Raw genomic sequence first — 72,089 nt, 5'->3', positions numbered from 1 at the left:
CCGTCACAAGACGCGAGATTTCATCTGGCGAGAGAGGGGAGAAAGAGGTCAGAGCACAGGGTAGGTCAGTGTGAGCAGAACCAGCGGTGTCGTTTGACTTAGCAATCAGTGCTCAGACTGTCCGCAATAGGCGGAGATAAGCTGGACTGCGGGCTTGTAGGCTTGTTGTAAGGCAGGTCCTCACCAGACATCACCGGCAACAACGTCGCTTATGGGCACAAACGCACCGTCGCTGGACCAGACAGGACTGGCAAAAAGTGCTCTTCACTGACGAGTCGCGGTTTTGTCTCACCAGGGGTGACGGTCAGATTTGCGTTTATCGTCGAAGGAATGAGCGTTACACCGAGGCCTATACTCTGGAGGCGGGATCGATTTGGAGGTGGAGGGTCCGTCATGGTCTGGGGCGGTGTGTCACAGCATCATCGGACTGAGCTCGTTGTCATTGCAAGCAATCTCAACACTGTGCGTTACAGGGAAGACAACCTCCTCCCTCATGTGGTACCCTTCCTGCAGGCTCATCCTGACATGATCCTCCAGCATGACAATGCCACCAGCCATACTGCTCGTTCTGTGCTTGATTTCCTGCAAGACAAGAATGTCAGTGTTCTGCCATGGCCAGAAATGTCCGGGAACTTGCAGGTGCCTTGGTGGAAGAGTGGGGTAACATCTCACAGCAAGAACTGGCAAATCTGGTGCAGTCCATGAGGAGGAGATGCTCAGCAGTACTTAGTATCTGGTGTGGTCACCAGCTGCATTGACTATTACTTTAGATTTTGACCCCCCCCTTTGTTCAGGGACACATTATTCAATTTCTGTTAGTCACATGTCTGTGGAATTTGTTCAGTTTATGCCTCAGTTGTTGAATCTTATGTTCATACAAATATTTACACATGTTAAGTTTGCTGAAAATAAACGGAGTTGACAGTGAGAGGAAGTTTTTTTTGCTGAGTATGTGTGTGTGTGTGTGTGTGTGTGTGTGTGTGTGTGTGTGTGTGTGTGTGTGTGTGTGTGTGTGTGTGTGTGTGTGTGTGTGTGTGTGTGTGTGTGTGTGTGTGTGTGTGTGTGTGTGTGTGTACATACATACATACATACATACATACATACATACATACATACATACATACATACATACATACATACATACATACATACATACATACATACATACATACATACATACAGTTGAAGTTTACATACACCATAAACTCAGTTTTTCACAATTCCTGAATTTTAATCACAGTAAAAATTCCCTGTCTTAGGTCAGTTAGGATCACCACTTTATTTAAAAAATGTGCAATGTCAGAATAATAGTAGAGAGAATGATTTATTTCAGCTTTTATTTATTTCATCACATTCTCAGTGGGTCAGAAGTTTACATACACTCAATTAGTATTTGCTAGCATTGCCTTTAAATTGTTTAACTTGGGTCAAACGTTTCGGGCAGCCTTCCACAAGCTTCACACAATAGATTGACAGAGCTGGTGTTACTGAGTCGGGTTTGTAGGCCTCCTTGCTCGCACACACTTTTTCAGTTCTGCTCACAAAATTTCTACAGGATTGAGGTCAGGGCTTTGTGATGTCCACTCCAATACATTGACTTTGTTGTCCTTAAGCTGTTTTGCCACAACTTTGGAAGTATGCCCATTTGCGACCAAGCTTGAACTTCATGACTGATGTCTTGAGATGTTGCTTCAATATATCCACATAATTTTCCTTCTTCATGAAGCCATCTATTTTGTGAAGTGCACCAGCCCCTCTTGCAGCAACGCACCCTTACAACATGATGCTGCCACCCCCGTGCTTCACGGTTGCAATGGCGTTCTTCAGCTTGCAAGCATCCCTCTTTTTCCTCCAAACATAACGATGGTCATTATGGCCAAACAGTTATATTTTTGTTTCATCAGACCAGAGGACATTTCTCCAAAAAGTAAGATCTTCGTCCCCATGTGCAGTTGAAAACCGTAGTCTGGCTTTTTTATGGAAGTTTTGGAGCAGTGGCTTCTTCCTTGCAGAGCGGCCTTTCAGGTTATGTCGTTATAGGACTCATTTTACTCTGGATATAGATACTTTTGTACCTGTTTCCTCCAGCATCTTCACAAGGTTCCTTTGCTGCTGTTCTGGGATTGATTTGCACTTTTCGCACCAAAGTACGTTAATCTCTAAGAGACTAAAGAGACGGCTGCGTGGTCCCATGGCGTTTATACTTACGTACTATTGTTTGTACAGATGAATGTGGTACCTTCAAGCGTTTGGAAATTGCTCCCAAGGATGAACCAGACATGTGGAGGTCTACAATTTTTTTTCTGAAGTCTTGGCTGATTTCTTTTGATTTTCCCACGATGTCAAGAAAAGAGGCACCGAGTTTGAAGGTAGGCCTTGAAGTACATCCACAGCTATAACTCCAATTGACTCAAATGATGTCAATTAGCCTATCAGAAGCTTCTAAAGCCATGACATCATTTACTGTAATTTTCCAAGCTGTTTAAAGGCACAGTCAACGTAGTGTATGTAAACTTCTGACCCACTGGAATTGTGATACAGTGAAATATAAGTTAAATAATCTGTCTGTAAACAATTGTTGGAAAAATGACTTATGTCATGCACAAAGTAGATGTCCTAACCGACTTGCTAAAACTGAGTTTTAATGACTCCAATCCAAGTGTATGTTAACTTCAACTGTATATATATATATATATATATATATATATATATATATATATATACTGCTCAAAAAATAAAGGGAACACTAAAATAAAACATCCTAGATCAGAATGAATAAAATATTCTTATTAAATACTTTTTTCTTCACATAGTTGAATGTGCTGACAACAGAATCACACAAACATTATCAATGGAAATCAAATTTATCAACCCATGGAGGTCTGGATTTGGAGTCACACTCAATGTATATAGACTCCCCTTTTTTTCTACTGTGTTATTGACTTGTTAATTGTTTACTCCATGTGTAACTCTGTGTTGTCTGTTCACACTGCTATGCTTTATCTTGGCCGGGTCGCAGTTGCAAATGAGAACTTGTTCTCAACTAGCCTACGTGGTTAAATAAAGGTGAAATAAAAAATAAATGTAAAAAATGAAAGTGGAAAAGCACACTACAGGCTGATCCAACTTTGATGTAATGTCCTTAAAACAAGTCAAAATGAGGCTCAGTAGTGTGTGTGGCCTCCACGTGCCTGTATGACCTCCCTACAACGCCTGGGAATCCTCCTGATGAGGTGGCGGATGGTCTCCTGAGGGATCTCCTCCCAGACCTGGACTAAAGCATCCGCCAACTCCTAGACAGTCTGTGGTGCAACGTGGCGTTGGTGGATGGAGCGAGACACGATGTCCCAGATGTGCTCAATTGGATTCAGGTCTGGGGAATGGGCGGGCCAGTCCATAGCATCAATGCCTTCCTCTTGCAGGAACTGCTGACATACTCCAGCCACATGAGGTCAAGCATTGTCCTGCATTACGAGGAACCCAGGGCCAACCGCACCAGCATATGATCTCACAAGGGGTCTGAGGATCTCATTTCGTTACCTAATGGCAGTCAGGCTACCTCTGGCGAGCACATGGAGGCCCCCCAAAGAAATGCCACCCCACACCATGACTGACCCACCGCCAAACTGGTCATGCTGGAGGATGTTGCAGGCAGCAGAACGTTCTCCACGGCGTCTCCAGACTGTCACATGTGCTCAGTGTGAACCTGCTTTCATCTGTGAAGAGCACAGGGCGCCAGTGGCGAATTTGCCAATCTTGGTGTTCTCTGGCAAATGCCAAACGTCCTGCACGGTATTGGGCTGTAAGCACAACCCCCACCTGTGGACGTCGGGCCCTCATACCACCCTCATGGTGTCTGTTTTTGACCTTTTGAGCAGACACATGCACATGTGTGGCCTGCTGGAGGTCATTTTGCAGGGCTCTGGCAGTGCTCCTCCTGCTCCTCCTTGCACAAAGGTGGAGGTAGCGGTCCTGCTGCTGGGTTGTTGCCCTCCTACGGCCTCCTCCACGTCTCCTGATGTACTGGCCTATCTCCTGGTAGCGCCTCCATGCTCTGAACACTACGCTGACAGACACAGCAAACCTTCTTGCCACAGCTCGCATTGATGTTCCACCCTGGATGAGCTGCACTACCTGAGCCACTTGTGTGGGTTGTAGATTCCGTCTCATGCTACCACTAGAGTGAAAGCACCGCCAGCATTCAAAAGTGACCAAAACATCAGCCAGGAAGCATAGAAACTGAGAAGTGGTCTGTGGTCACCACCTGCAGAACCACTCCTTTATTGGGGGTGTCTTGCTAATTGCCTATAATTTCCACCTGTTGTCTATTCCATTTGCACAACAGCATGTGAAATTTATTGTCAATCAGTGTTGCTTCCTAAGTGGACAGTTTGATTTCACAGAAGTGTGATTGACTTGGAGTTACATTGTGTTGTTTAAGTGTTCCCTTTATTTTTTTGAGCAGTGCATATATATATGTATGTGCATTCAGAAGTTGCATTTTTGTCCATCCCCAGTTTTAACATTGGAATGTGATACAAAACGAGGCAATGATGTGCTTTAGGACCATGCGGATGCCTCTGAGCGATCGGGTGGGCTGTTGAGTGTTTTTCCAACTGGATTAAAAAAACTTGTGTCCTCCCCACTTCTAAAAGCAGTTGCTCCCCTGTGTATATATATTTTAGTAATAGATGTGGACAGCTTTATATTTTCACTGAAATATAATTGCGCCTCCATGTTCAGTGCTTAGTAAAGGTGGTATTTCTAGCAGCAGGTCAATGTGGAACACACAGCCACTCCACATACCAGCTGTCCCGTTTATCAGCATGGCTTTATGCCTGGTAGTCACTGCCACTTCCCCCCTTCAGACCCATGTGTGTGTGTGTGGGGGTGGGGGGGGTTGTTATGACTCACACACACACACATACCTCACACGTCTGTCCAGATGTAACGAAACGTGGGGCGAGTCCATTAATATCCCTGACACGGTTGTTTCTACACCGTCGTCGAGTTCCAGAGGCACTTGACTGAGTGGAATTCCAGAACGTGAAACCTGATAATGTCTCTCTGCTTGAATAGGAAAGACTAAACAGGATATTGAGATGTACAGTAAAAACACATTTGATTACATTTGTAATCATTTGTAATCTGCAGTGGCCTACAGCACTCCTTGCAATGCTCCATTATATAACGTAGTTCAGTAAGGTTGGAGGTGAAATCAGAGGACAGTGTTTTCAGTGGCAATGAGTGAAGTTTCTCATCCTGGAAAAGCCTAATCTTCTCTCCCCTTTCCCTCCATCTCTCCCTCCTTCTCTCTCCCTGTCTCTTCCCCCACCCTGACACTCCCCTACAGGAGCATGCCTTTGAGAGCAGTCAGAAGTACAAGGAGGGGAAGTTCATCATCGAGCTGGCCCACATGATCAAGGACAACGGCTGGGACTGAAAGACGAAGCGCCGTCCTTGACTCGGTTAGGGGTTGAATGGGGGTGGATGGGAGGGAAGGGGGTGAGTGTGTGACTTTGATTTACCATGGACCTCTGTCCTCCCCTCCTGATGACACACCAGCAGCCTCCAGGGTGGAGGTAGTAGGGGAATGTGTGTGTGTGGCTGTAGTAGCAGCCTGACCTGTCCCTCTGGGTTCTGTGTGTGTCTGGACTGGAGGAGGATGTCATTGGGGATGGATGGACACCACCAGACACACGCACAATGGTAAGCAAACACACACACACATGTGCACACACACAAACAAACAAACATGCATGTCCCAGACCAACATCCCAGCCTGATGTGTAGCTCTTCAGATGGAGAGCCAGGCCAAGGCCAGTGTTGTTGTGTTACTATCTATGTTAGAGCTGGCTGGCCTGCAGTGTGAGGAGAGACCAGGTCCTGGCAGGGTCAGTAGCCTTGGGTTAAAGAGTTGATGGGAGCTCTCGTCTGTATGTGAATGAGATGGCCTAAAATGATTATCCCCAAATCCATCTGATCTAATCCACCCAATACCGTGCCAGTCGGGACAGTGATGAGGCCTCTGGGGGCTGGGTGAGGGAAGGGTTAAGAGGAGCAGGATGAGGGAGAGGGCAGGTCCTGATTCTGGATTCTAGTCCACCCTGGTTGTGAGGTTGTAGTAGCAAATCAAATCACAGCTGTGTGATCCACTCTAGGTTTCAGCGGCAGCAGTTGTTGTTGTGAGAGTCAGGATGATAGTGAGTGTGGAGGATAAGTCTAAACTCTGAGAAGAATCTGGTCAGTCAGTGTTTCGTCTTTCTCCATCATCCGTAGATGCCTGAAATCATGTCTTGTGATGTTTGGATCCTTCATGTGTTGTGTCTGATGTAAGTCAGGATACATCTACCATCACCACTATGGATTAAATTGAACATCTGTGACTTTTGAAGCTCTGACTTGAACAGGCATGGAGATTGGTTCTAGTGGTTTGGCCACTGAAGCAGTTAGGATGTGGAGGCCTTTAGGAGATGCTCTTATGGCGTTCTGAAGCTTTCTTTAAGTCTGGGATGACAATAGCAGTTCATAGATTGTTACACACACTAATTTACTACCTGGCCCTCAGCAAAGCTGTACAGTGGACCTGTGGATTTTCTGAACAGAAGCCAACTAAGCAACACAACTAATCAAACTAACGTCCCTGGATTCCACGGCAACTGACTGGCAGTCGAGACTTCCAATCAGAGGCTGTAGACGTCCCTAGCACAACCAAAGAACCCACCCATCTACCATAAATTGACCAAACACACACACACATAATATATATAAAAAATGTTTGCTTGGGTCAAAATGTTGCCAAACGTGGGGTTGAGAATTGTTGTTAAAAGCCAAGGTTATGGATAGCCTTTCTCTTTTTGTGATATAATGCATTATGATTTTTGTAAATGACAGATCTTAATATACAGTGCCTTCGGGAAAATATTCAGACCCCTAGACTTTTCCCACATTTTGTTAGGTTCCAGCCTTATTCTAAAATGGATTATTGTCCCCCCCCTCAATCTACACACAATATCCCATAATGACAAAGCAAAAAGAGGTTTTTAGACGTAGCTAATTTATTGAAAAAGAAAAGAATGAAATTTTACAAAAGTATTCAGACCCTTTCCTCAGTACTTTGTTGAAGCACCTTTTGGCAGGGATTACAGCCTCAAGTCTTCTTGGATGTGACGCTACAAGCTTGGCACACCTGTATTTGGGGAGTTAATCCCATTCTCTGCAGATCTTTCAAGCTATGTCAGATTTGATGGGGAGCTTTGCTGCACAGCTATTTCCAGGTCTCTCCAGAGATGTTCGATCAGGTTTAAGTCCAGGCTCTAGCTGGGCCACTCAAGGACATGGAGACTTGTCCCGAAACGTTGTCTTGGCTGTGTGCTTAGGGTCGTTGTCCTGTTGGATGGTGAACCTTTGCCCCAGTCTGAGGTCCTGAGCACTCTGGAGCAGATTTCATCAAGGATCTCTCTGTACTTTGCTCCATTCAGCTTTGCCTCGATCCTGACTAGTCTCCCAGTCCCTGCCGCTGAAAAACATGCCCACAGCATGATTCTGCCACCACCATGCTTTACCGTAGGGATGGTGCCAGGTTTCATCAGACCAGAGAATCTTGTTTCTCATGGTCTCTGAGAGTCCTTTAGATGCCTTTTGGCAAACTCCAAGCGGGCTGTTGTGTTTTTTACTGAGGACTGGGTCCTTCTGGCCACTCTACCGTAAAGGCCTGATTGGTGGAGTGCTGCAGAGATGGTTGTCTTTCTGGAAAGTTCTCCCATCTCCACAGAAGAACTCTAGAGCTCTGTCTGTGACTATCAGGTTATTGGTCACCTCCCTGACCAAGGCCCTTCTCCCCCGATTGCTCAGTTTGTCTGGGGAACCAGCTCTAGGAAGAGTCTCTGTGGTTCCAAACTTCTTCAATTTAAGAATGATGGAGGCAGTGTTCTTGGGGACCTTCAATGCTGCAGAACTGTTTTGGTACCCTTCCCCAGATCTGTGCCTTGACACATTCTTGTCTCTGCACTCTATGGACAATTCCTTCGACCTCATGGCTTGGTTTTTGCTCTGACATGCACTGTCAATTGTGGGACCTTTATATATAGACAGGTGTGTGCCTTTCCAAATCATGTCCAATGAATTGAATTTACCACAGGTGGACTCCAATCAAGTTGTAGAAACATCTCAAGGATTATCAATGGAAACCGGATGCACATGAGCTCAATTTCGAGTCTCAAGGCAAAGGGTCTGAATACTTATAAATAAGGTATTTCTGTTTTGTATTTTTTTAATAAATTAGCAAAACTCTAACCTTTTTTCGCTTTGTCATTATGGGGTATTGTGTGTAGATTGCTGAGGATTGGTACAAATGTAATCAATTTTAGAATAAGGCTGTAATGTAACAAAATGTGGAAAAAGTCAAGGGGTCTGAATACTTTCCGAAGGCACTGTATACATAAATTATAATATGTAAATTTGTCTGTGTTACTAAATGTAAATAGTAATATGTATTGTCTCTTATCTATGATCGTCATATGATTTGGATACTTGCCATGCTTTCTCTGGTATAGCCCTCGTCGGTTGAACAATATTTACTACTTTTTTACTCTTTGAAAATGTTTCAATTTTAGTGTCTTTTGTAAAAGGAGGAGATAGGCGTGACAATATCATCGGAACTTGATCAATTAAAGTATCACCTTGATACCTGTATTGGATGTGTTCTGCGTGCTATGTTGGTCTTGAATATAACACCATATGGTATCAAGTATCAGGGTCCATGTTCCTTCTCTAATAGAACAGAATATGATAGCCTAAGTATAGACCAGAGCTACACACACACACATACATATATACAATAGCCTACATCTCGTGTATTTAGATTGTATATGGCTGTATATATAGCTCTGGTCTGTCCTTAGAATATGATAGTGACATAGGCTATGCTGATACACTGAACATGTACAGTACCAGGTAGAAGTTTGGACACCCCTACTCATTTTAGGGTCTTTCTTTATTTTGACTATTTTCTACATTGTAGAATAATAGTGAAGACAAACTATGGAAACACATGGAATCATGTAGGAACTAAGAAAGTGTTAAACTAATCAAAATGTATTTTATATTTGAGATTCTTCAAAGTAGCCACCCTTTGCCTTTGACAGCTTTGCGCACTCTTGGCATTGTGTGTTATTTCATAGGTTTGATGTCGTCTTCACTATTATTCTACAATGTAGAAAATAGTAAAAATAGAGAAAAACCCTTGAATGAGTAGCCAATGTGTCCAATCTTTTTACCGGTACTATATATATTTTTTTATCCAATCGGATAAATTCTCCAAACAGCCTACCCAACTGCTCGGAGGTGGCCGCATGGTCCTAAAGCACACTGTTGCCTCGTTTTGGATCCCACTACATTGATAAAACTCCAGGGGACAAAAATGCAATTAAAGAACTTATGGGGGGAGACATGTCCCCCCGTCCCCAGTGAAAGTTACACCCCTGGTAGTAGGCAACACAGTATCTTCACGAAGGCTGTGTGAGTGATACAGTATGGCTCACATACTTACAGTTCTGGGCTAATAGCTGACAGGCGCAATTGCTGCTACAGGTTAAACTAAGCAGCACTTGGGTGACGCAAATGCCTTGTTCTTCCTTTCTTTATTCATAGTACAGAATAACTCTATCCGTTTGTTTCATAACGCCATATTTATGGCCCATTGGTCTATGGGTGTAAAGGCCAGGTCCAGACAGACAGTGCACAACACCAGCTCCTACCACTGTGCCACAGCTCCACAAAATAGCCTGCGCGGTTGCTAAGAGATAGGGCCCAATGAAAACACAGCAACATCTGCTGTAATGATCTAAGAGAGGCGGACCGGCCAGGCAGCGGAGCCCCTTCTCAGCCTGGCACCAAGCCTCCCCTGGAAACCCTCCTCCAGGGGAGACGAGTTGGAAGGGGAAGGAGAGAGAGAGGCGAGGGAGAAGAGAGTGAAAGGAGAGGGATAGCGAGGGAGAAGGGAGGGAGGAAAAGCATAGGAGAGGGAGAGTGAGAAAGGAGGGTCTAGGTAAGAGATATACAGAAACAGACAATTTGCAGGTGTGACATCAGCCTACACACTCTCCCTTAAAATCTGTTCCAGTTTCAACTAAAACAGAATGGGTTGAGTTAAAATAATCATATTTGCCTTTGATGAGGCTAGAAGTGGTTATGTAGCCAGTCCTCAAGAACTGCTATAGATAAGGTGAGGCTGCCATTGTTTTTCCACTGTAAATATATTGCTGCAAAGAAATCTCTACCAAAGTACACCAATAAGAAGAAGATACTTGCTTGGGCCAAGAAACACAAGCAATGGACATTAGACCGGTGGAAATCTGTCCTTTGGTCTGATGAGTCCAAATTTGAGCTTTTTGGTTCCAACCACCATGTCTTATATATATATCCCTCCCACTTCTAAAACCAAAGTTGTACCCCTGCCTACTACACGTACTGTACCACCCAATTACATAAAGAGGATGCACACATCTGAAGAGGTTGAATGAATGATTGGACTTGTTCATTCATATCATTGTGTGATCATCACTTCCCCCGATCATCCCGTCAATCAGCCAGTATTCTCCATACAGACCACAGCCGATGCAGAGGGCGAGTTAGGACTCGCTTCCTGACATTTCACTGCTCCTACTGTTTCCCTGCCCCGGCCTGAGGACAGAAACCAACCCACACAGACGGTCTATAGAAGAGAAAGAAAACACAATGAATGTAGTTTACCCTTCTACTTAATTCATTGCCTTGATCGTTTGCGTCTTCTTTCAGCCGTACAAGGCTTCACGGCAAACCCACAAGCGTCAAATCATCTTTCTGTGAACAGATTGAGAAGCAACACTCAAAACGGTCCTATGCCTGTGACTAGAGCTGTTGCTGGTAACTTTCCCTCGGTTCTTCTTAAAGATGTATGGTTTTCATTGGGAGTTTGTAAAAACGAACAGCAACACTGCCTCCCTACTTGTTAAAGAGTATATTGGTGTGATATCTCACCATAAGGTCACCAGGGACTCGGCTAACCTCTAAAAGCTGTCCAATGAACAGGAGGCACTCAGTCTCAGTCTGTGTTGGTGAAAACATCATCGCCCCTGAGAAAGCAGCATCATTTGCTGTTTTGTTTGTTTGCTTTCTAGAACCACAGCCCTTAAGAGGAGAGACGGCTCTTTATTTTATTGTCCAGTGACTGAACAGTCTCTTAAAGAGATACTTCAGGATTTCTACGTCCCCAGAGACCGATGAACTTGTGGATACAATTTCTGTGTCCAGTATGAAGGAAGTTACCATTGGCTTGCGAAACTGCCTCTAACTATGCACAATGACTTTTGTTCAATGTGCAAGGCAAGCAAAAACAATGTAATCAAAAGACCTCCAGTGAGGCAGGCTGGGTTTGATCACAGTTTATTGTTCCTATGGCTGACACCCTTATTCACACAAACATTGAACAGTGATTACATTCACATGGCCTGTCTTCACAGTAAGGGTTCCTTTTTTAGGGCTTTAACCCTGTAAAGGCACACAAAGACTACAGCACCTCCTAGCTCCAAGTAGAGGAAAAGGTCAACTACAATAAAGTCTTGTGACACAGCTAGACAAAAATACTTTTACCTGGTCAGGTCATGTGGTCAGGAAAAAAACTCCTGGCCCGACTGATAACACGCATGCTGTAAATGAGCTAGCATGTGATGGTTAGTTAGACTCCATCTTTTTGGGTGAATGCACCAATTTGTAAGTCGCTCTGGATAAGAGCGTCTGCTAAATGACTTAAATGTAAATGTTATATTGGGATTCTGCACGTGCTGTTAAGGGCGTTGTTCTACTGTCACTGTCCAGTTTTCCTCAGTGGGATATATCGTTTTTCTCATATACACAAAGCGCTATGCAACAGAACCAGAGTCACTATCTGATAAATAAAATATGATAAAATGACCCAGACCTTATTTACTTCGGATGACAAAAAAAACAACCCTGTCAAGATCAACATCTGTGATGACAGCAACTAGGGAGCATCTGAATGGATGCGTTGTTTGTTTAGGACATGGGGTCCATCCAGGCATCATGACGAGACCCTCAGTATAGTGGGAGAGCTCTCTCGATTTTTTATAGAGCCTAGCGCCTGCTCAGCTCCCAACCAACCGCAGGGAACTAAAAATAGCTCAGCCTCTCTTGGCGCCATGCATCACACCTCCCCGTCCACCTCCCCCTCCCTGCTTGTAATGGATTAGAGAGAACACAACACAGCATAAGCCTACAACACAAATCAGCCAAACAACAGCTGAGCAAACAGCATCCTCCACAGTGTTGTACAGGACATTAATAATGAACAATTGAAAACGACTGTATACATTGGGTAAACTCTGGTTAATATATATATTTTTTAAAGGAATACAGACACTGTGATGTGTGTGTGTGTGTGTGTGTGTGTGTGTGTGTGTGTGTGTGTGTGTGTGTGTGTGTCTGGTCAGATGTCTTCGCTGGGTGCTCGGGTCTGGTCTCAGGCAGGAAGAGGACACAGATCAGCCATAGCTGAGGCCTACAGTACCAGTACAGTACAGTGCTCAGAGAAAGGACATGTAGTGCCTGACACCTGTTCACAAAGAATGGTACTGCACTGCTGTCTGTGTATGCAGTATAAAAGTGTGTGGGAGATTGAAAAAAATTGATACAGCAGTTAATGCAGGTTCAAATCCAATCTAATTGTGTTTGTCACATGCGCCGAATACAACAGGCGTAGTAGACCTTACAGTGAAACGCTTACCTTACAAGCCCTTAACCAACAAGGCAGTTTAGAAAAATACATTTGAAAAAAGAAGAAATAAAAAGTAACAAATCATAAAAGAGCAGCAGTAAAATAACAATAGCAAGGCTATATACAGGGGTACCAGTACAGTCAGTGTGCGGGGCCGCCAGTTAGCCGAGGTAATATGTACATGTAGGTAGAGTTATTAAAGTGACTATGCATCGATATTAACAGAGAGTAGCAGTAGAGTGAAATAGCCTGGGTAGCTGTTCAGGAGTCTTATGGCTTGGGGATAGGAGCTGTTTAGAAGCCTCTAGGACACCGACTTGGCGCTCCGGTACCACTTGCCGTGCAGTAGCAGAGAGTCTATGACTAGGGTGGCTGGAGTCTGACAATTTTTAGGGCCTTCCTCTGGTACATAGGTCCTGGATTGGTGGATGCTTGGCCCCGGTGCTGTACTGGGCCGTACGCTCTACCCTCTGTAGTTCATACTTTCCCCTCTAGATTAGAGATGGTTGTAATCTCCACATTTGTCTCAGATTATATACTTTGATTCACACTCAATTTCCACTTTGAAATCCACAGCTGGATACTGTGGTCTATTCCATGAGGTGAAATGTTCAGAACGAAATATAACGAATATAGCAGACAGACACGATTCCCTGTTCTACATGACAGGTAACCTCACAGAAGCCTTGTGTTACAATAAGGAGTGGTGTTCAAAGAAGGAAGAAGACAAATGCTAAACGGCTGTACTTAACTTTCACCAACAGTGTACTTTCTTATTAAATAGATGTCAAGGAATTGACTTGAATCAGGTCCGTTTCTTGGTATTTAATGAGTGGAAAAGAAAGTGGGATATTGGTGCATTAGTTTACTCTCAGATCAATGGGAGACAATTAAAAAGGACCACAACAATGTTTTTCCATGCAAGAAATCAAATCAAATACTTTCCACAATGGCTCTAGCTGAACATTGAAAGAGGATATGTTCTTTCTCCAGGCTTACTGTTCATACTGTATACTATAGTATAGCAGTAACAATGGTTGCGATGGATGTTAATACTGTGTAAATACTATACCCCTACTATTCAAAGCTGTGCTGAATCGACTGAGTGATATGAACAGGTATGGTTTGACCCCCCCCCCCCCCACCCCCCACCCACCTTTAGTCCCATTGTCTTGACATTAAACAAATGTGTTCCGTCCACAATTAATCACGCTTATATAACAGTATTACTGTACAACTCACACAGAAGGAACTTAGTTCATCTTGCTACATTAAACAATGATTAAATGTTAGACAATCCACTCTTGACCGTTCCTAACAGTACAGAGCCAGACATCCATCCTACAGGTCCTGTATCAATCATGATGATTCAAATGTTTCAGAATAATTCTCCCCAAGTGCATTACAGCACATAGAATCCTTAGAAAGAGTACATGATGAGATAACGTCCTAAAAGAGGAATGGGATCGGTCATCTGGAAATAACCCACGAGTCACTCAATCATTTGAATGATACATTTTCCTAATCACTTAAGGGTTTTAAACATGAAATATTCATGAACATTTCAAGGACTTTGAAAAAATGGTGGCAGCTTACCTTGATCAGTCTGCATTGAAGTGAGCAACAACAACAAAAACAAGCTTGTCATATTAAAAGTTGAAATATTTAATTTTCAAAAACGGGAAAAAATTCTACGCAGATACATAGTTTTTAGTATATCATACAAAGACATTATTTAAATGTTATTGAGTACTGTGTGTTTCTCATCGACTACAGTGAGCGGCAGTTTGAAAGGCTGGCTGAGCTGGTTGGACTACCGGCACAAACCAAAGGGTGAGAGGTCAATAACCAGGAAGTACACGTTAAATCATCATTAAATACCCAGTGTCACAACTTTTTATAGAAAACAACCAAAAGCAGAGCAGGATAATAAAACCTCAAAGGGACATTAAGACACGCAGGAAGACAAACTCAAAGAGCATCACACACAGAGACAGTATACTGTGATTAAACCAGATCAGGGTCCAAATAGGATTCATACATTCTTTTGAATACTTCTTGAATATCATTGCGTTTCATTGAGCCTGACTGGAGTGCCCGATGGGCGTGTTTTGAAGTACATTTGGGACTATTTCATTGGTTCCATTGCACCAGGCAAGCTCAATCAAGCACAGCTAAAGTATTTGAAAGGAAAACAAATACTGGATGAAACCCTACTCATCTAACTCATGGTGTACTCAACAACATACGGTATTCCCATATCTTTTCATAAAGCCAGATTGAAGAGCAGTACTGACCACTGGCAAGACAGGCGAGGAGAATTTATGATAAGAGTCTAATGTGGTAGCTCTGCTGTGCAACACTGCCCTCTTGTGACAATGTAACATATAACACAGGTCCATGTATACCCTCCCTGTTTCAGTCTGTTTTCTTCCATTTGGTGCCTAATGAACACAGCCCAGGTGTTATTGCTACTGTAGACAGATGGAAGTTGTCGATTTCCCTTTATAGGCTTTACAGCTACGTCGTCAGGGGAAGCTGATAAGAACCCAGCAGTGTGGGTGTGTAGGGCTGCGTTCCAATTCCCTGCCTTTCTGCTTATTACTTGTTCACTCCCACCAGATTTGGGGGGGGGTGCCTCAGAGAAGAGTAAATTATCAGACATCAGCTTATGGAAGTCCTTTTTCCAGCCACGCTAGACACCAAGAAGCCCAGAGCCACACAGCCAATCAACGGTCCAGCATGATCAGTGTCCTGTTCAATAGGACACGGCGTAGCATACCATTTAGAAAGCGGAAACAAGCGTTTCATATTGGACACGTTTAGGTACTACCTTTTCGTCCGTGTTGTGCCTAATGAACACAACCAGGGGCTCAAAGCAGCCCCAGACAATCACACACACACACACACACACACACACACACACACACACACACACACACACACACACACACACACACACACACACACACACACACACACACACACACACACACACACACACACACACACACACACACACAACTTAATCTCTAGCTTCAACTCCAGCAACAGTCCTCTGGCTGCTCAGACACGCTACACTTGTGCCTTTAGCAGACTTATACCCCATTAAATGGGCCAGGGCTTTTTGGTATCCACAGGGTAGCTGGGCGTCTAAACAGTCAACTCTAATCATAACAACAACAACAGTCATCATGGTCTTTAAAACAGGAGGCGAAAAGGCAGAAGTCCGTATCCCGGTGGGCGTATAGCTTAGATGGGGTTTGGGTTGGGCTACTAGAGATGTAAAAGCTCACAGTGAGTGGAAAAAGAGGATCCAAGAGGAAAGAAAAGTGAGGAGGCAGTGAGGGAGGGAAGGGGTTAGCTCTCCCTCTAACACAGGGTGCAAGTTAACAACCCCTACCACTTAGAATAATAACACAACCATTAGTGGGAGAAAAACACGCCTGTTTTCGTTGCACTGATGAGACATGGGTAGGTAGGTGGAGGGCAAGGGGAGGGGTCTATGTGGCAATCAGTCAAGTCTCCCTCTCATGAGGGATTGGCCCTTGTGCAATGCATTCTAGGATGTCTGGTTGTAAAGAACTGGTTGTTGCCCGCGGTGGGTCGCTCCACAGTGGTGCTCCGACTGGGATAAAGTGAACCGTTGGAGAACTGAAATAAATACTTGGTAGAAGACAGAGGAACCATCAGCTGGTGTGGTATTTCTCAAGGGGCCCAGGCAGGTAGTCAATCCATCCCGCCACTTTCCCTCCTCATCAATGTCCAATTAGAAGCAGCTGGAAACAAGATCATTTTTAAAAAGCACCTTTTTTATTTGGCTTTCATAAAATATTAAAAATAAAGGGAAAGACCGAAGAGTGTATAAATGGGGCAAGAGGCAGAGCGAGAGAGAAGTTAGTCTTGTGGTTGGAGGAGAGGTGGGGAGCAGACCTCAACCTGTACCTGTGAGGAGAAAAGAGGGATATTAGACTGGGCTTCAACACAACCAATTATACACAATCGCTATTTCTGCCATAGTGCCTCTGCGTAATCACGTTGAGACACACATACGCACCTTCGTCCTCCTCCCCCCAGCCCTCGGCCACCCCGGCCAGCTCGTAGTGCTTCTTCCTGAGCTCCCCTAGACGCTCTCGCTCCTTCTGCAGCTTTGTCTCCAGCTCTAGAACAGAAACCTGACAACACACACAAACACACGGTTTACTTAGACCTGTAACACACACACACACACACACACACACACACACACACACACACACACACACACACACACACACACACACACACACACACACACACACACACACACACACACACACACACACACACACACACACACACAATATTTTTCTTACCTGTGAGTCCATCTCCTGCCTCTTGATCTGAGTGAGGGTCATACTGGAGAAATCCATGGTGTCTGAAGCACACAGTCATAGGAGGGAGAGAGATGGTGAAAGGAGAGAGGGAGAAAAGGGAGGGACATATGAAGATAAAGGAGAGAGAAAGAAATTCAGCATTCGCTCACAAAACATTCAGTCACAATACATCTCACGTTGATCGCCCACTGTGTAAATCCAACGGCACGCTACTGTTAATCCACTCACCTTTCTCCTCGATCTGGGACTTCCCGGACTTGGTGGAGGCTACAACCCCGGCGGTGGCCTGTGTGACCCCTTTGGATGCCAGCTTCAGGCGGCCCAGGTTGGCGTTATCTTTGTCTGCCTTCACCTGCCCAACAGACCAGAGAGTGGATGGGTCACCAACGGGAATGGGTCACGGGTGTGTCTTAAACACATGTAGAGATCTGGTTGACACACTGAGTGATGAGACAGATCTAACTTGGCATGTGTAGATCCGGTTGTGAGTGAGTGTGTCAGGCTTGCACGCACAAGCACAGAGTTTCAGTTACCACAAATCATTACATATAAGAAGTACCGTCTCACCTTGGATGCGGCCACCAGCTGTGCAGTGCTGGCTGCGATCTCATGCGAACACACCATCAGCTCTTCGTACTTGCCCTTGCCCTGCACCACCAGGTCTGCTGCATCTCTATGAGATATATTACGCAGAGCATTATGGGTACTGTAGTGCATCATGCTACGAGTTAAACAGTTATAGGCTATACAGCATGGGGTGGAGTTTTTTTTCTGGTCAGGTCATGTAGTCAGGAAAATCTTCTGGCCTAAATGAGTGTATTCCAGAACACGATAGTGTTGTGGAGAGGTAACAACACTGCTGTGATACAAGGTTAAGTTAGAAGAGAAAGGGTGATACTACTTACACCATGACTGTGGCGCCCCAGCCCACGGCTTTGGAGGCTGAGATCAGGCCTTCTGTCCAGCGAGAGTTCTTGACATAGAAATCCTTCATGGATGCTGCCCCCTGGTGGAAAAAAGATGATATTGGAATATACACTGAGTATACAAAGCATAAGGAACACCTGCTCTTTCCACGACAGACTGACCAGGTGAAAGCTATGATCCCTTATCGATGTCCCTTGTTAAATCCACTTCAATCAGAGTAGATGGAGGGGAGGAGACGGGTTAAAGAAGGATTGTTAAGAGAGACATGGATTGTGACTGTGTGCCAGTGGGTGAGTGGGAAAGACAAAAGATGTAAGTGCCTTTGAAGGGGGTATGGTAGTAGGGGCCTTTGAACGGTGTATGGTAGTAGGGGCCTTTGAACGGTGTATGGTAGTAGGGGCCTTTGAACGGTGGTAGTAGGGGCCTTTGAATGGTAGTAGGGGCCTTTGAACGGGGTATGGTAGTAGGGGCCTTTGAACGGGTATGGTAGTAGGGGCCTTTGAACGTTGTATGGTAGTAGGGGCCTTTGAAGGGGGTATGGTAGTAGGGGCCTTTGAACGGGGTATGGTAGTAGGGGCCTTTGAACGGGGTATGGTAGTAGGGGCCTTTGAACGGGGTATGGTAGTAGGGGCCTTTGAACGGGGTATGGTAGTAGGGGCCTTTGAACGGGGTATGGTAGCAGGGGCCTTTGAACGGGGTATGGTAGCAGGGGCCTTTGAACGGGGTATGGTAGCAGGGGCCTTTGAACGGGGTATGGTAGCAGGGGCCTTTGAACGGGGTATGGTAGTAGGGAACAGGCGCACAGGTTTGAGCCATAACACCTTGGAGAAGAAAAAAAGGCATGTGGCATGGAATGCATAGATGGAACATGTCGGCCATATCTTTAGTGTACAATATGACGTTTCCCCCTCCACGTCAAGTGATAGTGGGAGCACTGAAAAGAAGCTACATTGGCAGCAGAGAAGGCAGCAGCTACATAAAACAAAATACAGCACATGTGCATAAATGGCCATATCAATAGCCCCGGCAAGTCAGGTTCCAGAAAAGCCGGAACAGCAGCCACTCCGTATATTATTATGCACATATGATAGGTTTCTGTTTCTCACTCTGCCACTCTCCACAATGTCCCTTTGCAGATCTTTGGAAGACAGCACGAGCACTTTGATGGCCTGCATCAGGTCTGTACAGGAGGCCAGGATCCTATGTGGGGTGATAGAGGACACATTCGTTCAGCATCTCCACTGTGCAACACATCTTGATATGCGATTCTCAAAGCCAGGGTAGTGTTCATTAGGGCACGCGTTGAAAACGATGTAAAAGGGGATGAAAAAAAATGTGCGTTTCTTACTGGACATGTTCAGGGTGTCCCTCCCTGTTTCAGTCTGTTTTCTTCCATTCGGTGCCTAATGAACACAACCCAGGAGTGGGAGACTCACCTCTCGTTGACCTCCATCTTCACCCCTGTGTCGACAGCACGCGACTTGTTGAGCATGTCCTGTCAATAGTATACAATAGAGGAAATTAGACACCTTTTGGTTGGTACTACTGTAAAATGAAACCAGAGGATTCTTTTCCCACACACATTTCTGTTTTAGTTTGGGTCTTCTTTGGTGATACACACACACACACCCATACACACGTTGAGCTGGTTACCTCTATCCTGGCAGATGCTGACTCCACGGCGGCCGATGTGGCGGCCATTTCCTGCTCCACCAGATCTCCCAGCTCCCCCTGCTGCAGCTCCAGACCCCGAGGACGCAGTTTCTACAGACCAGAGAGAGGGAGATAAGAGAAAAAGAGAGGTGGCATTGGATTTGTTGTTTTTAATGTTCCCTCTAGATGCTGTCAGTTTGACATTTCGGCAAAAATGTTTTTAAAGGACATTTTTAAAGGACAGTTCAGTTCCCCCTCCCTGTGCCCAAGTTCAACTTCTATCATAAGCAGGGTTGTGACCTCCCCTCCACAGGTCACATACTTCGTTGAAAGGATAAGAGGCACTGAGACTCATCTTATCATGATGACATCACCTGGTTTAAATGTGCACAAATAGGCATTATGAGGAAGTTGAGGTTCTCAGAATGATTGCAGGGTGTGGACTTTTGGTAAATTTAGTAGACCTAGAGTACCAGTCAAAAGTTTGGACACACCTACCCATTCAAGGGTTTTTATTATTTTCTACATTGTAGAATAATAGTTAATACATAAAAACTAGGAAATAACACCTATGGAATCATGTAGTGACCAAAAACGTGTTAAACAAAACAAAATAGTTTTGATAGTCCCACTAAGTGCAAACCAGATGGATGGCATATCGCTGCAGAATGCTGTGGTAGCCATGCTGGTTAAGTGTGCCTTGAGTTCTAAATAAACCAGAGTGTCACTAGCAAAGCACCATCACACCTCCTCCTCCAAGCTTCACGGTGGGATCTACACATGCAGAGATCATCCATTCACCTACTCTACTTCTCGCAAAGACACAGCGTTTGGAACCAAAAATTTGAACTCATCAGACCAAAGGACAGATTTCCACCGGTCTAATGTTCATTGCTCGAGTTTCTTGGCCCAAGCAAGTCTCTTCTTATTATTGGTGTGCTTTAGTCGTGGTTTCTTTGCAACAATTCAACCATGAAAGCCTGATGCAAGCAGTCTCCTCTGAACATTTGATGTTGCAATGTGTCTGTTACTTGAACTCTGAAGCATTTATTTGGGCTGCAATTTCTGAGGCTGGTAACTCAAATAAATGAATCCTCTGCAGCAGAGGTAACTCTGGATCTTCCTTTCCTGTGGCGGTACTCAGGAGAGTGCTTGATGGTAGTTGCGACTACACTTTCAGAGTCCGGATTGACTGACCTTCATGTCTTAAAGTCGTTTCTCTTTGCTTATTTGAGCTGTTCTTGCCATAATATGGACTTGGTCTTTTACCAAATAGGGCCATCTTCTGTATACCACCCCTACCTTGTCACAACACAAAAAAATGGTTCAAACACATTAAGGAAAGAAATTCCACAAATGAACTTTTAAGAAGGCACACCTGTCAATTGAAATGCATTCCAGGTGATTACCTCATGAAGCTGGTTGAGAGGATGCCAAGAGTGTGTAAAGCAGTCATCAAAGCAAAGGATGGCTACTTTGAAGAATCTCAAATAAATATACAATATAACACCTTTTTTCATGGTTACTACATGATTCCATATGTGTTATTTCATAGTTCTGATGTCTTTGCTATTATTCTACAATGTAGAAAATAGTACAAATAAAGAGAAACCCTTGAATGAGTATCTGGTGTCCAAACCTTTGACTGGTTACTGTAGGTAACAGGAGTTTGCAGGTCAGGAACGTCACAACCGTATGTCATAACCGTGTCAGTGAAATTCACAACCAGAGAGTGGTAGGCTAGGGAGTGGACAGCAGCACTAATTCTTCACATAAAGCTTTATATCATAAAACTTCCAAGTGGCATGGCAAACAAGAGCCCATGTCTAAGACATAAAACAAACACCGGTGGACACCAGTCCCCAACAAATGCTGGGACCCAACCAGTGGTCTTTAGGTGCCAGATCGCAAAATAAATGTATTACGTCATCATTTCTCAATCAAAGTTTGTACTGCAGTAGATCATTGAATAATACCATATTAAAATATGCATAAATGCATCCTCCATGCAACATCTGCCTATGCCTACACATATTGGCTCAAATAAATATTCACAAATACCAAATTAGGCCAACCACTTGATCTCAATCAGTTTCGTGGGAATATGCATTTAGATCTACTTGAATGTTGTAACTAACTACTGTTGGAACAAATTTAACGCGCCCTCCATTAATACCAAGACAATAAACATTGGAGTGAGGAGGTCAGGAGGTCATTGGAGGGAGGAGGTCAGAGACCTGGTTGTGTGGTGCCCTGACAACAACCTCTCCCTCAATGTGATCAAGACAAAGGAGATGATTGTGGACTACAAGAAAAGGAGGACCGAGCACGCCCCCATTCTCATTGACAGGGCTGTAGTGGAGCAGGTTGAGAGCGTCAAGTTCCTTGGTGTCCACATCACCAACAAACTAACGTGAAGAGGGCACGACAAAACCTATTTCCCCTCGGGAGACTGAAAAGATATGGAATGGGTCCCTCAGATCCTCAAAAGGTTCTACAGCTGCACCAGAGAGCATTGATGGCAGTGATGCAACCTGACTGGTTGCATCACTGCCTGGTATGGCAAATGCTCGGCCTCCGACCACAAGGCACTACAGAGGGTAGTGCGCGTACGTCCCAGCACATCACTGGGGCCAAGCTTCCACCCATCCAGGACCTCTATACCAGGCGTTGTCAGAGGAAGGCACTAAAAATTGTCAAAGACTCGAGCCACCCTAGTCATAGACTGTTTTCTCTGCTACCAACCTGGGCTCTGCACACATCAACAACAGCCACCCTCGAAGCATCATTACCCATCGCGCCACAAAAGCCGCAGCCCTTGCTGAGCAAGGGGAACAACTACTTCAGGTCTCAGAGCGAGTGACGTCACCCGATTGAAACGCTATTAGCGTGCACCATCGCTAACTAGCTAGCTATTTCACACCGGTTACACAACGTTACAGCAAGCGGTACCGGAGCGCCAAGTGTCGTGGCAGAATCAGAATTATTTAGGTAACATTTATAAATAAAAATGTTTTATTTATTTTATTTCATGCTTATGTGAGATATGTCATTAGAATGTCTATTTTTGGATAATACTGTTGGCCGGTTGCAGTTATCTGTTCTCTGTCAGGGTTCGGTTACTAGGGCCGCAGAGAGGGGAGAAGTCAAGCTTGTCTTCATATGTAAACATGTCTTTTTAACCATGTGAATGGATCGATTGAGGGGGAACCAATTATCTCTTGGCTCCACAATGTCTGTGTGCCAGTCACTGTGTCTCCGTGAGCTTGTCCAGAATGGGAGTGTCTAAAATGACAATTGATATATATCCTAATGTCTTGGTACTATGTTGTACCAAGAACGAGAAGTAGAACCTCGTTTTAGGAGAGCAAACTGAACGATAATTTATAGCTAATGCTGTCTGGCTATGGAGTACTCCTCTCTCAAGTAAAGTCTTCCTTTGTAATGTTCCTAAGATCTGTTATTCGTTATGCGAGTTGAGATGGGTGTGTCTTGGCTATAAAAGATACCAAGAACTGTTTTGTAAGGACTCTCCAATAAATAATTTATAGACACTGAATTGATCTGAGAGTCACAGGGCTATGATGAAGCTCATATAATTAAAGATGGACTTTATGATAACTCTGACTTGTGTGTGGTTTGCTCTCATCATTTGGTAAATACAGGAAATTTCCACTACATAAGTCTAGGTCCAAGAGGCTTCTAAACAGCTTCTACCCCCAAGCCATAAGACTCCTGAACATCTAATCAAATGGCTACCCAGTCTAATGCCCACCTCCTCTTTTACACCGCTGCTATTCTATCTATGCATAGTCACTTTAATAACTCTGTCTACATGTACATGTTACCTCAACTAACCGGTGCCCCCGTACTGGTACCCCCCTGTATATAGTCTCACTATTGTTATTTTACTGCAGCTCTTTAATTACCGGTTCCTTTTATTTCTTAATCATATTTTGTTCAACTGCATTGTTGGATAGGAGCTTGTAAGTAAGCGTTTCACTGTAAGACCTACACTTGTTGTATTCGGCACATGTGACAAATAAAATAGAATTTGATTCAACGCACACGCGCTGCATTATGGCTTCCATTACTTTGGGAACACCGAGGGGCTACTCCCAGCAACACGACTCTACAGTGGGCAGCCTCAATCCAGAAATCAGCCCCGATGCTAGAACCCTGCCAAATGACACCGTTTGTGATAACACACAACCCTTTACTGCAGAGAAGAACATGGATCGGATCATTGTCACGATTGAGGTCTCGGTTGTGGAAGACGTGTACATAACACAGCACCAACCGCCAGGGATACCTACAAGATCAGTGTCGGCCTCTTGAGTGAGATACGCAGTAAGAGATATCGCAGCTTTTAAGCAAGAGGTAGGTTGTTGATAGACACCAGGGCAGAAAGTAGATTGACATTCTTGCCAGTAGGCATAGTACAGAATCTTTTGAACATGTCGTCAACTTGTGATTGTTCTTTTTTGATTGTGATTCTTCTTCTGATGAAATGCCAAGTGTTCACTAACAGCCTTGTTGTCTTTTTCTAGTTCACTTTGAGATAAAAATGGACATGTAGTCTATTCTAGTTTATACATGAATCCCTTCATCCCTGCAGCCTGACTGAGGTTTTTCAATGGTTTTGTATCGTAAATATCAACGTTAACCTGGGCACTGCATCGTAGAAAATGGATGTTTTTCTCCTCCTCCTTTTAATCGGCTAGTAATGGTATAATAATCTAATGTTTTTATGAAATCAAATTACTGCAATTTGCACCTAAACTGTACTATGTACTCATATTTACTCTTAAGAATAAAGCAGCAACAATACTTGTATGACCATAAAGACTGGGCTGACCTCTGCGGTGGCCAGGATGCCATCCAGTGCTGCCCTCAGCATGGCTCCATCTGCCGTTGCCAGGCTTTCCTGCTCCTTCATCTGACCCAGCAGGGACAGGGCCTCGGCCCCACACGCCTTCACACTGTCTGACAACGCTGTGGGGGGGGGAGATACAGACACAGTATGGAGACTTAGAGGAAGTGGGTGGCTAACCGCTAGCCTGGTCTCTGATCTGTTTGTGCAGTCTTCCCAACGCCGATGGTCATTGTCATCCGGTGACAGGCAGCACAAACAGATCGGGGACAAGGCTGGGCTATCGTTGCGTCTGTGCATTATCAGTACTTCTCTAACAGATGTACATAGGGATGTAGAGTTTATTTAATTTTATATTAGACATGGCTCAAATCAAACTTTATTTAAAAATCATGGAACATTCCTGTCCTGGATGTGAGAGTATACATTTCAGTTGAAAAGACACAGGGACAGCTCACACTCACCGTCCGCTTGCTCCACTGGCACCATATGAGAGGTGGCACTGCCCTGAACAATGGTGTCGCCCACCAGGTGGGCAAGATGGGTCACTGCCCGCACCAGCTCCGACACACCTGGAGAACCAAGGGTCAAACTACTATAAAGCCAAAACACAATCAACAGGATATGCTACTTTCATTTTCAAGTACTTGAAGGCTGTAATGCTGAAAACCCCGGTATTTTAGCTATAAAGAAGCACTTTACTATCAACCTCCACTGTCCACAAAGAGGATAATGAATACCTGCAACATATTCAATTATATTCAAATAGATTTACTTTCTTCTATTGGGAAGAAATCAAATAAGACAATAGAAATCTAGATCTTTCATGTGGGCAAGAAACTGAAAAAGGAACTTTTCTTCAAGTAATATACATGTGTACCAGTCAAAGGTTTGGACACACCCTCTCATTCAAGAGTTTCCTTTATTTTTACTGCACAGCGGCCGTCGGTGAAAGTAACGTTTTGTGGCTGCCTTTTGACCTTGTTCTGCTACACAAGAACAACAGCAGCTCCGATGGGTGCCTGGAAGTAGGCGGTGATGACACAAAGCTGACTAGGGGAGTAAGTTCTGAGTCTGACCTGTGTTGTCTGCCAGGTAGCCGTCTCTGGCAGAGTGAAGTCTAGCCATACAGTCCAGAGAGGCCTGACACCTGGACGCCAGGTAGTCTACACACAACGAGGGTACACAGTGAGGGGGGAGGCATCTTCCACCATACAAACAAACATGCACACTATTATGAGGGGACATCATCCTACATCACACCCTGGAACACAAATACACAATCTACTTGTACATGAGGCTTCACACACACATCCAGCATGGGTTTCACAATGTGGCATCATCTCAGACGGTCGGACAGACAGTTGGTTGGAGAAGAGGTTGGAGAAGGTTAGAGGCTGACCTGCAGAGCTGGTGCAGCTGATGTGTGCCGGGTCGTCAAGCTGGGCCAGTGAGTCCTGGACTATCCTCTCTGCCTCCTCCACAGTCCCCTGTAGGGCAGACCAGCGGGCTGCCACCAGCTGGCTCTCCAGGGCCTGCTCCCTGCTCTCCTATCCACACAGGGTCAGTGAGAGACTCAGATATCACACACACACACTCACTGAAAGGCTGACACACAGGCGCACACGCACACAAACAGCTGCCACACACCTTCTCATTGAGTTGGTTCTGTAGGGCCTCGGCAGTCTTCACGCCGCTCTCCCTCTCACTGACCAGGCTGCTCTGAAAACGCTCAAGCTCCTCCCCCAAGCCTGCAAGCTCCTCCTCTTTCTTCGACAAGGATTCCGCCAGCTCCACCTTCTCCGATTCCACAGTCGAGAGCTGAGAACTGAGCTCCTCACTCGACTGAGACGGAGAGAGAGAGAAAGTGAGTGAGGGGGGAGAGACGTAGAGAGAGAAAATGAGTGAGAGAGAGAATGAGTGACAGAGAGAAGAGGAGAATGAGAGTGTGACACACATACACAGTATTTTAGGATCGTACATATCTCCGTTTCCCTGCTGAACTGAACGATAAGGCTCACACACTATAAACTCCTAATACCGCCTTTTAACAGACAACACCCTAAGTGCTATGAGATGTGGAAATGACAACAGCCATTCTTCTACACTCCCTCGCCTGTTTGTGGGCCCCCTCCTGAGCATGTGAACAAGAACAAGAACATGAACGAGAGACGGGAAGAAAGAGTTTGTAAGTGAGATGTGTGACAAAGTGACAGAGCATGTGTGTGAGGACAGGAGGGAGTGGACGTGAGAGAGAAGGAGAAGGGGCGAGAGAGAAGTTGATTCAGAAATAGGGGTTGACAGGAGTGGGAGAGTGGAGAGAGGGATGGGCGATATAGAGGAGGAATGGTAATTGGACATTCATGGCCTGGTATGACTACACAGTGTCGGGATCATGCAGAGATCGAGGTCTGCACCGACGCTCCACACAACCCTCTCCACACACAATTTCATACACGCACACAGGCAGCGTACACAGACAGAGATGGGTGGAAGAGTAACATGGAGTTGTGGAATGTAAAGACAGAAAACAGAGTAAAGACAATTTGAAGGTGTCAGGGTGAGTTCAAGTGGGGTAGAGTGGAGAGGAGGAATGTACTGTTGGGTGAGTGTTTAGAGTGGAGAGGAAATGAGGAGTGTACAGTTGGGTAGAGGACGCAAGGGTGTTTTAGGTTAGAAAGTTGGCTACCTGTTGAGACGTGGCCATGGTGCTTTTCAGGGTGTCTAGCGCCGCCCTGCTGGAGATCAGCTCTCTCTGCAGCTCCTGCAGCTGCTCCACCTGTTCCTGCTCCTGAAGGGAGACAGAGGCAGGAGAGAGAGAGAGTGGCGGGGGAGAGAACAGAGAGATATGTGGGAGGACAAAAGAGAGAACGAAACAGAGACGCATGTTATTTGCTAGGTCTCCATCTCTCTACCTCTCTAAATCCCACATGTACAGCAAGGCATCTCAGTTACACAGTTAAATGATCAGAGACAGACGGAGAAAAAGTTGAAAATGTACTGTAGTATGAAGGAGTGAAGTATATTACATTTGAAGTCCTCTGTGTCCAAGAAAGCGAGAGAGGGAAAGAGAGAGGGGGAAAAAGGGGAGAGAGAAAAGTGAAAGAGGTGATACATACTGTAAACACACAGTATTTCAGGAGTGTGTGCATCCCTGTGGGAGTGTGTGTTTCGCCCTCACCCGTCTCTCCGCGGCCTCCTTGGCAGCCTTGACCTTCTCCTGCATCTCTCTCCTCACGCTGTCCATCTCGTCCTCAACCGCCCGAGCCACCGTCATCTGACGAGTCACCTCCGCATTCTGAAGCCACCAACAGAAACACAGACGGTTTTAGGTGCGGGAAGAGTTTTTAGAATTGCAAACAAGAAATGTGGAGGAAATGTGTGAGCATTGCTGCTAGAAGTGTATTATGAAAAGAAATGTTATAGTACAGAATGGATAGGGGTCCCTGATCACACGCTACACCTCCTCACTCCCTTGGCCCAAACCCTCTGATTGGTGGAAGCTCTACCACTACACTTCAGACTTATCCAGACCCTTCAGATGTGCAAACATGGACGGGTTTGGGCCAAGGGGAAGGGAGCTAAACGGGACTGGCTGAGAGGGGTAGGAGCAAGCCTGCACCATGATTCTGAGGGGTGAGGTTCTTCGATCGTAAGGGGTCTGGATGGGCCTACCTTCCTCAGCAGGTCAGCGTGACTCTGCACCAGCTCTGTGTACTTCTCCTTCAGCTTGACGTAGCGCTGCTCGTTGGCCACCGCTTTTCCTGAGACACACGGACAGACAGAGCTGTTATTGTCACAGCAGTCAGATGGCTGAATCCTGACTTGAGATATGCACACGTAATTCAAAAACTTTATGTAGGCATTGATATCAGCTGAAGGTGCAGTAAGAAGATATTTGAGTGACTCATGTAAATCTTGAGGCCTGGGGTTGTCTGGCGGGCTGTCCCTGGACTCACTCTCGATCTCGGTGAGGCTTCGCTGCTCTTTCTCCGTGTCCTCTTTGACCCGGCGCAGGTCGTCAAGCTCCGCCCGCAGGAACTCGCCCTCTCCCAACGCCTGCATCCTCAGGTGGCTCTGCTCTGCTAGCTCCGCCTCCAGCTCATCGACACGCCCCCGCAGCGCCTGGCGCAGACGCCCACTCTGAGAGAGAGAGAGAAAGAGACAGAAAGAAAGAAAGAGAGGAGGGAGAGAGTGTTCTGGTTCAACAGTATGTAAACACACTGCCTCAGAAGTTTAGGTATTATGGAGAATTGCCTCTGTAGTGGCTCAAGTGCCTCATTAAACCTCCTCACCTCCAATCTGAAGGACTCCAGTTCCTCCCTGAGTGCCTGGATCTCCCGTGTCAGCTGCTCGATCAGGCGGTCCCTAATGGAAACAGGACAGGACAAGGTCGTGTTCATTAGGCACCGAATAGAGGAAAACAGTCCGAAACAGGGAGAGAAATGGCTGGATGTGGCCAAAGACAAAAAGCGTATTTTCGGTTTTCCATTGCAAAATGTTCTGGGACGGAAAGCTGCAGGGATTTCAATGCCTCCGAATACCTCTATTGGAGGTCAGTGTGGTCTGAATTGTGTGACAATCTATACAGACCAAGGATATCCTACAAATGTCAAATTCGCTCATCCAGAGTGCAGCAGTTTGGTTCTGGTGTCTTACTTGTCGTCCTTGCGCATCCCGTTCTGACTGTTGAAATTGAATGGGTCCGTGGCGGCGGACGTGCCAAAGAGGTCGTCGAACCTGGGTTCTACCACAGCAGCCTAGTCGGAACCAACACAGCAAGACAGAGACAGACAGTCGTCCTACAGGCTTTAGGTTTCATTATGTTCAGTTGACAGACACAGAACTACTAAGACAGAGCACAGGAAGGGCACCATCTGTAACATGGCATATTTTGTGAAAAAAATGCATTCCGTGTGCGAGTCAGCTAGTGCACGAAATTCATCTTTCACACACAATAAGGCATGTTACAAACGGCCCCCATAAGACCGCAGTAATGGGACATGTTCAGATGGGCTACCGGCTGGACGGGGATGTCGGTATCCACCAGGTCCTCTGTCACCAGGTCCACCATGTGTTCCGTCTCGGGGGAGGACGACTCAGCTGGAATGACTACCACGGGACTGATGTGCTCCGACAACGCCGACGCCCGCAGGAAGTTAGGTGGGTTCTGACAGACAGACAGAGAGAGCGCAAGCATAATTAATCAAATTGTATTTGTATAGCACTTAACCCAAGTAGCTGAACAGCAACCTGGGCCCAAATTCCTCAAGAGCAAGCAACAGTATTTACTTGAAAATACACAGCAGAGATCCTGTCTAATCTACAGGCTAGTTCAGGAGGACTCTTACCTCAGGTAACTGTGGGATCTGAATGAGCCTCTTGAAGTACTGCAGGTTACTGGAGCGGTAGAACAGACTCTTCAGCCTAGCAGAGACAACACACACACACACACACCGATGAAACACTCCACCATCATCACAACTTAGTTAGGTCATGTGGCGGAGCACTATGACCTCTGGTCAAAACTAGTGCACTACATAGGGAATAGGGTGCCATTTGGGACGCGGGTCCATGACTTGTGTGTGAACTTACTTCTTGAACTGCTCCTGGAAGCGGTCTCTGTGGCCCTGGAGTGTGTCAGCAGGAAGGCCTGGAACAGACAGACAAACAGTTTTGGAATGTGTGTGTGTATGTGAAACTACTGAGAATGTGAATGTACTACAGAGTGTGTGTGTGTGTACTCAGGTTTTAGGCATTTCCTAAGCCTATGATATGACCAAGAAAATTGTGTGAATTATGTGCCCTTGGAATAGCCACAGATTTTCTGGGAAGATCACAGGAAAAACTGTTGGCCTTAGATTAGTAGCCAAGTATGAGGTATTCAGGCTGTCACTCTGCCATTTGTCCAGTGGGGGGCGTGTGTGTTGGACTCACAGGAGTGCAGCTTGAAGAGCAGCTTGACGGTGTAGTCGTACAGGTGGCTGCTGTCCAGGATGACCTGGATCAGGGGAGCCAGGCGACACTGGCCCGCCGCCGTCACCGAGACAGACCGCGACATGTCCAGGGAGCTGAACACTGCAAGGGTGGACACGCACATATCAGTGATCATCTCTCCCTCACACACACACACACACACACACACACACACACACACACACACACACACACACACACACACACACACACACACACACACACACACACACACACACACACACACACACACACACACACACACACACACACACACACACACAGTGTGCGTGCGTGTGTATGTGCACGCAGGTGGTCGGTCAATCAACCAATGAGTATGTACTCCAACAGTCTCTTTCTTCCTTTCTCATTACAGCTCACTTTCAGTCCCTCCATCTCCTTTGCTCTGATGTCAGTCCCTACAGACCCAGTCGTTCCCTCCACACAGAGGTGTAGTTTCCTGTGCAGCCAAACCCCGACACACACAGTCTCAGTTCTTGGGTGACGTGATGCTTTAGCCTCTGCAAAACATCTCTCCTGATGGGAGGCAAAGAGTCTCTCTGTGTGTGTGTGTGTGTGTGTGTGTGTGTGTGTGTGTGTGTGTGTGTGTGTGTGTGTGTGTGTGTGTGTGTGTGTGTGTGTGTGTGTGTGTGTGTGTGTGTGTGTGTGTGTGTGTGTGTGTGTGTGTGTGTGTGTGTGTGTGTGTGTGTGTGTGTGTGTGTGTGTGACATGAGGAGACAGGGTAGAAATGAGTCCTACTGAGAGTGTTCAAACGGAGGCAGAAGGGCAATCATGTTGAGACAAATGGAAGATGAAATATGTGCTTTACTTTGTGAAGAGCATATAGTGGAAGGGAGACAGGAGAGTACTGTATAGCTGTTTTAAATGTCCATGCTAGTACGCTACTTTCAATGAAGCAATGTATTGGGCACACATTCTAGGTGGTATGCTAGTGTGGCTATTGGGACGTAGCCTATGACGCCAAAACGAGGGTCATGTTCATTATGCCTCAAATGGAAGAGAATGAACAAAAACAAAAAAAAGGGACAACCTGGACTTAAGAAACGCTCATTTCTGTTTTCGGTTGCAAAATGTTTTCCGTTGTGTGCACGGATGAACATGACCCTGACATATAAAAGCTAGAATCATAATCAAAGGGAACATTGGGGGTATATTAGAATATGTATCATTATAGATCCCGCTCAGCCCAGTCAAAACTGTTCGCTGCTCTGGCCCCCCAATGGTGGAACAAACTCCCTCACGACGCCAGGACAGCGGAGTCAATCACCACCTTCCGGAGACACCTGAAACCCCACCTCTTTAAGGAATACCTAGGATAGGATAAGTAATCCTTCTCCCCCCCCCCCCTTTAAGATTTAGATGCACTATTGTAAAGTGACTGTTCCACTCGATGTCATAAGGTGAATGCACCAATTTGTAAGTCGCTCTGGATAAGAGCGTCTGCTAAATGACTTAAATGTAAATGTAAAATGTAGAACCAGGTTGTGTGTGATACGCGCGGTTGCAGATGACATCTATATATAAATATGAAGAGAAATAGCTTACCACCCAGGAAGAGGTTGAGCTCACACTCCAGATAGTCCAACATCTCCACTGTCAACTGGAAGCTGTAGTGAGAGGACACACACGCACACACACACCAAACACACACAAAGGTGTTGGATTCGAGGGGCCACAGCATGTAAAGTGGAGGCATATCCTACACATCACACATACAGAGGCTGTAAGACCCATGTAGCAATGACCCGGAGTTGGTTTGTATACATATAACAACAGTCATATGCTCTATATGGAGTCTAATAGAAGGCAATAACAAAAATAATGTAGCATTTTCTTGTCATGTTCAACACCTGTAATCATAATCAAAGGGAACATTGGGGGTATATTAGAATATGTATCATTATAGATGCAGCCCTCTGTGCTTCAGTGCGAACAACAAAGGCAAGCGACACTCACAAGTTGTTGACGTCGTTTTCTCCCGCCTCGTCAAGCTGCCTGTTTGACATCTGAAGGTTGCCAGGGAAACGGGGATTCTGGGGGAGAGAGAAGAACGAGTCATATCAGAAATGGGGCTGAATCTCAATTGTATTTCTGTGATTCCTCGTCTCATCTCGCCTTCCCTCCTTCTCAAAACTCATCGGAGGAGAAGATTCAAGGTCTTCTGCTACAATGTTCTTTGAGAAGGAGATGAGGAGATAGGACGTGAGGAATCAAGGAAATACAATCGAGATTTACCCTAGTTTTTTCCCAATTCAATAGGCATCTCCATTTAAAAATCAGGAACAACGACTAAAACCTCCAGAGCAACACCAAGTCTGCTGCCTGCAGTATTTCACCGAGCTTAGCGGTCTATGATCTACTAATTCCTAAAAGGCCATTAGTTTTAGAGACGTGTGTCTGTGTGAGGAATACCCCTAGAGAAGGGTATATGAGAGAGAGAGAAAGGAGACTGGTCTGTCTGTCAGTCAGTCATACAGGCTGGGGCACTACTCACTTTGACGTGGAACTCCATCTTGGTGATAAGCAGTTTGAGGTAGATGCTGCACAACTTCCCATAGCCTTCACTCAGGTGACCCTGAGGGCAGAGGGGAGCAGATGGAGTGAGACACCGGAGAGGGAGACCAGATCAAAGTGAGATAGACATGATCTTCTCCAGAGGCTTGGGAGAGTTCCGAAAGGGATAGCTAGTTGCAGAAGGAATTTTATCATGAAATAAAATGGATCTGCTTCTGCAAAGTCTTACACTGTATGCGTGTGTCAATAGTATGTATGTTTGTGTGTTAGTGGTGTGCGGGTCAGCTCTTTGTTCACCTGCACCCTCTCGTGATTGCTAACCCATCAGCAGAGCTCGACTACGTGATAACGTGAAAATCTGAGGCCCACACCCGACCCTAACCCGCAAATATAGAAAATGCATTGTAGGCTACAGTCAAAGACGGCAGAACAATTTTTTGACAGGGGGAGCAAGATTAGTTTAGCCTGATTTCAGATAGGTTTCTGCTTATCATTTTTATCATCTATAACTAGATACATGCAGCTTCTCTTCTGTCATTATATGTTGCCCTAGAAGACAAAAGAAATGCTCACCAGAATAATGTCATAAATGGATAGAATGAATGTTTAAATCTAGTTGACGTCAGTAAAGATCTATTTGTCATCTCTGCTTCTTCGCAGAGCAAAGATGTTTAGGGACTGGGGAGAAAATGCAATAGCTAAAAAATAAAACAAAGACTGCATCAGTTTGACTGGTTGCAAGGAAATAGGAAGTTGTGAAAACAACCCAACATGTTTCTGATAAGATCTGATGCATATTGTATGTGGTTGAAATACTTATCAGCTTTTATGATGCTGATCAGAATCACCTTTATTGCCAAGTATATTTACACACTCAGAATTTCACTTGGCGATATGGTGCTGCTATTGAAAGACAACATTAAGAGTCAGACAGCTGGTTGAGAGAATGCCAAGAGTGTGCTAAGCTGTCATCAAGGCAAAGGTCGGCTACTTTGAAGAATCTCAAATATTTTGATTTGTTTAACACTTTTTTGCTACCTACATGACTCCATATGTGTTATTTCATAGTTTAAGTCTTCACTATTATTCTAAAATAGTACAAAATAAAGAAAAACCCTGGAATGAGTAAGTGTCCAAACTTTTGACTGGTACTAACCATATATAAAGATATACAGATTTAGAGGTGCTGACTGAACATTTGCATTCTTTCAAGATACTGAAATAAAATATTGTTCTGGATAAATAAAGTATTGTTGCCAAATTGTTGCTTACAATTTCACTGTAAGTAATGCTTAATTCTGCAGGAGTTAATATTAAGACTGTGAGATGTTATTTACCTCCAGTCAGTGTCCAGAGTTCAGTTTCTATTGAACCCATCTGAACAGCAGTTCCCTTGACGTGCCAGAGGCCTATTTGAAGGCCTAGGGCGCGCGTACAGTTAGTCCCTAAAGCTTAGGCTTGCTTACGCACGAATGCCAGATAGCCTAAAATAATGAAAGAAAAATGTGTAATTGTTGTGTAATTGTTGTGCAATTTAAGTTTATGTATAATTCTAGTGCAATTCATATCTATAGGTATTATTTTCTCTTTATTCAACTTGACCCCCACACCATTTTTTAAATTACCTTAAACCCGCCCGCCAACAGATATAACCACAAGGATTGTGGGTTATGAGTCAACCCACGCATCATGTAGTGTGTGTGTGTGTGTCAAAAACTGAATAGCCAGCTATGAAGTCAATTGCTTCTTCTCGCTTCCCTTTCCTTGGGCCCTCAATGTGATGTCACAACAGGAAGGAAGCAGTACTGGTCATCAATGTCCCTCTCCCAGAGTCCTAGTATATTTTGTCCCATTAGCAAATACCAAGAGAGACACGACTAAGTGTACTACCAGGAAAAGGTGACTTGTCCCTACTACCCTCCTACTCACTGAATGCCTGAGCAGTAATCGTTTCTTCCACTTTACTGCTGCAACCCAGAGGCAACTCTTGTTGAAAGGTGGTTATTTCATGTAAAAATAACAGTCAACAGTCCTGAATCAATCATTCACCTGGATGGAAACAGCCCCCACCCCCCCAACCCAAAAAGCAATAGTTTATACACAGTAGCACCATTAGGATACCATAACAGCAGCGTGTGTTATTTAGTCCGACTCGGGTTTAGCAGAACCACATTGCTGTGTGTCTGTCACCTATTAGAATGTCGGTCTCTCCGTTGGCAACACTGACAGCAGACCGGCATGGACACACCACGCTGATAATAATGATGACATGGTGGTGATGATTATGATTTTACTCCCTCAGTCACTGTCCATGACACGTGTGTTCTAAATCACATAATAATAATAATAATAATAATATATGCCATTTAGCAGATGCTTTTATCCAAAGCGACTTACAGTCATGTGTGCATACATCATATTCCCTATGGAATGCCAATTCATCCGAGTGCCAGTTATGGTTTTCATATGCACATTTTTGTCTAACAGTTTCATCTCATTTATTATAACGTCTTCATGTCTCAAAATGAAAATGATACAACCATAAAACGTATGTCAACTACATACAAATAGCGTACATATAAAGCCAACCAATAACACTGCAGCCTGCAGGTAGGAAATAGCCAGAGAAAATGAAATGAGACTATAAATCACATTGGCGACATATGGCCTGTCTGCAATGCACTAGAAACATTGTATCAACTATTAACTTGGTCAGGCCTGAAGTTCATGCTAGAAAACTTGGAACATTGTATAAAATATTCAGGGCCCTCAAGGTTTCCTGCACCAGTGAGCTCAGGACAGACACAGCTGTAGGCCATTTACACAGGGGACAAGCAGTAGGGCTATTTTCCACTGGATCAGAGCATGCCATTATCCCCTTTCACGCTGGGAGAGAAAAGGAGAGCTGGAAAGATTTGTTTAATACATTGAGGAACTACTGTCATTCTCAATGAATGTAGAAACAGACTTTGTTTGCATGCTGTTTGAGGTGAAGAAAACATGACTGAGAAGCACCACAGGTCATTTAGTGGTGGTGCGTTAAGCCAATCAGAAATACTATCAGACCCCCAAATGGGCACATTTATATGCCTACATTTGCACGCAGGCCAGGTAGCCTATAGGTCTACTTCTACGGGTAATCAGGCCCGCGTCCTTACTCAACATTGACAGGAGCACTCCAAAAAAAAGACAATCACTATTCGTAAATGGAATTAAATCAAATTAAATAAAACAAAAACTACTTTCTCACAAGTGTAGCATAGGTTGTGTGCTCTGCAAACAACGTGTCCACTCTGACAATGAGAACGGTAAAAAAGACTGGATTAATATATTGAATGCATTAACATAAATTACCGTAACCAAACAAACATTGTAGATTCAAAATTCTAGGAATTAACAGTAAATGTACTACTGCTGATATACGGTATGTAATGAGGAACTTATGTGCGCTAACAATCAAATCACACAACAATGACAGTGCACAAATTGTCGGGAGATCGTGCATTCTAGAGAGAGACGTGTATTGTGTAGCTTAGCCACACACCCCTTCTTCTTGGACCGTGCCATCCCCGCAGCCTCCACAATGGATTAGTTCACCGAGATGGGCGCAAATAAGACATGTTTCTCATGTGCCATAAAAAAGAAACATATATTTATATGCTACTGCTCGACCCCCCAAAAATTGCATTTGACCAACTTATCTACCAAACGACTAATTTGGGTCAGCCCTACCCTATATAGTGCACTACTTCTGAACAGGGTCAAACTTAGTGCACTATATAGGGAATAGGGTGCCATTTCTGACGCATCCAATGTGTCCATAACCAGCCTGCCGGCTAAGAGTGGTAGACATGATGACTGGGGCTGAGAGCTTTTCCTGGCCTTAGGGCCCTAATGGCAAACGTCGGTGCGGTGTTCTGGTCCTTACCCACATTCTGCTCATGTCACTGAGGTCCGCCTTGTTCCTCATCGAGTCCTTTATCACCTGAACACACAGACACAGAAAGAGAATTTAGACAAGACTGAAGCCACAAGACAAAAGTTCAGAGTGTTGCTGATTCAACAGAGAACACTACATGTGAAGTTGTACTGTATGCATTGTGTGGGTGTGTTCAAGGCCAGTGTGTTGGGCAATCGCTAGGGTGCTCAGAAGTGAATGTGTATGGGGGTGTGTGAACAGCACTATGCTGATAATTTGCATGGGGTGTTGTAGTTAATTTGGCTAAACTGATGAGTTGTCATCTCACTGTACAGTAGGATATATTCATAAAAGTAGAGGCCATGTAGCCTGGCCCCAGATCTGTTTGCATTTGGCATGACAATGCAATATGACTTGGCACGGCAGCACATACAAATCTTGGACCAGACTAACGGCTATTCTGAATTAAGTGCAAATCTCAAATGATATTCCCTATGGGCCGGTTTCTTGGACACAGACTAAGTCTAGTCCTGGACTAAAAGCATGGTCAACGGAGAATCTCCATTTAAATATATTTTTTGTCCAGAACTAAGCTTGATCTGTTTCCGGGAAACCGCCCCTATATTTAGTTGACTTAAACCTTATTTTACCAGGTAAGTTAACGGAAAACACTTACTTATTTACAGTAATGACCTGGGGAAGAGTTGCAGGGGAGAGGACAAGAGAGGGGTTTGAAATGAGCCAATTGGAAGCTGGGCATGAGGAGAGCTGGATTAGGAATTAAGACAGGGCGACCAGGGTTAATAACCCTAGTCTTGGGATAAGTGTTGTGGGATCTTAGGGATCACAGAGCGTCAGAATGTCAGTCTCCCACTCAAGCCCAACCCTGGCCCTATCCTGCATAGCTTCAAACCAAAGCCAGCCGAGTAATAAACAGGGAATAATGTTTCATTTGAGACCTCTTGAGCACAAGTCTACGGAGAGATGCGCATGTCCCTGGCATGCAGCATGTTCAGGATCGTGTTCATTAAGAAAACGGAGTGAAACTGGGAGGGACTACAGAGTCTTGCCCAATAACAAATGCTCATTTCTGTTGCAAAATGTTTTCTATTGCACGCCTTAAAGATCGCGACCCAGGTGTGTGTCCCATCAGGGCTGTGTTGGTGGGTTCAGACTTACGTTGGGATGGCCGTCTCGCAGCAGCTTGTGGAAAACGTGGCAAAACTTCCAGCAGAGCACCGCATTGCTGGAGAGCGGCAGCCGGTTGACCGCCGCCCAGAAGGTGTGGGCGCCCTTCTCATGGTGGGTCCCCAGGATACAGGGTGAGACGAACCAGTCAAGGAGAAACACACAGGAGATGGCAGAGAGAGCACACATACTCTGATGAAGGCTGCTATGATAAAATGTGCTGGGGGAGTTAACAGAGAGGTGTTTTGCTTGCCTATTCAACATCCATTGTTCTCTCAAGAGGGGCTGAAAACCTCTCACACATCTCTGAACTTATCTCACAGAAAGACCGTACAGAGGAGTCCGTCTCTCAGTCTCTTTCTCAGACACATAGCTAAATGAATGGCCTGATCCCGGCTGACAACCACGGTCAGGTTACAATACTGTTGTTTTGCACAAACATAACCCTGAGTCATGAAGGAACACTCAAGAGCTTCCACAAACCCATGGGAATCAACATAAACACAGTTCTCCTTTCTCTATAGTCAGAGGAAAACAGATTCTATCCAACACACACACACACACACACACACACACACACACACACACACACACACACACACACACACACACACACACACACACACACACACACACACACACACACAGCGACACACCCGACTCCACAAGGAGGATATTCCTGGCATGCTTCTCTTTGACGGCGACCTCCTGCGTGTTGATGGCCTTGTTGATGCTCACAGCCTGTGCAGAGGGGGAAGTGGAAGGAAAGAGGAAAGAGACAGAAAATACCAAATCAGGGCAATGCTTTTCACTTCTCACTCAAGGAACACAGAACACACAAAATTCTTTATTTTTAGGTGATTTAGCAGACGCCAAAGTGAACTACTGTTAACCTCTACGAGCTAGGGGACAGTGTTTGTAAGTTTGGATAATCTGACATGCCCAAAGTAAAACTGCCTGTTACTCAGGCCCAGAAGCTAGGATATGCATATAATTGGTTGTATTTGATAGAAAACACGTTGAAGTTTCTAAAACGGTTAAAGTTATGCCTGTGAGTGTCACAGAACTGATATGGCAAGCAAAAACCAGAGGAAAATCCACCCGGAAAAGGTGTTTTTTGAGCTCCCAGGCCATTCCTATGTTGGCCTATTGAATTTCCAACCAAAAAGTACCCAGATTGCAGTACCTATGGCTTCCACTGGATGTCAAGTCTATAAAAGGTTTCAGGCTTGTTTTTTGAAAAATTAACAAGTAAATTGTAGTTTTTCCAGGGTGTCCCTCATTAGGACGGGAGTCTTGTGGCGCGCGTGAATGAGGGCAAGAACCTCGTCATTTATCGGCGGTATTGAACATACTACATTCCGTCTTAAATTGTATTGTTTATTTACATAATCAGAGTACCTGAGGATTGATTAGAAACTTTTGGGATTCCTTTGTCTGCATGTTGAACGAGTGGATTACTGAATCAAACGTCCCAACTAAACTGCCTTTTTTGGAATATAAAGAAGGACTCCATTGAACAAAATGACCAATTGTTGTGTAGCTGGGACCCTTAGGATTGCAAACAGAGGAAGATCTTCAGTAAGTGATTAATTTTATTGCTAAATTTTTTAAATAATCCATTTGTATGCGAGGTGCTGTCCTCAGACAATCAAATGCAATGCTTTCGCCGTAAAGCCTTTCGTAAATCGGACAAAGTGTTTCAATTACCATGATTGTAAGCTAACGAATGATGTATGACAGTTGTATTTTCATGAATGTTTAATATTATGATTTATGTATTTTGAATTTCGCGCTCTGCAATTTCACCGGATGTTGTCGTCGTGGCACGCTAGCGGGATACCTGGCCCAAAGAGGTGTTGACACATTCAGTAGGCTACAAGTCTATGTAGCAATCAAAGCCTAACCCTAATGTTTCAAACACCATACTTTAACTGAACAATTAGAACACACACACACTGACAGCAACCTTTTTCAGGACCCTGTCTTTCAAAGATAATTTGTAAAAAGCCAAATAACTTCAGATTTTCATTGTAAAGGGTTTAAACTAGAGGTCGACCGATTAATCGGAATGGCTGAATAATTAGGGCCGATTTCAAGTTTTAATAACAATCCGAAATCTGTATTTTTGGACGCCGATTTTGCCGTTTTTGTGTGGTTTTTTTACACCTTTAGTTAACCTTTACTTAACTAGACAAGTCAGTTAAGAACACATTCTTATTTCCAATGACGGCCTAGGAGCGGTGGGTTAACTGCCTTGTTCAGGGGTAGAACGACAGATTCTTACCTTGTCAGCTCGGGGATTCAATCTTGCACCCTTACGGTTAACTAGTCCGACGCTCTAACCACCTGCCTCACGAGGAACCTGCCTGCTACGCGAACGCAGTAAGAAGCCAAGGTAAGTTGCTAGCTAGCATTAAACTTAATCATAATCACTAGTTATAACTACACATGGTTGATGATATTACTAGTTTACCTAGCTTGTCCTGCGTTGCATATAATCGATGCGGTGCGCATTTGCGAAAAAAGGACTGTCGTTGCTCCAAGTGTACCTAACTATAAACATCAATGCCTTTCTTAAAATCAATACACAGAAGTATATATTTTTAAACCTGCATATTCAGCTAAAAGAAATCCAGGTTAGCAGGCAATATTAACCAGGTGAAATTGTGTCACTTCTCTTGCGTTCATTGCACGTAGAATCAGGGTATATGCAACAGTTTGGGCTGCCTGGCTTTTTGCGAACTAATTTGCCAGAATTGTACATAATAATGGACATAACATTGAAGGTTGTGCAATGCAACAGGAATATTTAGACTGATGGATGCCACCCATTAGATAAAATATGGAACGGTTCCATATTTCACTGAAAGAATAAACCTTTGTTTTCTTCGAGATGATAGTTTCCGGATTCGACCATATTAATGACCTACGGCTCATATTTCTGTGTTATGTTATAATTAAGTCTATGATTTGATAGAGCAGTCTGAGTGATGGTAGGCACCAGCAGGCTCGTAAGCATTCATTCAAACAGCACTTTAGTGCGTTTTGCCAACAGCTCTTCACAAAGCTTCAAGCATTGCGCTGTTTATGACTTCAAACCAATCAGCTCCCAAGATTAGGCTGGTGTAACCAATGTGAAATGGCTAGCTAATTAGCGGGGTGCACGCTAATAGCATTTCAAACGTCACTCGCTCTGAGACTCGTTGTTCCCCTTGTTCTGCATGGGTAATGCTGCTTCGAGGGTGGCTGTTGTCGATGTGTTCCTGGTTCGAGCCCAGGTAGGAGCGAGGAGAGGGATGGAAGCTATACTGTTACACTGGCAATACTAAAGTGCCTATAAGAACATCCAATAGTCAAAGGTATATGAAATACAAATCGTATTGAGAGAAATAGGCCTATAATTCCGATAATAACTACAACCTAAAACTTCTTACCTGGGAATATTGAAGACTCCTGTTAAAAGGAACCACCAGCTTATTATTTCATATGTTCTCATGTTCTGAGCAAAGAACTTAAACATTAGCTTTCTTACATGGCACATATTGCACTTGTACTTTCTCCTCCAACACTTTGTTTTTGCATTATTTAAACCAAATTGAACATGTTTCATTATTTATTTGAGGCTAAATTGATTTTATTGATGTCTTATATTAAAGTTAAAATAAGTGTTCATTCAGTAGTTGTAATGGTCATTCTTACAAATAAATATCGTATCAGTGTTTTTTGGTCCTCCAATAAATCGATATCGGCGTTGAAAAATAATAATCGGTCGACCTCTAGTTTAAACACTGTTTCGCATGCTTGTAGGCCTGTTGTAAGGCAGATCCTCACCAGACATCACCGGTAACAACGTCGTCTATGTGCACAAACCCACCGTCGTTGGACCAGACAGGACTGGCAAAAAGTCCTCTTCACTGACAAGTCGCCGTTTTGTCTCACCAGGGGTGATGATCGGATTCGCATTTATCGTCAAAGGAATGAGCGTCACACCGAGGCATGTACTCTGGAGCTGGATCTATTTGGAGGTGGAGGGTCCGTCATGGTCTGGGGCAGTGTGTCACAGCATCATCGGACTGAGCTTGTTGTCATTGCAGGCAGTCTCAACGCTGTGCATTACAGGGAAGACATCCTCCTCCCTCATGTGGTACCCTTCCTGCAGGCTCATCCTGACATGACCCTCCAGCATGACAATGCCACCAGCCATACTGCTCATTCTGTGCGTGATATCCTGCAAGACAGGAATGTCAGTGTTCTGCCATGGCCAGCGACGAGCCCAATCTCAATACCATTGAGCACGTCTCGGACCTGTTGGATTGGAGGGTAAGGGCTAGGGCCATTCCCCACAGAAATTTCCAGGAACCTTCAGGTGCCTTGGTGGAAGAGTGAGGTAACATCTCACAGCAAGAACAGGCAAATCTGGTGCAGTCCATAAGGAGGAGATGTACTGCAGTACTTAATGCAGCTGGTGGCCACACCAGATACTGACTGTTAGTTTTGATATTGACCACCCCCTTTGTTCAGGGACACATTATTACATTTCTGTTCATCACATGTCTGTGGAACTTGTTCAGTTTGTCTCAGTTGTTGAATCTTATGTTCATACAAATATTTACATGTTAAGTTTGCTGAAAATAAATGCAGTTGACAATGAGGACGTTTCTTTTTCTGTCGAGTTTATACAATAAAACAATTGTAACAAAAAAGAGAATACTTGTACGCTACAAGTACAAGTAGCCTACTTGTTCTGAACATTCAAGAAAGCAATCCTCAGCAAACTGGCCCAGTGTGGGCTTCACTTGTCCAGTTATTTGTGGTGGTATTGGCCTACCTCCAGTTCTGAGAGGGTTAAACAAACAAGGCTGAGCAAATGCAAAAGGACACACACACACACATCCCCATCAGCCATCTGCAAGGTAAACATCTGATTCCTCACACACACTTCCAGAAAGCCTTCCATACCTTCCAAGAATAATCATTTGACTTCAGGGTTGTCATATTTCAAATCAGGAGACATTCTTTTAACTTCTGTGTAAAGAGCCACATTATTTCCCCTTTAGTGATAGGCCTATTAGATCTTGGCCTCCATCTGAGAGGAAAAGGCAGCCCCCCCTATGCACCTCCACCTCTGCTCGGAGCCTTTAAAATCAGGGATGGGCAACACATTTTGCCATGGGGCGGAGAGAAACGTATGCAGTTTTTTAAGCATATTTCCTGCAATTCTACACATTTTGTCATGTTAATATGATATCCGAGTGAGAATGACAAACAAAATCAATTACCCCCCCCTCAACCTGGTCTATTATTCAACCATGATTACAACAAGATTAGATAGATTGGTGAGTTATCTGGCTAGACTAAAGCAATGTCAGCTGACATGGCTAACTGAGTGGTTAACTGAGTGACTGACATAACGAGAAAAACTGCAGATGCACATCCAAATCTCCAAATTGCAGCTTGTGTATCCTACTATTCTAACTCTCATCAGTAAATTGAGACCCCGAAAAACGTGTGCTCTCAATATATATATATAGATCACACATCTGGGGCGGAAGGGTAGCCTAGTGGTTAGAGCGTTGGACTAGTAACTGGAAGGATGCGAGTTCAAACCCCCGAGCTGACAAGGTACAAATCTGTCGTTCTGCCCCTGAACAGGCAGTTATAACCCACTGTTCCCAGGCCGTCATTGAAAATAAGAATGTGTTCTTAACTGACTTGCCTGGTTAAATAAAGGTAAAATAAAAAATAAATAAATAAAAAATCTGTGGGCCTACAAAAGATGGGCGGACCGGCAGGTGTGTCACACAATAGCCGTGTCACATGTAGCATGTTCTCCGATAAAGAACAGTGACATGGAGGTCTGAAGTGGAGTGGTTGCGGGAAGTGTCACAAAAGGACAGGCCCGGTTGAATAATCTCACTTCCCCCAGATGTCCGGAGTCCTCTCTGGGAGGGGAAGCAGAGGGTGATAAATCATCACAGGTCCACTTCCCTGGTGGTTCACTGGGAGCACAGGAAGTGTGTTGGTTTCACATGAAGGAAGAACTTGCTGACCATGGAAGTCAGAGGAATAGCCGAGGTATAGTACACTACACAGTCATGCTTGGTTGGAGTAAAGTACACACCAGAAGCTATTGTGTGATTTGAGCTATTGTGACATTTGGACATGTAGATTACAGAAACAATGATCAAAACTGTGTGTGTGTGTGTGTGTGTGTGTGTGTGTGTGTGTGTGTGTGTGTGTGTGTGTGTGTGTGTGTGTGTGTGTGTGTGTGTGTGTGTGTGTGTGTGTGTGTGTAGTATATACACACACACACAGTTTTGATCATTGTTTCTGTAATCTACATGTCCAAATGAACAAGGTGTCCAAAAAAAAAAATCACACAATAGCTTCTGGTGTGTACTTTACTCCAACCAAGCATGACTGTGTAGTGTACCACACACACACACACACACACACACACACACACAGTTTTGATTATAGAAACAATCTGCATATACAGTGCCTTGCGAAAGTATTCGGCCCTCTTGAACTTTGCGACCTTTTGCCACATTTCAGGCTTCAAACACAAAAGATATAAAACTGTATTTTTTGTGAAGAATCAACAACAAGTGGGACACAATCATGAAGTGGAACGACATTTATTGGATATTTCAAACTTTAACAAATCGAAAACTAAAAAAATTGGGCATGCAAAATTATTCAGCCCCTTTACTTTCAGTGCAGCAAACTCTCTCCAGAAGTTCAGTGAGGATCTCTGAATGATCCAATGTTGACCTAAATGACTAATGATGATAAATACAATCCACCTGTGTGTAATCAAGTCTCCGTACAAATGCACCTGCACTGTGATAGTCTCAGAGGTCCGTTAAAAGCGCAGAGAGCATCATGAAGAACAAGGAACACACCAGGCAGGTCCGAGATACTGTTGTGAAGAAGTTTAAAGCCGGATTTGGATACAAAAAGATTTCCCAAGCTTTAAACATCCCAATGAGCACTGTGCAAGCGATAATATTGAAATGGAAGGAGTATCAGACCACTGCAAATCTACCAAGACCTGGCCGCCCCTCTAAACTTTCAGCTCATACAAGGAGAAGACTGATCAGAGATGCAGCCAAGAGGCCCATGATCACTCTGGATGAACTGCAGAGATCTACAGCTGAGGTGGGAGACTATGTCCATAGGACAACAATCAATCGTATATTTCACAAATCTGGCCTTTATGGAAGAGTGGCAAGAAGAAAGCCATTTCTTAAAGATATCCATAAAAAGTGTCGTTTAAAGTTTGCCACAAGCCACCTGGGAGACACACCAAACATGTGGAAGAAGGTGCTCTGGTCAGATGAAACCAAAATTGAACTTTTTGGCAACAATGCAAAACGTTATGTTTGGCGTAAAAGCAACACAGCTCATCACCCTGAACACACACCATCCCCACTGTCAAACATGGTGGTGGCAGCATCATGGTTTGGGCCTGCTTTTCTTCAGCAGGGACAGGGAAGATGGTTAAAATTGATGGGAAGATGGATGGAGCCAAATACAGGACCATTCTGGAAGAAAACCTGATGGAGTCTGCAAAAGACCTGAGACTGGGACGGAGATTTGTCTTCCAACAAGACAATGATCCAAAACATAAAGCAACATCTACAATGGAATGGTTCAGAAATAAACATATCCAGGTGTTAGAATGATTGTGTCCCACTTGTTGTTGATTCTTCACAAAAAAAATACAGTTTTATATCTTTATGTTTGAAGCCTGAAATGTGGCAAAAGGTCGCAAAGTTCAAGGGGGCCGAATACTTTCGCAAGGCACTGTACATATTACACAAACAAGGTGCGCAACAGTCATGACGAGAGCAGACAAAATAGCCTACGTTTGTGTCTTTTTCTCTCAGCCTCATTACGAATGGCATATCTCAGCTCAAGGTGACAAAGATGGGCGTTGTATTGACAAGATCGGTTCATTAAGTCACAGCTGTGCCTTCTGAAAAGGAGAGAAGAATGCAGAGCTGGCCAACGGCTCTCAACACACACTGCTCCCTGGTTTAAATTCCACTCCAGCCGTGTCTCTGTGCTTAGCTTGTAGGCCTGCAGAGGACGAACCACAAACCATGCTCAAATCTACTAGCCATGCCTTCAATCAATAAAACATACATGCAGGGTTGATATGGACACTGGTGCTACTGGTAGAACTCCTGTTGTTACATAATCAAGCACAAGACAAGAGGTGTGTGTGTGTGTGTGTGTGTGTGTGTGTGTGTGTGTGTGTGTGTGTGTGTGTGTGTGTGTGTGTGTGTGTGTGTGTGTGTGTGTGTGTGTGTGTGTGTGTGTGTGTGTGTGTGTGTGTGTCATCATGTCAACACAGAGCCATATATATCTGACCAAAGTCTCCTGTGGTTTCCTCTGTGTTTACTGATGATCTGACCACAGGCAAGCTAATGTTTGACCTTTTCAAGTGTCACCATTGTTTGTCTGTGAGAATCCACTGCAGGATGGATGAGACACTTATTGAAAACCGCTTAGGAGGAGACTGGACAAAGGACAATATCTCATATCTAGATTTCACTTGGATATAAATACTGCAAATACAGTCTACAGCATCTTGTATACTGAACAAAAATATAAACAACAATTTCACTGAGTTACAGTTCATATAAGGAAATCAGTCAATTGAAATAAGGGCCCTAATCTATGGTTTTCCCCTGACTGGGAATACAGATATGCATCTGTTGGTCACAGATATATATATATATATATATATATATATATAGATATGGCGTGGATCAGAAAACCAGTCAGTATCTGGTGTGCCTTATGCAGAGCAACATCTCCTTAGCATAGAGTTAATCAGGCTGTTGATTGTGGCCTGTGGAATGTTGTCCCATTCGTTTTTAATGGCTGTGCGAAGTTGCTGGATATTGGCGGGAACACGCTGTCGTACACGTCAATCCAGAGCACATCAGACCATGGAAGAACTGGGACATTTTCATCTTCCAGGAAGTGTATACAGATCCTTGTGACATGGGGCTGTGCATTATCATGCTGAAACATAAGGTGATGGCGGCAGATGAATGGCACGACAATGGACCTCAGGATATTGCCACGGTATCTTTGTGCATTCAAATTGCCATCGATAAAACGCAATTGTTTTCGTAATTTATACCTGCCTATACCATAATCCCACCGCCACCATGGGGAGCTCTGTTCATAACGATGACATCAGCAAACCGCTCGCCCACACAACGCCATACACGTAGTCTGAGGTTGAGAGGCCGGTTGGACGTACTGTCAGATTCTCTAAAACAATGTTGGAGGCAGCTTATGGAAGAGAAATTAACATTCAATTCTCTGGCAACAACTCTGGAGGACATTCCTGCAGTCAACATGCCAATTGTGTTGTGTGACAAAACTGCACATTTTAGAGTGACCTTTTGTCCCCAGCACAAGGTTCACCTGTGTAATGATCATGCCGTTTAATCAGCTTCTTGATATGCCACACCTGTCAGGTGGATGGATTATCTTGGCAAAGGAGAAATGCTCATTAACAGGGATGTAAACAAATTTGTACATATAGAACATTTCTGGGATCTTTATTTTCAGCTCATGAAACAGGGGACCAATACTTTACATGCTGCATTTATATTTTTGTTTAGTGTAAAATAGCACTTGTATCTACCCTTACATTTCACTCAAAACCACACACCAATTTTCCCCTAAAAAAATGTTTTTATAAAAAGTTTCTGAAAACCAAGGAACGCTGAAAGGCTCCCAGCACTTGTGCAAGCAGTTCCCACACAGGAACGACCCAATTAGTCCACAGCGTGACTGTCATCCATCTGAAAGAGAGCGTCAGCTGCCCAGGACTCCTGGCAAGCCAATGGGACTGGAAGTTGGAGCGGCTCGCTGGCATCGACAGGCCTATTAACTCATCTCATCGCAGTATGGGCAGCCGATGAAGTGAGATGATGACTGAAATCAAATTAAATTAGGAAGTGTGAAACAGCCTGGTGGTGAGTGTGTTGGGGGAGATTAGACAGAGGATGAGGCTTGCCTCACAGACAGACTAGTCTGGACTGGGCACACCTACGTTGTGCACAGAGACCTCTGGAGGCCTCTCCCGTCGCCTGGCTGTGTGGCAGAGGAACAGCCAAGAAACAAACGTTAACGGCCTACGCATTCATTGATCTTAAAGGATAGGCGTGAGAAATATGGTTTAAACTCCACCCAGCCTATCAGAAGGCAAGGTGAAGGAATTACCATACTGTTTAAACCTATCAGATCCTTTGAGATCTACAGGAGTGCCCAGGCCTTAGGGGTGGATTGGGATTCAGCATGAGCCTGTGTTGTCTAGTACTGCGCAGGACCCAGCCAGTGCCTTCAAAACAGCCCATTTAATAATGCAGCGATCTCACATTGAGGAGTCCAAGGAAAACATTTGAATAAAGGCTTTGAATGCTTCACATGAACATGACTAATGTCCCATCTCATGGCACAATGGGGAATTTCTCCTGCAGACATATCGGTACTAGGACACTACATGATTATGACGACAGCGCATCATTTTTTATCCCTGCTCTAGGAAACTTGTGGAAGAGCAGAATAAACTTAATGATGGTCCAAAAACATCTGTATTTAGAGATGGCACCCTCTATTCCTGTGCAACAACAATTATGATCAATTGAATCAATCAATTAACACAATCTAATCAAAATAATAGTCTAAATAAATAAGCCTGGGTTCTAACGAGTTTTGGGAGATGCCATCATTACATTAGAATTTATATTTAACTAGGCAAGTCAGTTAAGAACACATTTTTATTTACAATGACGGCCTACCCCCGGCCAAACCCTAATCCGGTAAATGCTGGGCCAATCGCGCGCCATCCTATGGAAGAAGAGTGATTTTCCTGTGGTGATAAGTGTCTTAGATGCTCTGCTGTTCACGCAGTGCTGAAACCACACCAAAACACAAGCAGGGGCCAAGCAGCACACACTATTCCCTGTTCTCACAATAGTGCTTTTATCTGGCCACATCTCTTCCTAGATTCCTTGCATTCCTTTTTCTGGAGAAAATAACGAGTAAAAACACATTTAAAAAAATATGTTTTTAAATCAGGATCTCACCGATTTTTCACAGCCAACCTTGTGACGTTCATATGATCGAACGGTACGATGAACTCACCGATTATGGGGTGGGACCGGTGGGGGAAACAAGGGGAGATTGTGTTATCTTATACCGTGCATTCGGAAAGTATTCAGACTCCTTGACTTTTTCCACATTGTTATGTTACAGCTTTATTCTAAAATTGGTGAAATTGTTTATTTCCCATCAATCTATGCAACAATACCCCATAATGAAAACAAGGTTTCATTTTTTTTGCAAATGTATAACAAAGTTCAGACCCTTTACTCAGTACTTTGTTGAAGCACCTTTGGCAGCGATTACAAGCTTGAGTCTTCTTGGGTATGACACTACAAGCTTGGCACAACTGTATTTGGGGAGTTTCCCCCATTCTTCTCTGCAGATCCTCTCAAGCGCTGTCAGGTTGGATGGGGAACATCACCACACAGATATTTTCAGGTCTCTCCAGAGATGTTTGGTCGGGTTCATGTCCGGGACCTGCTGGGCCACTCAAGGTCATTCAGAGACTTATCCCAAAGACACTCCTGTGTTGTCTTGGTTGTGTGCTTAGGGTCGTTGTCCTGTTGGAATGTGAACCTCAGCCCCAGTCTGAGGTCCTGAGTGCTCTGGAGCAGGTTTTCATCAAGGATCTCTCTGTACTTTGCTCCGTTCATCTTTCACTCGATCCTGACTAGTCTCCCAGTCCCTGCTGCTGAAAAACATCCCCACAGCATGATGCTGCTACCACCATGCTTCACCGTAGGAATGGTGCCAGGTCTCCTCCACATTGAACTCTTTCGCCTGAATACCAAGCGTCATTCTTGACTTCATCAGACCAGAGAATCTTTTTTCTCATGGTCTAAGAGTCCTTTAGGTGCCTTTTGGCAAACTCCAAACAGGCTGTTATGGCCTTTTAAATGAGGAGTGGCTTTCGTCTGGAGACTCTGCCATAAAGGCCTGATTGGTGGAGTGCTGCAGAGATGGTTGTTCTTCTGGAAGGCTTTCCCATATCCACAGAGGAACTCTGGAGCTCTGTCAGAGTGACCAACATGTTCTTGGTCACCTCCGTCGCCAAGGCCCTTCTCCCCCGATTGCTCAGTTTGGGGGGCGGCCAGCTCTAGGAAAAGTATTGGTGGTTCCAAACTTCTTCAATTTAAGAATGATGGAGGCCACTCTGTTCTTGGGGACCTTCAACGCTGCAGAAATATTTGAATATTTGTGCCTCGACACAGTCCTGTCAATTTCAGAATAAAGCTGTAACGTAACAAAATATGGAAAAATAGAAGGGGGCTGAATACTTTTTGAATGCACTGTATGAGGAGAGTCAGTCACCGTGGACAGGAGGTGCACTGCTGCGCTGGTACTGCCAGGACTTGCCCACCACCTCAAGAGGAAAGGGTAAGCAGCAGAGAATGAAAACAGGAAACATGGATCGCCGTCTGTACACGGAGGTGCTGTGGTGGGGAGAGGGTCAGTAGGTCTGGGGTATGGTAGAGAGACGGGGGGGGGGGGGGGGTGCTCATTCAGGCTTCCTGTCTTGGCCCACTTTTTCCTGCCCATATCCTTTCTGCCGAAAAATGCACCCAGCTCCTCCCCTCTTCCTCCACCTCGGGCCTAGTACCCGGTGCCAACCCAAGCAGACCTCACAGCTCCAGTTCCCCTCTTATAATGTTTCCTTCGCCAGCCTCTTCCAAGTGGTCCCAAAAGGTCCATTTTCCCCCCTACCCAAAGACAGACAGAGACACACATTTGTAGCCGTTTGACACTAATAATGCTCTCCTATTGAGAACGATAGCTTTAAATTGATATTTTGAACTAAAAATACTACTTGCCACTTCCTGAAAAGTTACTCACTTCACATTACGTCATACTACACAGACTGTGTGAAAACAGTCATCCAACTATGCACTTTAAAAATACACATTTTTAGGAAGCAAATGTGAAAACCTACATACAGTTGAAGTGGGAAGTTTACATACACTTAGGTTGGAGTCATTAAAACTCGTTTTTCAACCACTCCACAAATTTCTTGTTAACAAACTATAGTTTTGGCAAGTCGGTTAGTACATCTACTTTGTGCATGACAAAAGTAATTTTTCCAACAATTGTTTACAGATTATTTCACTTCTAATTCACTGTATCACAATTCCAGTGGGTAAGAAGTTTACATACACTAAGTTGACTGTGCCTTTAAACAGCTTGACAAATTCCAGTAAATGATGTCATGGCTTTAGAAGCTTCTGATTGACTTAAATGATATCGATTAGCCATTAGAGGTGTACCTGTGGATGTATTTCAAGGCCTACTTATAAACTCAGTGCACCGCTGCTTGACATCATGGGAAAATCAAATGAAATCAGCCAAGACCTCAGATTTTTTTTTGCAGACCTCCACAAGTCTGGTTCATCCTTGAGAGCAATTTCCAAACGCCTGAAGGGACCACGTTCATCTGTACAAACAATAGTACGCAAGTATAAACACCATGGGACCACACAGCCGTCATACAAGGAGGAAGAAAGGAGACGCGTTCTGTCTCCTAGAGATGAACGTACTTTGGTGCAAAGTGCAAATAATCCCAGAACAGCAGCAAAGGACCTTGTGAAGATGCTGGAAGAAACAGGTACAAAAGTACCTATATTCACTGTAAAACGAGTCCTATATTAACATAACCTGAAAGGCCCCTCATCAAGGAAGAAGCCACTGCTCCAAAACCGCCATAAAAAAGCCAGACTACGGTTTGCAACTGCAAATGGGGACAAAGATAGTACTTTTTGGAGAAATATCCTCTGGTCTGATGAAACAAAAATAGACCTGTTTGGCCATAATGACCATTGTTATGTTTGGAGGAAAAAGGGGGAGGCTTGCAAGCCGAAGAACACCATCCCAACCTTGAAGCACGAGGGTGGCAGCATCATGTTGTGGGGGTGCTTTGCTGCAGGATAGGCTGGTGCACTTCACAAAATAGATGGCTTCATGAGGTAGGAAAATGATGTGGATATATTGAAGCAACATCAAGATATCAGTTAGGAAGTTAAAGCTTGGTTGCAAATGGGTCTTCCAAATGGACAATGACCCCAAGTGTAACAGATGTGAAACGGCTAGCTTAGTTAGCAGTGCGCGCTAAATAGCGTTTCAATCGGTGACGTCACGTGCTCTGAGACCTTGAAGTAGTGGATTTTGTGGAGCGATGGGTAACGATGCTTCGTGGGTGACTGTTGTTGTGTGCAGAGGGTCCCTGGTTCGCGCCAGGGTATGTGCGCCCGGGTATGTGCGAGGGGACGGTCTAAAGTTATACTGTTACACAAGCACACTTCCAAAGTTGTGGAAAAATGGCTTAAGGACAACAAATCAAGGTATTGGAGTGGCCATCACAAAGCCCTGACCTCAATCCTATAGATATTTTGTGGGCAGAACTGAAAAAGCGTGTGCGAGCAAGGAGGACTACAAACCTGACTCATTTACACCAGCTCTGTCAGGAGGAATGGGCCAAAATTCACCCAACTTATTGTGGGAAGCTTGTGGAAGGCTACCTGAAACGTTTGACCCAAGTTTAAATTATTTAAGCCAATTCTACCAAATACTAATTGAGTGAATGTAAACCACTCTCCACTATTAGTCTGACAGTTCACATTCCTTAAAATAAAGTGGTGTTCCTAACTCACCTAAGACAGGCAATTTTGTTACTAGGATTAAATGTCAGGAATTGTGAAAAACTGAGTTTAAATGTATTTGACTAAGGTGTATGTAAACTTCCAACTTCAACTGTATTACTAGTGTCCCTCAAAAGCAACAAGCTGCAAAAGCCATAGAGCGTAAAAGTGAGTGGGTTTTGGTTATACTATTTCTACAGGTGTGAACTCCGCCCCTTTTAAAACGTCAGCACACTAAAAATGGCCCTCTGTTTTACAAATTTGCTCATATCTCTGACGTCAATATCTGCTCCCATGGAACACTCACTCCACACCTCTAAAAGCCTGGCATGGTTGGGAAAGGAAAAACAAGACAATCCCTCCAGCATGGCCACTCTTCCTGTCTATGTGAACAGAGAGACAACATGGATTAGACCAGGGTTGTGTTCATTAGGGCAGCATTAGCATAGCAAAATGTTTCACAAAGAAAATGTGTTCTTCTTGGACAAGTTTAGGTAGTCCCTCCCCGTTTAAGTCAAGAGTTTTTCCATGGTCAGGTCATGTGCTCAGAAAGAAAACGCAACACCTTACTCATGACCAAAGTATGACAAAATACAGTGAATATAAAGCTGTCCAGAATCAAACTGGTAGGCCTAAATATTTTTCCACTGAATGGGTATATGCTACTTTATTGTCCATCTACTTCTCATTGTCTCATGTCTATTAAGACTCCATTATCACTTCAAAACCTCCAGCATTGAGCTAGTCAAAGTCTATGACCTCACCGACAGCAGGCTTTTGTTCCTGGGGGGCTTGGGCTAGAAGACAGAACAGCAGGTGGTGGAAGAGAAATACTGGCCAGAGTGTGGACCCTGGAGTCCAAAGGCCATGGCTAGCATAATAAAACCTAAACCCCATGCTACGTTGACATACAAGCCTCCTTTGTCGAGACAGTTTTGTGCAACGTCCCGTGAGGAAGGACTCCTATCTGCTTTGTGTAACTAGTGTAACTAACTTCCTGAAGAAGTGCTGATGTCATAAAAGCACTGTAAAAGGGCAAGCACATCTGCAGCTGAATTCATTTGTGGTTTCTCTACGCACATTCACACTAATGAACCTTGATAAAGAAGCTATGACACTGTAGAAATGTAATACAGTCTTACAAGACTAGGTTTTAGTTCACCTTAACAACAATAGTAGGACCTATAACCAAGATGTAAACGACAAGGCTGTTCTCTGGGCCCTCTGAGAACGATCTGATATCCGTTTTTGATTCTTGCATCTGCCAAGAGTGTTGATGTTTTCATACTGTTGTCTCTCAGGTCATGACATAAATGACCAAAGCAGAGGCATCTGAGCTAAGAGAACACTGACAGGCAGGCGGCAGGCAGGCTTTCATCTTCCTCCGGCTGAGATAGAGAGAGGAATTCATCTCGGAGAGCAGCCTTGAGGCTTCGTCTGTTTGATCCAGAGGAGTGAACAGCGCTCCAATAACATATAACATGACTTTGAGCAACCGGTGTTACTTCCAAGAACAACTGAGGAGCTTTTTCCCCATCACAACCAGTGTCTGTCACAAACAAACGTGCGTGTCCTCAACAGCTACCTCCATGTCAATGAGCTTTCAGGAAGGAGCACAAATCCCCTGGAGATGCTTTTCGTATCGGCCCCCTTCCCCCACTCCTCTATACAGAGCCAGAGTAGCCTACACTGTGTTGGCACTGAAAGGGCAGTTTTGGTGCTTTGGCCCCGCTAGTACACCTGCTCCAGAACTCACATCATGTCCTGCCAGTGTTGAACTGACCCTGAGGGGTTTCTCAAGTGGGGATTCCCTTATTCACAAATTACTAATCAATGTTCTCCACCAGCTGTTGAAGGCCATTCATGATCAATCATTCACAACAGCATGCATAGCCTCTATCACTATAACCCATGATATTTGCAATAACACTCGTGCTGCGATAAAAATGTGATGGTTGTGTATCAATAAGTGATTATTAGTCCGGACTAATCATGTATGATTCGTACCGCTGTATCTTATGTCCCTGGCGATTCGTATTTTTAAAATTTGTTTATGTTAATGATTGTGCAATCCAACCTATTACTAGATAAGCTGCTGTGTCCAGTAGCAGTCTAGAACGTATTTAGCCGACCATGACACACATTGCAAAGCAGCTGGCCTACCATAAATGTATGTCTGACATCGCTATCGTCCAAGAAAACAACACTACAGTCAGATAGTTCGTTGACATTCTAGTCACCGTGAAAAACGTACGCGTGCTTACGTTATCTAATGACTATAGAGAACGGGCTACCGTGAGAAAAAAAAAATGGGGAAACGTCCGATCAGTCCAGGGAAATTCGTTAGCAAACTATAGCCCAATATACTTGTTATAGCCTACACTAAAAACATGCATCTGACTGGAGTCTGGACTATCCTATAACAAACCATATCCTACACGGCCAGCTTAAAAAAACACCACCTCAATATAGTTTAATGATCATCAACGAATTTAGAGCGAACATGAACATATGCAGTATCTTACATTTCCTAAAGAAACTATCCTTTTAACAAATGAGTTCGCTCTCACCATAAACATGCATATCTGTTGCGACTGTAACGCAATAATGCTAAATGGGAAGAAAAAAAACAAATCGATATCTGGAAACCTACCATTTTACTAAGATCCATAGTCTCAGAAAAATGCAGGGTGGCTGTGAGATCAAAGACGAAGCGGGTCGCTGGCAAAACTTCCGACACAATAGTCTACAACTGGGAAAGAAGAAATCTAGAAACGCTTATGAGGGAAAGGGTGGTGGAGTGGGGCCGTTAACTCAACATGTGTCCCGATTTGGTATCAAATTCTCTCCTTCCGTGTCCATTCTACTCTCCCCGGCCTTACGTGCTCAGTTGACGGTGGGGGCTCCCAGACACAGCATCCGACTGTCGATAAGCGGAACCGAACCGTCTATAAAACGACACACGAGAACGTGTACGGAATGCTGAATCGATGTATTTCCCTCATGTTTCATACCATTTTAGATTGCAGTATTTAAAACGACATGACATTGTGTAAGCATCGAGTATTTAATATCTGTCCGGGGCATTTGTGTTAACAACAGCGTGCTCTCACTGAGACAATAGGTGTAGACCGGGGATGGCACAAACCCCCGCCCAAACTAACCTCGTTCCTCACCACGTAACAAATTATACAATCCCGAATCAAAAAAACGAACTATCAAATAATTTATGAGAAGGCGAGACACCAGAGCAGCGCGGCTCGGACACACTACAAATAATCATGATGGTAAACAATGTAACTTTCCATCACCAGTATAACAAATCATCAGTGATTGGGTGACTGCTTACATGTGGCCATAACATTACTCTCTGATGTATGTCTATGGGCCATATTGAAATATGTGCTTTACGAAAAGTGTACCCTACAGTAGCATTATTAAAGTAAGTCACTGTCAATATCAAAGATATGCTGTGACTCTACTGCAAAAATGAGCCGTTTTCAGTCTTCAGCTATGCTGAGGCAATGTGGCTATGAACGTTAGCCGACTGGGTAATTTTAGGTAAATAGTGCCCCCCGCAGGTTACTTTATATCAGAATCATGAAATGATTGCACTGTCTGGAACCTTCACAAAAGAAATCGAACAGCTCAGATAATTTCAGATAGCTATTCAAACGAGTAGGCTCCTTCAATTATAGAAAAAGCACAAACAAGTCAATATTAGCCCAAGCATATCATTCTTTAGTAATAACCTCAGCAATGTGGTACCAAACACCAAATATTTTTTGGGAATTGTTTGCACATCATGCATGAAAAGCACATGAACAAATAAAGTTACTATTATTATTATAACTACTAGGGCCAACTGAGGAGCATAGTCCACGGTAATCAATATTTGACCCATTTTCCTGCTGGCAGACTGGCTGCTCCACACAAACAGTCACTCTTCAGACAAAGCCTGCTCTTCACCACAGTCTCTTCACTTCCTGGTACTGTGTGGGTGGACCCACCGACCACTGCTTTATGGAGAGGCTGCAATTCTCACATACACTACTCTAGGCCTTTGAGTATCATGTTTACATTGTAGTCAGTTATATAATATTGATTGTTTACAAAACTTGAGTTTCTCTTTTCATCTGAGTCCCCATACATTGATTCCGCCTTTTTGATGGTGGTGCCGAGAACACACACACACCAAGTTTCAAGGGTGAAAGTCCCCTTTGTCTCAATTATGTGGGTGTAACGGATGTGAAATAGCTAGCTTAGTTAGCGGTGTGCGCTAAATAGCGTTTCAATCATGATGTCACTTGCTCTGAGACCTTGAAGTAGTGGTTCCCCTTGCTCTGTAAGGGCCGCGGCTTTTGTGAAGCGATGAGTAACGATGCTTTGTGGGTGACTGTTGTTGATATGTACAGAGTGTCCCTGGTTCGCGCCCTGGTTCGCGCCCGGGTATGGGCGAGGGGACGGTCTGAAGTTATACTGTTACACGGGCAAAGTTCATATAATGACCAAAAATCAACTTACTGGTAGGTCACGCTGGCATTTCATTGCGGAGTCTGCCCTTCTAGCCAGACTCAGGGCATACCGCTACTGTGTGTGAGAACAGTATCCACTAAGCAATACTAGTTTTACTCAATAATATCCGATAGAAATTAGATCTAAAAATCACAAGTATTATTGTAATAATGAACTTAATAATACAAATGTAGGTCCTTGTGGTGATGTAACCAAAGCATCCAATGTCCAATTAACTTTTTTTCATTTGTAAAATATCTAATCTACTCCAAATTAAATGCCAGAGTTAATGCCATTGTGATCTCATCTCGGCACTTTGTTCCAATGGCTGACCTGCCACTCATGTCCAGGACTTTTTTTACATTTACAGCCGGTGCAATGAGGCCACAGCCCAGTGCCTGCTGGTTTTGCTGCCTCGGTGGTTTTAGTGGGCCGGGCCGCTTTTGCTCTCCCTGTGCGTGTGTATGTAACTACCTCTCTCTGGTTATAATGACAGGGTACAAGCACAGGGTGGGTGTAACTTACAAAGGCAGGGAGAGAAAAAGGAAGACCAAGAGTATTTGTAACAGACAGAGAGATTAGAGAGTCCACCCTGCTGTGCTGCTCATGCCCAAGGGACATTCCACAGCTGCCAGGGCACCACAGTGCCCCACTAAAGGGGGCAAAGGCATTCTCTTAGTCAAGAACTAAACTGTTAACATTGTCCAAAAGTGTCAGAATGACTCTTACTCTCAAAAAGCAGAGACCCACCATCTCAGATAGTTTTGAAATAGTTTCTGTTAGAAATATAAGAATATCATTCCTGCAACATCATTTAGTTTCATTTATTAAATTAAGCATAATTTAGAAATTAAGCTAATTAATTGCACCAAAATTGGCTAATTAAATTTATAGGGTTCATATAATATTCAATAAATATAGTACCGATATAGTACCGATTTGGACTAAACGGTTTTCTAACAATGAGTAAGACATGAGGAATCCAAAGAAATTGTCACCCACGGACACCCCACCCCAATAACAAGTATATAGCATCAGTTTTCCATGTCTGACAAGCAGTATGGAACTGCAGCTCAGAGTATTGTTTCTTCAATACTAATGAAAATGAATTTGGTGATGTTTTTTCCACTGTTCAGTTGAAAGTCATTGAAGTTGTTAGGTTTATGTCCCAGCCTACATCCTGATATTACCAGGTTCTGGCCACTAGACGGTGCTGTTCCAGGTGATTACTCTTATTTTATAGGCAGCTTTTGACAATTTCTTTGGATTCTTCATTGAATATTATATGAATGCTACACATTAAAATGGCCAATTTGGGTGCAATCAATTAGCTTAATTTCTCAGAGATCTAATTATATATTATATTTCAACCAAATAATGTTGCAGGAATGCTAATCTTATCTGTTTCTAACAGAAACAATTTAAGATGGCGGGTGTTATGGCTTACTGAAATGACATGGAACGACCCATACCGAATACCCAGAGGCAGCCTGCCTTGTAGAGCTGTGGGATGCAGCAGACAGGCAGGAACGATCTGAATCTAAATGTAAGGCCTTAATTATGTAAGCCACACTGCTGTGTGGTGGAGTCGATCTCATGATGTATCCCACAATAGAAAGCCCAGTCTGGGAGGCCCATGAGAGGTTCTAAAGTGGGGTGCCGGGCTGAACGGAAGTAGCCTTCCCACAGACGCAGCCATGTTTCTCTCATTTCAGATGACTATCCAAGACAGACACTCTGTCATTGTAGCAGGCAGTACTTAGCTATGGTTTCTGACCACAACAGTGGTGTTCATCACCATGGTGCATTCCAGGGAAGATGGGTGGAAAAACATCAACATGTAGTCTAGGCCTACCAGCCTATTTCAGGAATAAATAGAAACTAATTAAACCAAGACTCTTTTATTGTTTCAAGACAAAGTGCCTGTCTTTCCAGACGAGAAAGAGGTGGATAGCAGCTCTCCCCTGGAAGTTAAATGGTTAGTTAAAGTGGTACGGTTATCAAATGGAGGTGGACTGCTGAAACGACTAAAATAGTTTCTCAAGATGGTCACTGAGCTCATTTTTCAACAACTGTGCCATTATGTTTCATGACCGATGAGAAACTCTTACGTATAGCAGCACAACTGTGACTCCAGAGAGAGGCCTTCATAAACAAGCACACCATAGATTAATTCCATCCACAAACAGAGAGAGCATTACTAATTTCAGGTCTCTAAACATGTCCTTATATGTATGCTGTATGTGTTACCTGGCCCTGGGCGAGGTATTTTTATAACTCTGCAGACAAAATGACGGAGCGAGGACTCAGAGTCTGAACACACCCTTGTTGTTTACCCGACTCTCAGGCTTTAAGCCTCGCCGACATAGTAGCCCTGGGACCCATAACTTCACCCGTACCAATATCAGTCTACTCTAGAGACTTGTTCTGTGTCAATGCATTTCTATACACCATAAAAAGACTCCATGTTTCCAACTCCTACGGTCATTTGTGTAACCGCACAAACAGATCTGGGACCAGGCTAGATTGTATTAGAGTGCTTGTGCCTGAACAGAGGAGCTGGAAAGAGGTCTTAGAGCAGAGCCAAACTGGTGGTTTTGGGACAGTGGTGAAAGCCAGCAGATTCAGGCAGATCTGAGCTAAAACATATCAGATTAACTCGGGATGATCCCTGTATTAAAGCACAAACAAGATTTCACTGATTCCTCCCTGCACCACAGAAGAGCTTTACGGACTGCTGACAAAAATCTACCATAACAAAAACAACTGCCATAACCAGATTAGGAATCATATGCAATTTGAGCAATTTTGAGAGGAATGGGGTGTGATTGATTTTAGGTGAAAGCCTAAACTTGTCTATGCCACAGTCACAGAACACTACAACTACAAGAGACAGCAAACCTCTGCTCTCTGGATCAATCTTCAGTCCCGTAAATGAGTGCTCAAAAGCTTACTGATTCATTTAGCAGTGGTCGTAGTAGAAGATGGGAATAGCAGGTTGCAGCAACCGCTGAAAAATATATAATCCGGCAGAGCATGGTCATTTAGAGGCTTGATTCACCTGACCTACTTTTTTGACTGGTCTGGGAAGAGGGGGGAGAGACCGCCAAGCAGGAAGTGTCTTGTCCACACAGCTCAGTAGCTTGCTTGAAAAACGAGCATGCGTTTTTTCTGGACTTCAGCTCTTGAGTAACAGCCTGTCAGCTCCCATGGGATGGATAATTCATAGAACATCCAAACCATTAAAAAAAGGGGCAATCTGCATTTGCTACATCCATTTTTGGATTTATAAATGACAATATGTACCCATTGATTCTAGAAGAATAGAACTTAGAAATGCCCCATGAGCTTAATTCAACTGTCCTACCCCATCAAAACCTAGAATAAACTTGTTTCACTCCAATGTTTGTAAACAAACACTATATAGCCTCAAAATATGATTAAAACTAAAACATTTGATATCATGGATAGTCCTTGCATCCATAGTTCTGTCTATGAATTCTCCAGCCCCATCCCTCAGTTTGTTTTTACAAACACTTTTTTAGAACTGCGGATTTCCACTTAAAACCGCATCAACAAACAGTGCTGCTCAATTCCACCATTTCTTCCTTCCTTTCCCACAATTTATTTCCCTGTATCAAAGAAAAAATGATAGGCACACCCAGCTCGGTCTCACACACCCCACCCAGTATGTAGGCTGATTGCACTTTCCAGAACCCATCACAATATCCCAGGTCAATAGTTCTAGTGCTGTGTCCAGGAGTCACTAATAGGCTTTTACTGCAGTTCGATACATGGTAGTGGTATTTATAGATAGTCCAGGCAGACACACACAGCATTTTTGCATACCTCTGAATAGTCCAGTTAGACACACAGAATTTAGCCGCTCTCGCCACAGTTGTGGGCGTCACCTCTCCTGAGATATGGTAAATCAGACCTGTTCTTATCAGGCAGATTTCCTCAAAAGGACTACATTTGTGCTCATAGGACTAACCCATTTCAACAGATTTTGATCTTGCACTGAAAACCCAACACTGACGTCATGTCTCTATAATCTTTGCAATGTCAATTTTATGTGATGGCATATTTTCTGTCTGCTCCTACGGGTGCTAGGCTATTTGAGGCATAGCCATCAAAAACTCATATTACATATGTTACTAAGAATGAGGAGGGATGATGTTGGCTTGCTGTTGTGTGGTGGTACTACTGCATTGTACTACAAACATCGTAAACAATGCATTTCTGTAAACACTCGCTGATTTAGGTCAAATTGGCGCGCATGGGTCATGAGCAATGCTCACAAAAAAATTCCATGGAAATTCTAACGTGCGAGGCAGCACCAATCAGTCAAGCAGATGATTCATGACATGTCTGCACGTTCTCACACTGAAATTATCATTGCCAATTTCACGCAACGGACGGTTCGAACTCGAAGCTATACCAGAACTATTATAATATCTTCACATTTCTTAGTCCCTTCTAATTATGTAAACGAAATCCCGAATTCCCACTAAACAAGTGTTTTACCTGACCGCGTTCAAAGTTCTCCTTTTCAAGTTCGAAACTGTTGGCACCACCGGTCCGACGAATCAGCGCTTTGTGAATTGGGTTCGGTACTTGCTGCATGGAACTCTTCACTCGGTCCATTGTCTCTTTAGAATTTCCACTGAAAAAAATAATATTTCTACAATGTCATCGTCAAATTATTAATGAAAATTGACCATAATAGTCCATGCAGTCGACCAATTCAGGAGATCATTTCGCCTGGCCACTGCGTCTCCCTCTGTAGGCGATGTCATGTTTTTAATCTGGGGTTCGTAACCAAGTAGAGGGTGGGATTTTACTAGTTGCGAAGTGGTCAATACCAGTTGGATGCGTTAATGTGCTTTGAATTTGTTGACAAACGCAGATTTGCTTTTGCCCAACAAGCTGTGTAGACCATAAACCAAAAGTACAGCTATCATGCTTGTAAACAAATGATAGTGTTCAGAAAATAAATAAATACATGTTTTAATAATGCAGTGTTTTGCATTTAACTGCCAAAATGCTGTTATCAAGATAATTTTCTTAGTAGGTGGTCAGTTGTCAGTTTGTGCGAGAAATGGGAGCTCATGATGATATTACAGTTTCCCACTAGTAATTACCATTTGGAAGGCCATTCAAGTGGATTTTTCCCAGTCCTATGTGGTAAATTCCGACTCCGCACTTGATTATGAACACAGCGTTAAACCTGATGTACAGTGGGGTTGCTAGTTGTACTAAACTGATTTTAAAATAGAATCCCCATGCTCTCATGTTGTTACCCTTTCTCCCTATGTAGTCTAAATCAGTTTTTTTGCGAAGGTGTTGCACTGTTTTGACACTGATGAACCATAGAGTTGCCCAGAACATAGAGATACATAGAACTCATTTTTGTATCTGTGCTATTATGTTTTAACCTTTATTTAACTAGGCAAGTCAGTTAAAAACAAATTCTTACTTTACAATGACAGGCTACCCCGGCCAAACTCTCCCCTAACGCGGACGACACGTCTGTGACAGCGCCATTGACGCATCTCTATTTTGAAGGAGTAGTTCTTCTTCACTATTGGCTGATCCTTTCTGATGACCTGATTGGACATGACTCCAGCAGGGTCACCAGGAAGGATCAGCCAATGAAGTTGGAAGTCCAACCTGGACTCAGAGGTCAACATAACATAGTACATGTCAATCCGGGACACACTAATTAGTATATTTTAGGTTTCATATGGTACTGTAGGTATTAATTTCTGATTATCCATCATTCATGTCGTATGATATGTTACGAATTCCAATTCGTATGATATGTTACGAATTGTAATTTGTACAGTATGCTACAAATTTGGTAAACCTATGATGTTACAAATTCCAATTGGTTGTGGCTAAAATTAGCTAAATTAGGGGTTATGGTTAGGTTAAAGGGTTAAGGTTAGGATTAGATAACATGCTAAGTAGTTGCAAAGTAGATAAAAAGTAGTAAATAGTTGAAAAGTTTCTAATAATCTAAAAAGCTAAAGTTGTCCGCGATGACAATCGAACACGGAACCTTTGGGTTCTTAGAAGTTCACTAGACCTTTGCCTGATACATTTCATACTAATTTGAGTATCCTGGATTATAACTTAATATGTTACTTCTACTCTATGAGACCAGGCTGGAAAGTCCCACCCAGTTGACTACATTTAAAATGGTGGAAGCCCTCAATGGTGCTGACCATGCTAATATGGTATTTTGGCCACGCCTTTTGGCCACTAGAGGCCTCTATCATTCTCTACGGCCCAGATGCACTGGCTGGAATTCCGCTGTTGTTGAGCTGACCCCAATTAGTTGACTGGTCGATTTCTTTTGGTCGTTAGGCTGTTGGTCGACCAAGATTGTTTTAGTCGGGCAGTAACAAATATATATTTGTGGCCATCTCAGTGAACTAATCCGTTGCGGAGGCCAAGACTAAATGCCAATTTATGCTTGATTTGAAAATGTGGTCGTATGCTCCATATGGAGGGTGTGAGGCAATTGTGGAGCCTCCAGAGGCACGCAGAGGCCAAATCGAGCTCTGTAAGGCATCACCATGGGCCTCCCAAATGTTGTAACAATGCGGAGGGCACCACCCTCTTTTTGAAAGATGCTGACCAGACTCCTAGAGCAGTCGATGTGATAAATATGTTGTGTTTCTTGGCCCAAGCAAGTCACTTCTTATTATTGGTGTCCTTTAGTAGTGGTTTCTTTGCAGCAATTCGACCATGAAGGCCTGATCCAAGCAGTCTCCTCTGAACTGTTGATGTTGAGATGTATCTGTTACTTGAACTCTGTGAAGCATTTATTTGGGCTGCAAATTCTGAGGTTGGTAACTCTAATGAACTTATACTTTGCAGCAGAGGTAACTCGGTCTTCCTTTCCTGTGTCGGTCTTCATGAGAGCCAGTGTCATCATAGCGCTTTATGGTTTTTGCGACTGCACTTGAAGAAACTAATTGCAGTCGCTGTACTCATAATATACAGGAGAATGATCGCCTTACGGCGAGGTTAGCTGTGCTGCAAGCCCAGCTTCAGATGCAATCGTTAGGCAAGGGTAATTTCAGTGTAGGAAAGGATGAAACAGTGTCTCTGCCACCAGTAAGTACAGATAGTAGTAAAAATCCCCTTGCACAGTCCCCGCAGCCGGATAACTTTCTAATGGCTTCTGGAGTGAAATGCTGTAGGAATGCTCAACCGGTGTCGCTCATTCAGCCGACAGAAACTTTCAACCGGTTCTCCCCATTAAGCATTAAGCAGTGAGTCGGAGTCAGAGGCCGAGCCTTCTCTGGTCTCTACTCCTAGCGTTACGGGGTCTGAGACGCCGAAACTTCCCACTATTAGCTCTGACAAATTGAAAACCCTAGTCATTGAAGACTCCATTACCCGCAGTATTAGACTTAAAACGAATCATCCAGCGATCATACACTGTTTACCAGGGGGCAGGGCTACTGACGTTAAGGCTAATCTGAAGATGGTGCTGGCTAAAGCTAAAACTGGCGAGTGTAGAGAGTATAGGGATATTGTTATCCACGTCGGCACCAACGATGTTAGGATGAAACCGTCAGAGGTCACCAAGCGCAACATAGCTTCAGCGTGTAAATCAGCTGGAAAGATGTGTAGGCATTGAGTAATTGTCTCTGGCTCCCTCCCAGTTAGGGGGAGTGATGAGCTCTACAGCAGAGTCTCACAACTCAATCGCTGGTTGAAAACTTTTTTCTGGCCCTCCCAAAAGATAGAATTTGTAGATAATTGTCCCTCTTTCTAAGACTCACCCACAAACAGGACCAAGCCTGGTAGATGCAGCACTTCCCAGGAGTCACATGTATCCTCTGTCACAGGAGGAGATGGAGGCTATGGAAACATATGTCTCCGAATCTCTGGGGCAGGGATACATTCGGCCTTCCACTTCACCTTCCTCCTCAAGTTTATTTTTTGTGAAGAAGAAGGATGGTGGTTTACGCCCGTGTATTGACTATCGAGGTATCAATCAGATCACTGTGAGGTACAGTTACCCGCTGCCTCTTATAGCCAGTGCATCGAGTCAATGCACGGGCGCGGTATCCGGGAGGGGGATGAGTGGAAGATGCCATTTAGTACCACCTCTGGGCACTATAACTACCTTGTCATGTCGTACAGGTTGATGAATGCTCCATCAGTCTTCCAATTCTTTGTAGACGTGATTTTCCGACAAGGGCAGGGTGTAGTGGTGTATATCGACAACATTCTGATATACTCCGCTACACGCACCGAGCATGTGTCCCTGGTGCGCAAGGTGCTTGGTTGACTGTTAGAGCATGACCTGTAAGTGAAGGCTGATAAATGTCTGTTCTTTCAACAGTCTGTCTCCTTCCTAGAGTACCCGCTTTCCACGTCAGGGGTGGAGATGGAAAGTGACCGCATTTCGGTAAAGGAGGTGCAGTTCTTAGGGTTTGCCAACTACTACCGGAGTTTTATCCAGGGCTTTGGTCAGGTAGCAGCTCCCATTACCTCGCTGCTTAAGGGGGGACCGGTGCGACTGCAGTGGTCGGCTGGGGCGGACAGGGCTTTTGGTCACCTGAAGGCTCTGTTTACCCAGGCTCCCGTGCTGGCTCATCCCGATCCCTCCTTGGCATGTATAGTGTCAAGAAGGGTAGTAAGTTTTAAGTTCCTCCGCGTACACATCACGGACAAACAGAATTGGTCCACCCACACAGACAGCGTCGTGAAGAAGGCGCAGCAGCGCCTCTTCAACCTCAGGAGGCTGAAGAAATCCGGCTTGTTACCAAAAGCACTCACAAACTTCTACAGATGCAAAATCGAGAGCATCCTGTCAGGCTGTATCACCGCCTGGTACGGTAACTGCTCTGCCCACAACCATAAGGCTCTCCAGAGGGTAGTGAGGTCTGCACAACGCATCACCGGGGGCAAACTACCTGCCCTCCAGGACACCTACACCACCCGATGTCACAGGAAGGCCATAAAGATCATCAAGGACAACAACCATCCGAGCCACTGCCTGTTCACCCTGCTATCATCCAGAAGGCGAGGTCGGTACATGTGCATCAAAGCAGGGACCGAGAGACTGAAAAACAGCTTCTATCTCAAGGCCATCAGACTGTTAAACAGCCACCACTAACATTGAGTGGCTACTGCCAACACACTAACTCAACTCCAGCCACTTTAATAATGATAATTGATGGAAATTGATGTAAAATATATCACTAGCCACTTTAAACAATGCTACTTAATATAATGTTTACATACCCTACATTACTCATCTCATATGTATATACTGTACCCTATATCATCTACTGCATATTTATGTAATACATGTATCACTAGCCGCTTTAAACTATGCCACTTTGTTTACATACCCTACATTACTCATCTCATATGTATATACTGTACTCAATACCATCTACTGCATCTTGCCTATGCCGTTCTGTACCATCACTCATTCATATATCTTTATGTACATATTCTTTATCCCTTTACACTTGTGTGTATAAGGTAGTAGTTTTGGAATTGTTAGGTTAGATTACTCGTTGGTTATTACTGCATTGTCGGAACTTGAATGTTATGCAGGTGAATGAGGACCCAAAAGCGACTTGGCGAAAACAGAGTTTTTAATCCAGTAAAGTTACTTTACAAACAAAAGGCATAATACTACTCGTAATGACGAGAACAGACTGGAGACTTGATCAAGAACTGCAGGTTGCCTCGGGAAGGCACTTGAACGTAGCAGACTCAGACACCTGCTCACCACGCAGCATCTGAGGGAAACACGACACGACAGGGCGATACATAGACACAGCATGGTGAATAATAGACAAGGATCCGACAGGGCAGGAACGGAAAACAAGGAGAGAAATAGGGACTCTAATCAGGGAAAAGGATCGGGAACAGGTGTGGGAAGACTAAATGATTGATTAGGGGAATAGGAACAGCTGGGAGCAGGAACGGAACGATAGAGAGAAGAGAGAGCGAGAGAGTGAGAGAGGGAGGGGAGAGAGAGGGATAGAAAGAGGGAAAGAACCTAATAAGACCAGCAGAGGGAAACGAATAGAAGGGGAAGCACAGGGACAAGACATGATAATCAATGACAAAACATGACAGTACCCCCCCACTCACAGAGCGCCTCCTGGCGCACTCGAGGAGGAATCCTGGCGGCAACGGAGGAAATCATCAATAAGTGAACGGTCCAGCACGTCCCGAGACGGAACCCAACTCCTCTCCTCAGGACCGTAACCCTCCCAATCCACTAAGTATTGGTGACCCCGTCCCCGAGAACGCATGTCCATGATCTTACGTACCTTGTAAATAGGTGCGCTCTCGACAAGGACGGGAGGGGGAGGGAAGACGAACGGGGTGCGAAGAAAGGGCTTGACACAGGAGACATGGAAGACAGGATGGACGCGACGAAGATGTCGCGGAAGAAGCAGTCGCACAGCGACAGGATTGACGACCTGGGAGACACGGAACGGACCAATGAACCGCGGAGTCAACTTACGAGAAGCTGTCGTAAGAGGAAGGTTGCGAGTGGAAAGCCACACTCTCTGGCCGCAACAATACCTTGGACTCTTAATCCTGCGTTTATTGGCGGCTCTCACAGTCTGTGCCCTGTAACGGCAAAGTGCAGACCTCACCCTCCTCCAGGTGCGCTCACAACGTTGGACAAACGCTTGAGCGGAGGGAACGCTGGACTCGGCAAGCTGGGATGAGAACAGAGGAGGCTGGTAACCCAGACTACTCTGAAACGGAGATAACCCGGTAGCAGACGAAGGAAGCGAGTTGTGAGCGTATTCTGCCCAGGGGAGCTGTTCTGCCCAAGACGCAGGGTTTCTGAAAGAAATGCGACCAATCGTCTGATTGGCCCTCTCTGCTTGACCGTTAGACTGGGGATGAAACCCGGAAGAGAGACTGACAGACGCACCAATCAAACGACAGAACTCCCTCCAAAACTGTGACGTGAATTGCGGACCTCTGTCTGAAACGGCGTCTAACGGGAGGCCATGAATTCTGAACACATTCTCGATAATGATTTGTGCCGTCTCCTTAGCGGAAGGAAGTTTAGCGAGGGGAATGAAATGTGCCGCCTTAGAGAACCTATCGACAACCGTAAGAATCACAGTCTTCCCCGCAGACAAAGGCAGACCGGTAATGAAGTCTAGGGCGATGTGAGACCATGGTCGAGAAGGAATGGGGAGCGGTCTGAGACGACCGGCAGGAGGAGAGTTACCCGACTTAGTCTGCGCGCAGTCCGAACAAGCAGCCACGAAACGGCGCGTGTCACGCTCCTGAGTCGGCCACCAAAAGCGCTGGCGAATAGACGCAAGAGTGCCTCGAACACCGGGATGACCAGCTAACTTGGCAGAGTGAGCCCACTGAAGAACAGCCAGACGAGTGGAAACAGGAACGAAAAGGAGGTTACTAGGACAAGCGCGCGGCGACGCAGTGTGCGTGAGTGCTTGCTTAACCTGTCTTTCAATTCCCCAGACTGTCAACCCGACAACACGCCCATAAGGAAGAATCCCCTCGGGATCAGTAGAAGCCACAGAAGAACTAAACAGACGGGATAAGGCATCAGGCTTGGTGTTTTTGCTACCCGGACGGTAAGAAATCACAAACTCGAAACGAGCGAAAAACAACGCCCAACGAGCTTGACGGGCATTAAGTCGTTTGGCAGAACGGATGTACTCAAGGTTCTTATGGTCTGTCCAAACGACAAAAGGAACGGTCGCCCCCTCCAACCACTGTCGCCATTCGCCTAGGGCTAAGCGGATGGCGAGCAGTTCACGGTTACCCACATCATAGTTGCGCTCAGATGGCGACAGGCGATGAGAAAAATAAGCGCAAGGATGAACCTTATCGTCAGACTGGAAGCGCTGGGATAGAATGGCTCCCACGCCTACCTCTGAAGCGTCAACCTCGACAATGAATTGTCTAGTGACGTCAGGAGTAACGAGGATAGGAGCGGACGTAAAACGTTCTTTTAGAAGATCAAAAGCTCCCTGGGCGGAACCGGACCACTTAAAACACGTCTTGACAGAAGTAAGAGCTGTGAGAGGGGCAGCAACTTGACCGAAATTACGAATGAAACGCCGATAGAAATTAGCGAAACCTAAAAAGCGCTGCAACTCGACACGTGACCTTGGAACGGGCCAATCACTGACAGCTTGGACCTTAGCGGAATCCATCTGAATGCCTTCAGCGGAAATAACGGAACCGAGAAAAGTAACGGAGGAGACATGAAAAGAGCACTTCTCAGCCTTTACGTAGAGACAATTCTCTAAAAGGCGCTGTAGAACACGTCGAACGTGCTGAACATGAATCTCGAGTGACGGTGAGAAAATCAGGATATCGTCAAGATAGACAAAAACAAAGATGTTCAGCATGTCTCTCAGAACATCATTAACTAATGCCTGAAAAACAGCTGGCGCATTGGCGAGACCAAACGTCAGAACCCGGTACTCAAAATGCCCTAACGGAGTGTTAAACGCCGTTTTCCACTCGTCCCCCTCTCTGATGCGCACGAGATGGTAAGCGTTACGAAGGTCCAACTTAGTAAAGCACCTGGCTCCCTGCAGAATCTCGAAGGCTGATGACATAAGGGGAAGCGGATAACGATTCTTAACCGTTATGTCATTCAGCCCTCGATAATCCACGCAGGGGCGCAGAGTACCGTCCTTCTTCTTAACAAAAAGAACCCCGCCCCGGCCGGAGAGGAAGAAGGCACTATGGTACCGGCGTCAAGAGACACAGATAAATAATCCTCGAGAGCCTTACGTTCGGGAGCCGACAGAGAGTATAGTCTACCCCGAGGAGGAGTGGTCCCCGGAAGGAGATCAATACTACAATCATACGACCGGTGAGGAGGAAGGGAGTTGGCTCGGGACCGACTGAAGACCGTGCGCAGATCATGATATTCCTCCGGCACTCCTGTCAAATCGCCAGGTTCCTCCTGAGAAGTGGGGACAGAAGAAATGGGAGGGATGGCAGACATTAAACACTTCACATGACAAGAAACGTTCCAGGATAGGATAGAATTACTAGACCAATTAATAGAAGGATTATGACATACTAGCCAGGGATGACCCAAAACAACAGGTGTAAAAGGTGAACGAAAAATCAAAAAAGAAATAGTCTCACTGTGGTTACCAGATACTGTGAGAGTTAAAGGTAGTGTCTCAAATCTGATACTGGGAAGATGACTACCATCTAAGGCAAACATGGGCGTAGGCTTGTCTAACTGTCTGAAAGGAATGTCATGTTTCCGAGCCCATGCTTCGTCCATGAAACAACCCTCAGCCCCAGAGTCAATCAAGGCACTGCATGTAGCACCCGAACCGGTCCAGCGTAGATGGACCGACATAGTAGTACAGGATCTAGATGAAGAGACCTGAGTAGTAGCGCTCACCAGTAGCCCTCCGCTTACTGATGAGCTCTGGCCTTTTACTGGACATGAATTGACAAAATGTCCATCAAATCCGCAATAGAGGCACAGGCGGTTGGTGATCCTCCGTTCCCTCTCCTTGGTCGAGATGCGAATACCTTCCAGCTGCATGGGCTCAGTCTCTGAGCCAGAGGAGGGAGATGGTTGTGATGCGGAGCAGGGAAACACCGTTGACGCGAGCTCTCTTCCACGAGCTTGGTGACGAAGATCTACCCGTCGTTCTATGCGGATGGCGAGAGCAATCAAAGAGTCCACACTGGAAGGAACCTCCCGAGAGAGAATCTCATCTTTGACCACTGCGTGAGTCCCTCCAGAAAACGAGCGAGCAGCGCCGGCTCGTTCCAGTCACTAGAGGCAGCAAGAGTGCGAAACTCTATAGAGTAATCCGTTATGGATCGATCACCTTGGCATAGGGAAGCCAGGGCCCTAGAAGCCTCCCTACCAAAAACTGAACGGTCAAAAACCCGAATCATCTCCTCTTTAAAGTTCTGGTAATTGTTAGAACAATCAGCCCTTGCCTCCCAGATAGCTGTGCCCCACTCTCGAGCAAGGCCAGTAAGGAGTGAAATGACGTAAGCAACCCGAGCTCTCTCGCTAGAGTATGTGTTGGGTTGGAGAGAGAACACAATATCACACTGGGTGAGAAAGGAGCGGCACTCCGTGGGCTGCCCGGAGTAGCAAGGTGGGTTATTAACCCTAGGTTCCGGAGGCTCGGCAGGCCAGGAAGTAACAGGTGGCACGAGACGAAGACTCTGGAACTGTCCAGAGAGGTCGGAAACCTGAGCGGCCAGGTTCTCCACGGCATGGCGAGCAGCAGACAATTCCTGCTCGTGTCTGCCGAGCATGGCTCCTTGGATCTCGACGGCAGTGTTACGAGCATCTGTAGTCGCTGGGTCCATTCCTTGGTCGGATCCTTCTGTTATGCAGGTGAATGAGGACCCAAAAGCGACTTGGCGAAAACAGAGTTTTTAATCCAGTAAAGTTACTTTACAAACAAAAGGCATAATACTACTCGTAATGACGAGAACAGACTGGAGACTTGATCAAGAACTGCAGGTTGCCTCGGGAAGGCACTTGAACGTAGCAGACTCAGACACCTGCTCACCACGCAGCATCTGAGGG

At 44.7% G+C, this 72,089-nt stretch overlaps 2 protein-coding genes and 1 non-coding gene across 7 annotated transcripts in view; 1 reads left to right on the top strand and 2 right to left on the bottom strand.

Annotated features, from left to right (window-relative positions):
* The window catches only part of LOC123992894 (protein yippee-like 2), a 17,419-nt gene extending 10,395 nt beyond the window's left edge, over window positions 1-7,024 (top strand). For both annotated transcript variants that reach the window (XM_046294508.1, XM_046294510.1), the window contains exon 5: window positions 5,354-7,024. In XM_046294508.1, coding sequence (XP_046150464.1) covers window positions 5,354-5,443 — 90 coding nt within the window. In that variant the 3' untranslated portion in view covers window positions 5,444-7,024. The remainder of the gene's footprint in view (window positions 1-5,353) is intronic.
* Window positions 7,025-14,416: 7,392 nt separating this feature from the next.
* LOC123992885 (huntingtin-interacting protein 1-like) lies at window positions 14,417-62,189 on the bottom strand. Of its 4 annotated transcripts, none has more exons than XM_046294495.1 (32): window positions 62,033-62,189; window positions 38,897-38,960; window positions 38,211-38,353; window positions 37,041-37,097; window positions 33,093-33,173; window positions 32,555-32,631; window positions 32,144-32,205; window positions 30,539-30,679; window positions 30,197-30,254; window positions 29,953-30,028; window positions 29,622-29,771; window positions 29,261-29,361; window positions 28,897-28,969; window positions 28,561-28,744; window positions 28,277-28,365; window positions 27,783-27,899; window positions 27,631-27,642; window positions 27,291-27,392; window positions 26,252-26,446; window positions 26,004-26,151; window positions 25,681-25,767; window positions 25,066-25,173; window positions 24,587-24,723; window positions 19,729-19,839; window positions 19,512-19,570; window positions 19,182-19,275; window positions 18,054-18,154; window positions 17,716-17,821; window positions 17,377-17,500; window positions 17,128-17,189; window positions 16,830-16,947; window positions 14,417-16,717 (listed from the first exon to the last, which is right to left on the bottom strand). In XM_046294495.1, exons 1-32 carry the CDS (start codon window positions 62,150-62,152, stop codon window positions 16,707-16,709), a joined length of 3,168 nt encoding a protein of 1,055 aa, XP_046150451.1. In that variant the 5' UTR covers window positions 62,153-62,189; the 3' UTR covers window positions 14,417-16,706. The 4 variants fall into 4 exon arrangements, with proteins under 4 accessions (XP_046150451.1, XP_046150453.1, XP_046150454.1 ...); XM_046294497.1 differs by lacking the exon at window positions 62,033-62,189 and adding an exon at window positions 60,460-60,567; XM_046294498.1 differs by lacking the exon at window positions 62,033-62,189 and adding an exon at window positions 55,644-56,091.
* LOC123994278 lies at window positions 25,520-25,627 on the bottom strand. The gene has a single exon (XR_006831622.1). It is a non-coding gene; the product is annotated as a small nucleolar RNA SNORA16B/SNORA16A family (small nucleolar RNA).
* Window positions 62,190-72,089: the final 9,900 nt, after the last annotated feature.

The sequence above is a fragment of the Oncorhynchus gorbuscha genome, linkage group LG13 (genome assembly GCF_021184085.1).
Source record: "Oncorhynchus gorbuscha isolate QuinsamMale2020 ecotype Even-year linkage group LG13, OgorEven_v1.0, whole genome shotgun sequence".
NCBI classification, from domain to species: Eukaryota; Metazoa; Chordata; class Actinopteri; order Salmoniformes; family Salmonidae; genus Oncorhynchus; species Oncorhynchus gorbuscha.
Note: the sequence above shows the minus strand (reverse complement) of the source record. Positions and strands in the feature narration are given on the sequence as shown.

Coding starts and splice junctions, on each gene's coding strand:
- LOC123992885 (XM_046294495.1), bottom strand. CDS start 62,152: ATGGACCGAGTGAAGAGTTCCATGCAGCAAGTACCGAACCCAATTCAC. Junction 30,680..32,143: donor GCTCAACCTCTTCCTGGGTG/GTAAGCTATTTC, acceptor CCACCCTTGCAG/TGTTCAGCTCCCTGGACATG. Junction 29,772..29,952: donor AGATCCCACAGTTACCTGAG/GTAAGAGTCCTC, acceptor TCTGTCTGTCAG/AACCCACCTAACTTCCTGCG.